The 60,948-nt window shown below is 39.6% G+C and overlaps 1 protein-coding gene across 2 annotated transcripts; it reads left to right on the forward strand.

The window, feature by feature from the left end:
• The first annotated feature begins 23,084 nt into the window (after positions 1–23,084).
• Positions 23,085–60,741, forward strand: LOC145447820 (uncharacterized). Of its 2 annotated transcripts, none has more exons than XM_080326106.1 (10): positions 23,085–23,396; positions 25,995–26,095; positions 27,307–27,388; positions 27,450–27,656; positions 33,079–33,128; positions 33,188–33,348; positions 38,487–38,649; positions 39,901–40,047; positions 40,941–41,201; positions 58,861–60,741. In XM_080326106.1, the coding sequence occupies exons 2-10, from the start codon at positions 26,028–26,030 to the stop codon at positions 59,015–59,017; spliced, it is 1,296 nt and encodes a 431-aa protein (XP_080182232.1). In that variant the 5' UTR covers positions 23,085–23,396; positions 25,995–26,027; the 3' UTR covers positions 59,018–60,741. The 2 variants fall into 2 exon arrangements, with proteins under 2 accessions (XP_080182232.1, XP_080182225.1); XM_080326099.1 differs by having other exon boundaries at positions 23,092–23,396; positions 40,938–41,201; positions 58,861–60,739.
• Positions 60,742–60,948: the final 207 nt, after the last annotated feature.

Below are 60,948 nucleotides of genomic sequence, written 5' to 3' on the forward strand. Positions count from 1 at the left end.
TTGGGTTATGAACTCAGTATGTTAGCGATCATTCAATATTTTGTAGTATCAACTAGTTACTTCGTAGGATACGAATGATCATCCTCACAACTCTTACAAAAGTACGAAGGATATTTACATCACACAAAGTAATCGACTTTACTCGATATCCTCACACTACGAAACTGAATGGTTGGTTTGACTCTACAAACTGTTTTTGATGTCACAAGAACTTTTTTTTTCACGAATGGTCACGCATCTAAATATTCAAATATTCCAACACACACAACTATAGTACTTAGAGAAATATCATAGTTCTTGTAACAAAGTTGTATATGTACAATGCTTATCGTAGGTCCTACACATTTACGATAGCCGTCAGAGTTTGACTTTTAGAAACATTATACCGACATCGTGACATCTTTCAAAATTAGAACCACGGTGACTACTTGAGAGACTTATCAATGATATCGCAGTAATAGAGTTACTTCCACAAAAGAGTATGTATTCGACTTACGTTCCACAAATCTAACGCGTAAAACAATTTACTTTGCTAACGAAAAGCGCTGAGTCATCACATGGTTGTCTTCACAACAATACAACTAAAACATACTATCATACAAAATGATCGTTATAGTTTGCACACCAATGGTACATCGTACAAGTAACAAGTCTCGAGAATCCAGTTACTCAAAAAACGTGAAAGTATTTTTACGCCAAGTCGTTATGTTGACGAAAGCGTATATTGTAATATCATGATCGATTTGCATTCGTTGGCTGCAAAATGTCACTACTCCAAATAATCATATCTCACTCAAAAGCATACTTGTCACCATTCGTTTTCATCAAGCACGAGTTCAAGAAACTTACTACGATATCAATTGTTATTTTTATGTTGTGTAAATAGGTAATAATTAATTTTAGTAACACTATATCAACATCACGGAGTTGTGCGAATAGATTTACACGTAGTCTTGTGGTTTTAATCGAAGTACACAGCACGGTCTAATGTAGAGTCATCTCTATTGTGCAGCAACTCGGTAATCGAAATGCATTAACATTTGAACAGCGATCTTGTTTCGTCACACCAAAAATATGTTCACTGTCGCGATACTCTACACAAGACGTGCAAATCCTTTTCACACTCGTAATAGTATAACAACAGCTACCGGTGATAACGTTTAACAATACCAACGACACTAAACATACGATACCTACCCAAGTAAAATTATCATTTTCACCTGGAGGTCAGTCGTTACCCGAGTAGAAATACCGTTGTCCTTTGACGATTTATCGTTTACCCAGTGTAACAAACCCCTTTTCCTTTGGAAATCTATTTTTTCTCTGGGTAACAAACCTTTTTCACTTGGAAATATATTTTTTTCTCTGGGTAACAAACCTTTTTTACTTGGAAATATATTTTTCCCTGAGCAACAAACCATTTTCACTGAGCAACAAACCATTTTCACTGAGCAACAAATCATTTTCACTTCGCGGGTCGTCGTTTACCTGAGTAAAAATATCATTTACCTTTGGAGATCTGGCGTTTCCCCAGTGTAACAATACATTTTTTCATGGAAATCTACCTTTTCCCTGAACAACAAACCCTTTTCGTTTGCAAATCTATTTTTTTCCTACAACAACAAACCATTTTCACTTGGAAAAATACTTTTACCTAGGGTAACTAATCATTTTATTTTGGAAATATATTTTCTCCCTGGGCAACAAACCCTTTTCGTTTGGAAAACTATCATTTACCTGAGTACCAATACCGTTTTCACTTGGAAATCTATCTTTTCCCTGGGTAACAATACCATTTTCGTTTTGAAAACTGACAACTACACCGGTCAATTCTGATATTTTTTGTATATTGTTACAACAGACAGTGACAAAATATACACCAACAACGACTCCGATACATTTGTGTAATCACATATTCACTTGTTCTGGTGCATCCCATCAAAACCCTCAGTTACCCACATGTAATGCGCTGTATATCGATGTGTATGTTTTGGAAATTGGACAATAGGTTTCGACATGTCCGCGATGTCCGGGTTCGCGCTTTGGATTTTCCAGAGTCAAAATGTCTGAATAAAACACCTCCTCGACGATGGTTGGTATGTGGATAACGGTGTTCGGTAAACGGTTGGATTTATGTCACCCATCGCGATAACAATTCCAGGTCGAGTTTTCCCCCCGCATGTTTACTATATTGTATCTTTATTGGTCAATGTATGTCCCGACATTCAGTTTGAAATCGGAAAGCCTGATAAAGTATGTAACCGGATCCGGATATCAACTCTGAATCGATAAACCAATGAACAATATTCAAAGTAAACATGTTACACCCTGTGTTTCCACGAAAAAATACCATCCAGACATACGTCACGCTTGTTTGCCCACACCAGTATACGCGTAAATGGAGGTGTGTGACATTGCATCCAATGTGTTGGTATACAAACATCGGGGAGTAAGCCTTCGATCCACAGACATTATCATAGCCGGTAGTTTTGATGTAGATCGAATGCCATCAAGCACACCCGATAACAATGTCAGACCAATAAGCCACATTGCAATGACTCTGAGTCCGCGCTATTACATCGATATTTCGACACCGTTCACTGATTTACTCGATCAGTCTTTCACTAAATCACGATGCATGGATGTCGCTACTCCCACATAACGACTCCGGATAAATATCGCGAAGAGTGATTCTGAAAACAACTTTGTTACAAGAACTATGATATTTCTGTAAGTACTATAGTTGTGTGTGTTGGATTATTTGGATATTTAGATGCGTGACCATTCCTGAAAAAAAAGTTCTTGTGACATCAAAAACAGTTTGTAGAGTCAAACCAACCATTCAGTTTCGTAGTGTGAGGATATCGAGTAAAGTCGATTACTTTGTGTGATGTAAATATCCTTCGTACTTTTGTAAGAGTTGTGAGGATGATCATTCGTATCCTACGAAGTAACTAGTTGATACTACAAAATATTGAATGATCGCTAACATACTGAGTTCATAACCCAAGATAGTGAAAACTGTGTACTGTTAGACTAACATAATTCGTATCCAGCAAAACGATAGGTACCAAAGGTTCGATGGAGTTTTAATCTAGATTGTATTAAGCGAAGTGATGAGTACCTCCAGTAATAAAATCGAAACGACCAAACAAATTTTCTGTGTCTTGGTTGTTGTAAATACCTATTTGGTATGATAATACTTGAGTGTGTGACGATTCGTATCCGTTGAGGTTGAATGTTTAACCATATCGAAATGAATCCAGATCACATGAAATATACATTGATCACAATAGAATCGATGAGAATGTTAACCACATATAGTGTCTTTGTTTGAAAGTCATTTCTAATACGGTTACTTCGATCGGTATTAATTCCATGTCATACAAAAAAACATGAAACCTTTGTACAGTTTCGTCGTATGGAAATTTCGAGTGAAGTTGATTATTTTTTGTGTGACGGAAATATCTTGTATTGATATTGCACACTGATTTCATTACCCAAGTGAGTGAAAATTGTTTTCTGATGGACAGATATGATTTATATTTAGAAAAAACGACTCACACCGATTAAGCGACGTTGTTTAATATCCAATGAGTGAGTGAAATTTCTTAGGGGTTTGATTTAGCTAGTTAATTGCTGGTGATTCAATCACATACAAGTATATGTTTTTTTAGTGATAGAGTATTGTGACGACATTTACTTTGACGAATGACAATGGGAAAATTTTTAATTTCTCAAACACATTTTTGTAGATTTCAGTGTAGCACGTACTTCGATATTATTGTTATGGGTTTTGTATTAATCAAGACCGGTCGAATAGAAGCCGTCCAGTAAAGATAGCTCTATTTACTTTTTGATGATCAAAGTCTTAGAGTGTGACCTCGTAATGTTTTTAAATTTCGCACATTTTCAACAGAGAGTGTGAACCGAGTTTAACACGGATTAAATGACTCCTTCCGGAGCCCAAAGTGATATTTTCGTACTGCGTATTGTGTGTAAGTTTCAATTCTCACCGCAGATCCCGACAATAAAGTATTGCACCGGTTGTTAATCAGCAAACGAAATTGTTGTTTCATCTTTAGTCTTGGGTACTGGAAATATTTTCTGATATCCGTAATACGCAGAGTGATTTGTACCAACACGGAATACCTTTCAAATCAAGAACATTTCAGACAAGTATAGATTTACAAATCAATATTTTAATAACAATGTTTCCGAAAAGTTTGTTGCTGTCATAACTTTCAACACAACGCCGGGTCTAATTAACGCGAATAATTTAATACCCAAGTCGTGATCAACTATTACAAAATCTCATATGTAGGTAGGTAGGTATTAGGGGGGGTATGGGGCTTAGCTACGTGGCTTTTTTCCCCATGACGATAACTAGCGATTATTCGCGACTATACCAATGGGTTACGACTGTTCATATAGCCCTTCCACTTGCTATCGTGAATTCGATGACTTGCCGTATAGTATGCTCAACTGTTAGCAGAGACTTGGGCGTTAATGATACTTTATTCCGCTCTGCGGTCTGTAGTAGATTCGTCCCGGCATGGTCATACTTAGGGCAGCGAAGGAGAAAGTGTTCCACGTTTTCTTCGATCCCGCACAAATCACAAAGGCCATTTTGGTCACATTTCATCCTGTGGAGATGGCCGTTCAGCCTAGAATGGCCAGTCTGCAATCGAATTAGAATTCCGGCTTCTCTGCGAGACAAATTCATGATTGGTTTCACGTCCCTGATAACTCCGATAATATTTTTATATTGCGAGTCGTCTTCATTTGCATTCGTGTGAGCGATCCACTTTTCCCGACATTTACCGGCAATGTGAGATTTTATTTCCTTCGCAGTTAATTTTTGTTGGAGGGTTTCATCGCGTGTGGGAGGCCTCACGGCTGCCCGCCTTGCGATTTCATCAGCTTTTTCGTTACTGCGGATGCCCTTATGGCCGGGGATCCAGGCCAGAACCAGTCCGATATCTAATGCATGTATATCCGATCCTAGGAGGTGGATATCGGCGATGATTTCGTTGTCTGGAGAGCAGTTTCGGATCGCCATTAGGCTGCTCTGGCTGTCTGAAAAAATAGCCACTCGACTTTCTGGCGTACCATTACGTTTGACCCAATACAGACTATTCCGGATGGCTATCAACTCTGTCGAGAGGACTGATAACTGACCGTCAAGGGTAAAACCGGAACATGCGTCTCTATTCTCCACGAAGAAACTGGCCCCGCACCCTGAGGAGGTTTTCGAGCCATCAGTATATATTCTGATGCTCTCTGCGTATTGCTCGTGTATGAATTCTTCGGCGATATATTTCGCCAGATCGGGATGGTCATCTTTCGATATTACCGAAGCCAGGCGTAAGTCAACGCCTATCTTCGGCCGTGACCATGGTGGCAACGGGAACTGTTTGTAGGTTTGGACGATAGGGCCTTCGAACATATCCTGTCCCGTCACCATGTTGAAGGTTCGGAATGAGTGTTTGTCCGGAAATATTTCATGCCACGAGCCGGTTATCAACTACATTTGCCACTATCCTAGACCGCGAGTTTAGGCAAAGTTGCAAGTGACGCAACCACATGGGAGGCTCCCCACTCGAAAGTTGCAATGCATGCAAGGGCGTGCTCCTCATTGCTCCGCAGCAAATGCGAAGTGCAGTATTCTGAATTTTCTGTATTTCATCAATTACGTATTTTGGGGAAAGTAGGTATGCTTCGGAACCATATTCCATTATTGATCTTATGGCGGATCTGTAAAGCGTCAATAAACTCGATTTTGATGCCCCCCAAGATGTTCCCGAAAGAAGACGTAACAAATTCATCCGTTTACTACATTTCGCAGTAACGGCGCGGGCGTGGCTTTGGTAGTTTAGTCGATAGTCGAATAGGATTCCGAGGTACTTGAATTCCTTAACGACTGGCAAGACAGATTCTCCGAGACTTAAGCGAATCGTAGGGATTTTGAGGCGCCTCGTGAACAATACGGCGGCGGATTTGGATATATTGATTTTGAAACCCCAATCCTTGCACCATATCCTGATTTTATCAAGAGAATTCTGAATAACGCTCTGCACATCGCTTAGGATCAAACTAGAGTCCCATATGCAGACATCGTCGGCGAACAGATTGATATTGGTTGCTATTACTTCGGGCAGGTCGTTCATCATGATTGAGAAAAGCAAAGGGCTGATAACACTTCCCTGCTGCACGATTCCGTTTGTAAGTTCATGGACGTCTGATAGGGTGTTGTTTATACGAACTTGAAATGTCCTTTGTGCCAAGAAGGAGTGCAGCCAGTGGATAATGTTACCTGCGAGACCGAGGCGTTGAAGCTTTAGAATGACCCCGTTTCTCCATACCATGTCGTACGCCTTTTCTATATCTGAGAAAACTGCTATGGCATCTCGCTTGTTCCAGACAGCTTTATACACATGGTCATGTAACGCGAGAATGCAATCGCTCGTGGACCATATCGACGAAACCCAATTTGTTGGTGGTTTAACAGATTTTTCTGAGTAAGCCACCATTCCAAACGATTTGCGATCATACGCTCCATTGTTTTACACATGTTGCTTGTGAGCGAGATAGGACGATAGGAGGATGTCTTGGTTTCGTCTTTGCCTTGCTTAAGTATGGGAACAATATTTGAATGCTGCCACGATTCAGGACAAGAACCCAATGCCCAGATGTCATTGATGGCCGATAGCATGATCAACTGACTTTCCTCGTCCAGGTGCTGCAGCATCTGGTAACAGATTCTGTCAGCTCCCGGGGACGTGCTTTTGTTACGGTTCCAGATTACACACTTCATTTCCATCATATTGAATGGCGCATTTATTCCGAGTGTTTGTGTGTTATTTCCAATAGGGTGTAACGATAAATTAGTTTCCATTAAAGCACGCCTTTGCAGGAAAGAACAGTCTAACTTGTTGTTGCTGCTAAACTCAGCAAAACTATTTGCGAGAGCATTGGCCTTTTCCTTGTTGTCAGTCAGATGAATGTCAAGATCATCGAGTACATTGATCTGGTTCCAGGACCTGCCGCAACCGTTAATCGATCGCACGACGCGCCACACTCGGCTCAATTTTGAATTGTGATCAAGAGAAGTACAAAAGTCGTCCCAATAGGATTTTTTGGCCGAAAGTATTATCCTTCTCGCATCGGCTCGTCTTTGCTTAAAGACTATGATATCTGCCATTCTGAATGATCGTTTCAGTTTGCAGAAGGCAGCACGTTTGCGGCGGACAGCCCGGGAGCAACTATCGTTCCACCATGGGACGGAACTTTTACCTGCGATATGTTGTGTGAGGGGTATGCTCTCGGTCGCGGCTTTGATTATCGAATTGCTGACTGTTTCTATGGTTTTCTCGTCTAGATCTCTCAGGTATTGCGAACATAGCTTCTGAAATTCGTTCCAGTTAGCTTTTTTAAAGGACCACGACCGGTAATGGAAATCGTCTCGGTGCCTTGGTAGCTGTAGGTCGTTCATTACAACAAAACGGTCACTCCCTAATAGTTCGTCTGTAACCTAGGTTATAACATTTGGAGCGATATCTCTTGACGCAATGCATAGGTCCAGGAGTGAAGTCCTGGTGGTACTCGATACGGAAATATCAATACGAGTTGGCTTTGTTGTATTGACAACTACCAAGTCATTTGCATCAATTATTGAGTGAAGATGGCGGCCATTGCTATTTCTTGCGCCACTACTCCATATTGGATGGTGGGAATTGAAATCACCCAAAAGAATCGTTCTCGTGTTGCACTGCGCAAAGCATCGCTCGAAGAGGGTGCGTGAAATTGCTCGATTTGGTGGGATGTACACGTTTACTATCTGCAAGTCGTGAAATTTGATAATCTGGGCCTCTATCGGATAGATGTTGTCTATGGGAACTTCAAAGAATGGTAGGTCTTGTCTGACGAAGATACAGACACCACCTCCGTGTTGGTCGCGATCTTTCCTATTAAGTTTGTAATTTGAAAGTCTGGGCGTGTATTTGTCGATCAAGTGTGTCTCCTGAAGGGCGATGACGTCGGGCATTGCGTCGAGTTTTTCCAAAAAATATTTTAATTCGTGAATTTTTCGATATATCCCTCTACAATTCCATTGCATGATCCTTATCGGCATTGGGTACCGTAACTCGATACGAGAGAGTCAGGAATAGATGGAGTAACGTGCGTTGTCGTGGCGCTCGGGTTGGCAATAGAGGAGCTCATTTGTGTTGCCGAGTAGGTGCCATGTGGCTCGAACCGTTGCACTTCAGGTACGGAAATGACCGGTTCTACACTGGAATTTGTAGTGTTTGGTGTAGGTACGCTGTTGGAGGATAAGTCCATTGCTACCTCGTTATTGAGTCTAGGAATCGGTACAGATATACCAAGGTTTTCACCCGCGGACTTCGCGATGATCGATTCGATATCAACTGTCTTGTTCTCCGCAAACGAAAGAAGGGTATTCTTGATAACTTCCGCAATAAAGGTGAAAAACGATTCAGTTGGGATTGTTATATTGCCATTCATTTGAGTAAGGCATGTACAGTAGGGCTATTCAAAAATAACTTTTTTTTCAGATTCCAGCCATTCACTGATTAAATTGTCAGGTTACCCTAAAAAACACTGCACACCAAATTTGGTTCGATTCTAACAAGTATCGGACTCCGTAGATCCAATTAAAATTTTTAATTTATTATGGAAAATGAAAAAAAAAATTCCAAATTTTTCTGCCAACCCCATGAAGTTGTTGAGCTGTCTTCAAAGACGTTGCAAAACAAATTTGAGTCAATTCCGACCAGTAGAAGCGGAGTTATGTAAGTTTTTCGTTGATCAATCGCGGATTATCACCGATCAAGGATAATCCGAGGATTATCATCGAAAAACTCACATAACTCCGCTTCTACTGGTCGGAATTGACTCAAATTTGTTTTGCAACGTCTTTGAAGACAGCTCAACAATTTCATGGGGTTGGCAGTAAAATTTGGAATTTTTTTTTTTTCATTTTTCATAATAAATTAAAAATTTTAATTGGGTCTGCGGATGCCTTTACTGGTTGGAATCGAGTGAAATTTGGTGAGCAAGGTTTTCTACTGCAACCTGACGATTTAAGAGGTGAGCGGCTTGAATCGGGAAAAAAAAGTTATTTTTGAACAGCCCTAATGTACAGCTCGAAGATTTGCTTGACATGGGAGCGGCGTTCGACTTCGCAACGGGTTGTGACGCCCTTTCTGTAGATGTATGGCCCTTTGTGCTGAGCTGCACAGAGCATTCCGAACGTGTCTCGACTACTACGGCTTCTTTCGGGGCGGTTTTCTGTTCTTCCAATTTACGCGCGTCCCAATAATTTATCTTATCATTAGCCATAATAGATTGAATTCGCGCCTTTTTCTTAAACCGGGAGCATCCTGCATAGCCTGCAGAGTGGGCTAAGCCACAATTTACACAATAAGGGTCCTTATTGCAGTTGTCGTATGTATGTTTGTTTCCACATTTCGTACATCTCTGCGCGCTCCTGCAATACTTAGATTTATGCCCGAAACGGTTACAATTGAAACACCGAGTTGGTGGCGGATTATAGACCCTGGTACGGAATCGAAGAAAACCTATTTGTACCACAGTTGGTAGAGTGGGAGACGCAAAACATAAGAGAACAGAGGTACTCTTCGCTAGACCTTTTACACCACGATACGGAAAGCGACGCACGAACGCGACACGAGCGAGTTTTCAAGAGCTTCAAGTATTTCCTGGTCGGATAGATCGATAGGAACATCCGATATGACGCCTCGACTTTCCAATGGTTTACTACGATATAGCTCTGCCTTGATTTCAATATTAATTTTCCCCTCACCAAGATCGGTGCACGCCAAGAGTTTCGTCACCTGATTTGAGTTAGAACAAACTGCACAAAGGTTTCCCGAGGGAAGAACCTTAATCTCCTTGTACGAACCGCCTATGACTCGCACTAAACTGCGATTGATAGTAATCGGATTGTACCGTCGCAGAGGTTTAGCGATTCCTGAAATAACTACCGAGGTGTCATCCGGGCAGAGGATAACAGATCCGCTACTCCTGCCTTTTGATGCCGGACCTTCGGCTTCCTCACTAGCTGGGCGCTTATGCCCGCCAGATCCGCTCATCTTAGAACGTCTGGCTACAACTATAGCAATGGACAAACAGTATCGCTGTAAGGCGAGACAAATGCCCCTAGAACTAATTACAAAGGCTTTCTCCGGACTAATTCGCAAACGTAATGATCGCGCTGAAGGCACGTCCTATCGCTACGACGTTCACCGAGAGAGAAATCTCATATGTCGAATCAATGTGTCAATCCTTATGTTTATAGTATGATAACTTTGAATATAACACCAACGTTCGATTGTAAGAAATGAAGTCGCGACTACGTTGATCAGACTTTCAAATCTCGTATACTCGAACATATTATGTTAATCTCAAGTCACCTGCAGCGGGTAGTAATTACTTTTGTCTTACAAAATATATCGAGTAATAATTACTTTGTCTTGCAGAATATACCGCGTAGTAATTCCTCTTCCTTACAGAATAGTAACGACTTTTGAAGTTGAATAAAAATACGAGTTGGTGGACTATGAGTACAACCGAACTTGTTATGGATTTTGGATTGTGGTGATTACTCGTGTATGCTTGGCTAACTGCTTGAGTTGGTCGGGTAAGTTACAAACGGATTTACTTGACAAGGTTTTTTTTTGTATTTTACTCTTTTGTGTATGGGAAGATGTTAAAATGTTGAGACATTATACTATTTCCGTTCACTCGATTGCAACAAAAAAATAACCTGATAGTTTGTTCAAGGTTTCGACAAATAGATTGAAATATTCCGATTTAACTCATCGCGTCACAAGTCGATCGCGGTATGCACAACTGGTTGTCAAGTTAGAAATATTTACAACAGGTGTTATTTCATTGATTGATTCTATTGTGTGTAGTAACACATCAAAATATCGCGATAGTATTTACTGAAACTCTATTTGATAAACGGAAAACTCAGTCGTGAATAGAGTTGTAAGTTTCAAGGATTGTTTCAAAGTATGATCTTGAAATGTGACTGGATCAAAGTTGGTAGTCATGTTTGTCAATATATTTCAATTCAGATTATGTCAAAGTCCAAATATTTCATTTTGGATTATCTGGATTTACCTTTAGTACATCCCGCGAATGGATTCCGACATCGCGCTATAACATTTGTGATAATAAGGACTCGAGGATTTTCATGATAGAGTTGACGAGTGATAAGATGTGTGTTTTTGTTAAGAGTTTGATTTCAAGAGTTTGATTTCAAGTTAATAAAGACAATAACTGTATAATGCACATACTTGTGATTCTTGATTCTTGTAGAGTTATAGTTGGTATTGATTCTATGATTGTGAAAACAGCGGCGCGGAATGTGCGAATAATTCGATGTGGCTGAAAGTCGGCGTCAGTAATATTCAGGTTACGGTCGAATCAAAAGATCACGTTAAAAAGATTTCTCAAAATAATTAGAATTGTACCGAATTAACACATTCAAATACGAATCAACTTGGTTTGTGTAGTAAGTTTCATTTCAAGTTGACAAATTGACACATTACTTGTATATTCACATGATTCTTATCATAGAACTAAAGTCAACCACGTTCCGAAGTGTCAAAACATATAGCAAGCACCAGAAAGCGTCAAATTGTTGGTTTTCGAATCACCGTCTACGCCTGCTCTGTGGTAAACTAATTACCGAAATATTACCTTGTGAGCGATCGGTATGTCTTTAACACCAAGTCACTAAAATGGTTATGCCCGAGACATTATCTTGTTAGCGATCGCGGGATTTGCAATCTATTTTACACTTTTTGAGGTGTTAATTTACGAGTGCGGTTATTTGTTGGTCGCTTTTCGTGTCGCTGCTGAATACGGAATACTCCTGCATGTAATAGTACTGACTGGATTAGTGTAATAATCGATACGATAGTGCGCGCTCGAAATCCTCTTGCACAACAGGACGCGTTTCCAAAACGGATGTATTTAGTTGGTCACAAATGTCAAAACGCGGTCGCGAACATCTGTTTTTCAAAATCGTACATTGCACTGGGGTTTAGTGAATTTCCTGTTTAGTGATACTCGTGACTATTTACTTGATACATATTCAACACCGTGTGAGAGATTCCTATATCCGAAAGTACGATATGCCGTCGCACCCATAAGAAACAATGGCACATCACCAGAGATCCCGTAAGAATACATGACAGACACATTATCGTCGTTAGCATGTCGCCGCACGTATACCTAAAAACATTAGCATGCCACCCCCGGTTTTCACGTTAGCATGCCGCCGCCGCCTATACCCGAAAGTACGAATCATCGCCGCATCCATAATAATAACGATATATTGAAGTCGCATTCGCCGTAAACGTTAGGATTAACCCGAATCGTTCATATAAAATAATTTGGGATATACACATTAACTAAGAACCAATCACGTGAGTATTTACTTGATACTTCTTCAACACCGGTCGAGCGATCCCTATACCGAAAAGGGTTACTGGTCGAGAGATGCCTATACCAACCCAGGCACCGGTCGAGCGGAAGGGGGGTCTGAAAGTACGAGTCACCACCGCAAGGAGGGGGTCAAAAGGGTCACCGGTTCAACACGAGTTTCGCGGCACCGGTCGAGCGGGTCCATAAGAACCCCAGGCAAATCACGAGCGATCATATATCCTACTGATTTGCCTAAATGTCCAGAATTTGAGGCTTGACGTAGGCTTATAATTTGTTCGTAAATCATCATTGTACACGCTGTTAGCAGGTACAGACTCCTGTTGCGAAAAGATGCTACGCTGGAAAGTGTTGTCGATCTACTTGTGAGATTTATGACAGAGGTGTAGCGAGCCGAATTTCATGAGCTGGACAAGTGGACACCAGTCACGAAGTCAGTCAGTTGGCCACCCTGCTTCGCCGGCTTGAAGGTTTCACAAGAATAGTCGGGATCATTCTTGCCCGAGATATTATTAAATTTTATGCGCCTCGATCAACAGTCTTTATTCGGACGATTAGCATTCTCCCGGGTGAGATAACATTATGATATTCGCCCTTAATGCGCCACGATTAGGGCCTACCAGTTTTCAATCACGTGATTATAGAATTCTCCTGGATTACCTAACCTAATAATTTCCGCCCAAACTTAATTCAAACTTTCGTACCGCTTCGGTAAACAACATTCGGTGGCATCACTATCAACCAACTCTTGAGCGTTCCAACTGCGCAAGCCTGATATTCATACGCAATTTGATTGGTTGATAACACTGCCGCCAATTTGCCTATGGTCGACGGTGCGATCGCATATCTTTTCGCACTTTCTTCGCCTGTTGGTTCGGCATTGAATTTGCACAGCACACCTTTGTTGACTGTTGGCCGTTCTTTGCTTGCATGGATCGATTCCTGCAGTCGTCTGCAAAATCAATTTACCGCAATAGAGAACTGGATGTTCGCGGTATAATACGACATTTGCGGGATTACAAAACAACCGATGATCCGATAAGATTCGAGGTGAATGACAAAGCGATTTATAAGGATCCAGTCAAATCAGCGTTGTCGTACATTCTTGCTGCACTCATGCATAGAAGGGTTAATGAAGTTAAGCCCAAAGATGCAATGTATTGCTTCCACAAGATATTCCTGGCTATTTACAACCTCCAAAAACACGAATACCACAAACGCTTGCGAAACGGTGCAACAGCAGGTGGTGTAACTGACATCCTGATCAAACTTGTTATAGAGACTTACGAATCGGAATTCAAGAAAATAGATACCACAAATCCTGAGAATGCCGCCGCAATAAGTTTTGCTGCCGCGTGGATAACTGAAGCCTGTTTGAATATTCGTTGGGAAAAAGAGGCTAATCGATTTTATGAGATTGAAGTGCCATTAGCTAAAGAGGTCCAGAGGTATGAAAATCTTGCTAGGCTACATCACTCGCATGCGAAATATTTGGTCATGACCAATGGAAATGAAGAAAACATCGACGGCTGATATGAGCTGGCTTTGGAAGCAGCCAACCGGATAGCTAAAAGACATCCCTCGTCAGTCGCATATCACGTGATCGCGAACGATGTGAGTAATGAGTATAGAAATATGCGCTTTCGCAATTATTTGTGTAATAACCTCATAACCTCATGAGCTAGGCGAAATATAGCCTCTGCACTGATGCTTCGATCCCCTTCACGGAACTGAATGTAACTGTAATTGTATTCGTATCCTCATTAAGTATGTCAAAGGGTAGAAAAGGGATAATTATATGGTACGTCCAAATACAAAAGTCAATATTTATGGATTGCAGTTGCAAATTGAATGATGGGTAATGTGTATTATATATAATTTTCGATTTTATAAAATGGAATACAAAATTGCAATGTCCTACTAATTGGTATAGAGCCCCCTATAGAGAATCGACCGAATTAGTGTATACCTAAAGTGGTTATTTATCTATATTATGAGGGAACGCCTTATGTTCACAATAAATGTTAAATTCTATCACGAGTAAATAATATCGTTCTTCTGTAGATGCGGATCAGTGCATATCAAAAATTACAAGATCAATATGCAACAACATGGAAATGGATATTCCTGATCTCGTGAAACGATTATGAATGCTTCAACGACCCTCGCAGGTTTGAAGCGGACAGCGAATCTTTGAGGGAAAATCCCGTCTCCTACGCTATCTCCTACGTGCGCGCGGCGTTGTTACACTGTCAAAGTATGCCATCGAGAGCTGGCGATGCAACGAATTGCTTTCACAAGATTTTCTTGGCCATACACGTCATTCGAAACGAAGGTAGCAGGTATAAATACCTGCTGCTGGAAAATGTTACCGATCTACTTTTTAGACTTATGATAGACATGTACATAACCGAATTTCAAGAGCTTGATATCACTCTTTTGAATATCCAACCTTGACCATCTTTCTCGGCGGGCAGGACAAACGCCAATACATAATTTACTATTCCGGAAATTCTGAATGATACCCTCGCTCATACACTAACAGCTTTGATGAACACTATTATTGACACGTTAACATTACGTCGACAACACTAATTTCATGAACCTTTGACCCCTATATCTCTCTTATTTTTTCGCATCGCCACTTAATCAAGTTTTCGTTGGTAATTTTATCTCGTTATTCGACATATTTCATGCATTGAAATCAACTCAAGTAGGGGAGATGTGGTACCGATGGATCAAAAATTGCAAAATGATCTCTGGCCCTCAAATCTTCAGCCGAGAATAGCAGATCTTTTGCTGTCTCAACATTTCGCTACAAGCTCTACCCATCGTGCACATTTAGATGAATATCCGCCTTTTCAAAAAATATTTATTCACGTTTAAAATTTGTTGCCCGAACGTGTCATCGGTCCCCACCCGGTGGGTCCAAAGGCACACGACCATGGGACCTGTGAGACATACGCTCAAAAACTCAAATTTGTTAACTTGTTTTTTTGTGTGCTATAAGCTAAGCTACAGCAAGCCAATGAGGAATGTTTCGTCGCGACCTTCAAGAATAAAATAGATTATATCGACTCAAATGTGGGCATAAAATCAGGTTTTAATTTACGCACAAACTTACAAAATTAATGCCACATACATATTACCTGCAAATCGACATTTTGAATTTCAAATACCCCGTATTAGCGATAAAACACCACAGGTAACTGTGATATACAGCCTCTATAACTGTAGGCGTGTTTCTGTTGTTAAGTGATGAGTTGGTCCATCTATTTTGCTTGTTTTGGCTATGGTACCATAGGTCCCCCACCCCATAAATATCGTAATTGAATTGAAAATAGTCCACTCGAGGATGGTATTGATTCAAAAAATATGTGCCATTATATACCCTGGTACAAGCCCTATACTTCACATCACAAATTATGGCAGGTTTGTTAGTCTGAAAGGTGATATAGAAAAATGCAAATGTTGATCCAAATTTACTTTACACCCCCTAAAACGTAAATCATTCGTCACAGACCCCATAACTCACGCAGGTCGAATTTTTTTGCATGTGAGGAAAGATTATGTCAGCATGTAATTGTAGACAAATTCACGGAGTGTAATCGTGGAATTATCATGAAGAATTTTTCAAGTATTTTCGGTCCCAGTGATCCATCGGTACCACATCTCCCCTACGACTTCTGTTTGAATTTTCGTTGCATGTTTTGTCATTCTATGTCATGTTTAAACAACTTATGGGTTGTTTGGTTTCTCTGTATAACACAACTTCGGGAACGTTCAAATTTAAAACATGGTTTCTAGTTCAAGATTTTCCGAGGTGAGTGGTCGTGGTGACATGAAGCAGCTTTGCTCCGTTTACTGCTACTATTTAAGGACTCACGTCAGCAGAATGGCCGTTTGAGACAATGTATCTGACTTTGAAAACTCATTTTACTCATATGTAAGGCATTTGGTGGACAAGTCATCATCATCATCAATAGTTCATTAGCAATTTGTATCTGTTCAATACATCACAAAAATACGATATAATGAAATGATAGGAAGGTGTCGAAGCGATTTGGTGTAGTCAATGGAATCTGGCCCCCACCTCGGCCTAGGCCAGTGGTTCCCAACCGGGGGGGGGGGATTCCCTCCTTGGGAGGAATTTCGAAATTTTTCGGGGGGAATCTGGCTTAATTTTTTTAGGTGCAATCTGGTTTTGGCATTGTATCGGGTTTATATGTTTTTTAGATTTTTATGGTATAGAACTGTTAAGTGGAAATTAGTTCCTTACAATTGTATGTTTCTTTGGCGGATTTCAAGCTAGGTGTATGTTTAAATGCCTTCCGTAGATATTACACCCCTGACAAAGTGAGGTTCACGAGACGATTTCGTTGGGTCTGCGACAGTCTCTCGACCAAATTGCTACTAAGCAGAAAAACGTCAAGCCAAATTCAGCACAAGGCCGCTAGTGAAATTCTTTAACTTTTTCAGTCAACATATGAGCTATCGTGAAAAACATACCAAATTCATCGATTCAACTCAAGTCCATAGCACCATAGCGGACTTGGTGATTTATTTTTCATCATCGGCTACCTGACCGGGCAAAAACATGTCAAATTTGACTGTACTTTACCAAAGTTTAGTGCGGTTCGCATTCGCCATAGTTCGGACATACCTGAATATGTTTTGCCATTATTTGCTCAGTCAACAAATGGTTGCGCTTTAAAAGCACATTTTTTTAGTCACAGGCAACTTTTTCATAGGGGGGAATTTTAGCTCAAATATCGGCCAAGGGGGGCACGAGACGAAAAAGGTTGGAAACCACTGGCCTAGTCGATGTGACGAGGTGGCATGCACACTGAATGAAAAGTAAAGAAGATAGTATAGAAAAAGCAAGCGACAAGAAATGGGGTGGCATGTCATGGAAGGCGAGATCGATATGTCAGGTCCGGTAATCTTGAGGATGGACTAGTATTCATTCAGTAGTAAATTTTTGTATTTCGACTTGAATGTGGACATCACCATCGTTTTGACGACGCTGTTTCAATTTCGTCGACTCATTTCCAGCAAATCAATGTCAAATTAATTTGTCAATAATTAGCACTTTCATTATCTCAACTCTATCACAGCCCAGCATTAAGATGTAAACCCGTGAAAAAAGCTCCACTTTCTCTTCAGGCATGCCTGAAACACGATATTTCGTGATATAGAAGTGTCAAAATTAGCCACCGTAAATAGGTACTATGAATTCAGAAATGGTCGAAATTTCAATTTTAGATTTCACGGCCTTTACTGACCGGAATTGACCAAAATTTGGTGTATAGCGTTTTTTAGGCAACCTGACGATTTTATCGCTAAGCGAATGAAATTAGGACAAAAAGTTATTTTTGAACAATCCTAGTGGACATGCTTGTCGGCTGTCGGATGGCCGACGGGATACTTTTCCACGCATCAGGTCCGGCTTATTCGATAGAGCGATGATCTTTTCGGTCGGTCATATGATATTTGGACGACGTGGACGCACGTGTCTTGTGCACTTTTAATTCCGAGTTAAAGAAGTCATTGAAATATTCAGGGCAATGGCCGCAGTGGAACTGATACATAAACTTGGCGATTTCTAGTTTCCACATATCTTCTATGTTTACGACACCGAATCTCTTCAGCAGCGACTTGTTGGACGAACAACCAGGCCACTTTGGGGCCCTATAGCTGTGATACGGAGTACGTTATGTTGTAGTTTTTGCAGTGGCTTGAGTGCAGTTTTACTGGCAGCCCCCAACAGAGGATGCCATATTGTAACTTCGATTGGATTAAGGATTTAAAGAGTATCAGTAAAACCCAGGCTGACATGGCAACCAATCTAAGGCTGTAGAACATGCCGCACTTCTGTGATGATTTAGTGTCTAAGGACTGAATATGACTCTTCCGGGACATGTCCGAGTCCAGTAAAACCCCGAGATATTTGGCATTTTCTGTGTTGGAAGAGTACTGACCAGCGATGTCAACGTTTAAGATATGTTTGGAATTTATCGTCAACAATTGGGGTTTCGAGGCGTTTATGCAAAGGTTATTTTAGGCCGTTTACTCATGCACTTTGAGGGCATCGAGGGCAGGGCATCGAGCTATGCCGTCGAAGATGCGGAAGAGAGGAGGTGGGTATCATCAGCGAACAGTGTAGTGTTCAATGAGGAGGTTTCAAAAATCTCGTTGACATATAACGTGAAGAGGACCAGTCCAAGTATTGAGCCTTGGGGTACACCACAGGTCACCGTGAGGGGAGGTCAAAATGTTTGAGATTGCAACCATTTGTTGGCGTCCAGTGAGGTAACTTTTCATGAGCTCAAGTTGTGGGCCCCTAAATCCGTAACGTGCCAATTTCGAGATGAGAATTCTATGATCTATGCAGTCAAACGCTTTTTTTTAGATCCAGAAAAATGCTACATCCCACATATCATGAAGTTGAAAAAATGGGCGATATACTGTAGGCCTAAATTGTCGCGTGCCAATATGTCATAACTCGTACGCTGCGGCATCGACGTTTTAGCAGTTGCCTTACAAGCAGAGCTAATTCTTGTGGTCACCCCTTAGTAACACGATAGATACACTAACTAGTGAAAGTTTTTGTTGCACTCAAATCCGTAAAAAGTTGTACTTATTTTTCACAAAAGTTGCAGTAAAAAGTTGCATTTATGGACAAGTTCCTAAAACGTGCACGGATATGAGATATTCGAATCGATCAGTATCGAATAGGCACTGTAGTAAAGCTCAATGTTGGCGACAAATCAATAGCCTGAAAAAATTGACCCACTGATAATGTAATACTCGGCGGTCTAGCCAGAATAATGTAGGCTACGTCAAGTAAGAAAGGACGTCAAATTTTTACGACAGTGAAATAATCAAGCGATATATTTACATATAGTGCCGAATATTTCCAGTAAAAAGTTAGTTGCATAAAAAATCGAAATAACGTGCTCAAATATATCTAGGGACATTCTGATTTATGCGTTCCTGCAACGCTTTTATGCAACTGTAACTTTTTACTGGAAATATTCGGCACTATATGTAAATAGATCGCTGGATTATTTCACGTATCCACAATCACAGTGACACTCATATTCAGGGTTGTCATCGACATGAACCAAAAATAAGGACAGTCGCAAAATTAGATTAGTATTCAAAAGCTTTTAGGTTCATACTATGTATTTACGAGCCGTGGCATATCATTTTCCATAATTTTCGCCAGAAACAATCTGCTTCAGCAACTTCTTGTTATTAGAAAGTACTCTTCTGACAGCTCGGGGCCGAAACAGCACTTCTTCAGCCCCCCCCCCCAAAAAAAACGGTTGGTATCGGGCCTCCATTGGGTGATAAACGAAATTTCTTCACCTCGTTATGATTAGAGGCGTCAGCCAAGATGGAAAAGGGCTGTTCACCAAGTTTAGACAAAATATTTTTTCAGCGTATGGAGCAGCAAGAACTCCCGTAACAATGCTTGTAGTCTTGATCATGAATGAATCAAAGCAATCGAGTTGTGTCAAGAGAAAATTTATACGAGTGACGGTAGCCAGACGATAGCCAGACTGGTCAAGCAAACAGCTAATCAAAACCACTTACGAACAACCAGTAGCCGCCTACGAATAAAAAAAGGGCAAAACTCGCGTCAAATCCAAATTTTTCGACGGTAATAACTCCGCTTCCACTGGTTGGAATTGAGTCAAATTTGGTGAACATCGTTTCTATAGACAACCGAACACTTTATTGGGGTGAACAGAAACTTTTGATTTTTTTAAAATAATTTTTACATAATAAATAGAAACTTTCCTCTCCTGTAGCAATGCGGCTACTGGTTGGAATTGATCCAAATTTGGTGTGTAGGCTTAAATTAGGTAACCTAACAATTTTATTAAGTAGCCTAACAATTTTATTAAGTAGCCAGTACAATATGAGAAAAATAAGTCATTTTTAAACACCCCTATTAGTCAAACTGGTGGTACAGTACTAACACGACCTTGGGCGGAATCGTCAAAGATATGGTGTGGCCAAAACTTGGTCAGATTGTATTGTAAGTCAAAATAGGAAAGGATATGCCTATTTTGCCAATACCGAGTCGGTAATGGAATCTATTGGTCGAATTACAAGCAAAGGGTCGTGAACGCATAATTTGCAAGCTAAGTAGCATACCTAGAAATGAAGAGACTTGTGGAGGCACAAAACTTCAGTACCGGTATACAATAGAATAGGCTACTCTGTTTATATTGAAATAAGCCCGCATATTTTAGGGGGGTAGTTGTCAGAGATAATCGTCAGCAACTAGTAAAGAATTCAAATAAACTTTGTATATCAACAGTCGTGTCACCAATTATAACGGCACGAGTTTATATCAAATATGGATATATTATTCAATTGTATAGTCAGAATTTCCCAATAAAACTAACTCATTACCCACAGTGCAAAGTTAGTATAAGTCTTGTATGTACAGTTAGAAAAAAATCGTGCATAAAGCACGTTCCCGTAAGATATCCGGATATGTTTGTATTGGAGATGCACAGATCATGTTTCTCGTCTATACGTTAGTATTACATTCGCCTCCGCCCATCTTTGTGGGAATGGATTTTCGGCGCCCGCTCATATATCAAACCGAAAGCTCGGATATTTAAGGCACTCACACATTTCGTGAAATGCAGCTGCAGAATTCGCTTTCAAATATTAAAAGTCGGCCCAATTTCTACATATGGTAGCCTATGATGTTATTATTATAAAAAGCTCATCTTGTTGCCATCTACATGCAATATTTGAACAAGACAGATGACGGTTGCTCGATACTTGAGCTAAATTTAAACTAAAACACGAATGGGTCCGCGGGGGTCCTTGGCGGTCCAAAAGTAGTCCGCGACAACAGAAAAGTTGAGAACCACGGGTGTAGGACAGCTTATACGTGCTTCCAGTAGTTGATTTTCTGAAATTGATTGCCACTTTCAGCGATCCAGGGGACCCTGAGTTTATTGCCTAATGCTCTTCAGGGAGTTCCTGAATGGGAAAAGATTCGAATCGATCGATATACGCCTAGCCCAACACGAAAGAGTCGTACATTATTATTACTATAAAGTATAAATATCATGTGACATGAAAGTCGGCGAATCAGTGACTTTTTTGCAATGAATCGTGTTTCATAAAACTGCGTTTCATACAACCGGTAGTCTCAACCATCTCCATTTCATACATGCCCGTGGAAACGTGTAGCATATTAACATTGAAAATGGACTCAATTCAATGTCTGAGGCTTGGGTCGCGAGATATCGGTAGAATTCAAATTTAAGTCGCGCAATAAAAAGTTTAAGAACCACTGGTCTAAGTAGACCTACTATAACAGGGGTTCTTAAAAAGTATGAGTCGCCACCCAAACATGGGTGATGAAGGGGATAAATTTAAGACGCGTCCGCTCCAAGGCTATATATTGTTAAACTTATTGCAACAAAATATTCTTCGCGCATGGTTTGTACATGTTCAAGGTCACTGGATTGGGTACTATATAGCCGAAATTCCAGATACATAGAAAAGCGGGCATTACTATCATAATACGTGATGTAGGCTAACTACTGGAATTCTTTATAGGGCCAGATTTCGTTAAAATCAAGTTTTTTCATGAAAAAATTTGTCAGTTTTTGCGACAAAAAGTTTTTTTAGGGCGAACGACTTCGTAAGGACAGAAAAGTACGAACCAGAAATTATAAGAAGTATAATTCAAACATTATGTGGGAAAACACCTAATGTGCATACGTTAGGTCAACATTTGGTCAAAATTAAGTTTTTTAAGGTCAAAAAATGTCAAAATTCTGATTTTTAGGTCAAAATCTTCCGTTTTTTTCTCGGTTAAAAATAGTCCTACTTATCAATAAACAATCTAGCCGTTTCAAAAAGGTACTGATCCGGGTCTGTTCCATTCAGTTGGGGTGCTTTTGTCAAGGACTATGCAACGGTATTTCGAGGCAGCCGATTCCGCGAGCGCTAGGACTTATGAAAACATGAAACATGCAATGCAAAAATACTCGGATAAATGTGATCACCTTGACCCAGAATGATCGTTGCTGGTTGGCCAAAACCTTCAATAGTAATATGTTCGGTATTCGGAATGGTCTGCACTGAATCGTCTTGACCTTGCGATCTGAACCCCACAGTACATGTGTATAAGCCCGCATAGGAACATAATACATTGCTATTTGGAATCGCGTGCGTCACACATGTTTCAAAGAACCGCATAGCGTTCAACTGGTTATCTGCGCCTTCTCTATTTCATTTATACAGGCGCGAAAATAGGTAGCATACTGACATTAAATGTATTCATGTCGATGTATGAGGCTTGGGCCATGAGATGAAATAAAACTCAGATTGGGGTCGTGGTCTAGAACGTTTAAGAACCACTGTACTATAATTATTCAATCGCCAAACCTGGAAGGCCCATTGTCAAAAAACATACATCAGCAAAATGAGCGAGTTTTTTCGTTGTGGCAAAATTAATTGTACGTACATAATGCCAGCTACACTTTAAATTCCAAGCATTCCAATTTATCACAAAATGATTTATTTTCCATCTCTCGAGATGCGTGATAGTGAAGTAAATAGACAAGCGGGAGAGTGAGAATGTTTTCGCGTGTGTGACATGAATCGAGCTCATTCCTCATTTTCCTGTTATCTCCTAATATTAAGTCGCGCACTCGACGGTGTGTCACGAGCGGGAATTCAGAGAGCGTTGACCTCATTTGCACTGTTGAGTAGCGGGTGTCGAGTTGCCTGCGTTGCGAGTTGAGCTACTATATTATTCTTAATAGTTTGTGATGGATTGGATATCGAATTGGTTCGATTTTTGTTAGGAAGCGGTATAGAACAGAGTCACGTCGCTTTATTGAAAGGTAAGTGTTAAGTATATCCAACACCCACATCATGAGAAGCTATTGGTAGATTCTCTTTATTAACGGTATGCCGAATATAGAGTGGTGTCTTCCATTGCAACAGCTTGACTATTATTTTTGTCGTGCAGCATCGCTTTTTGGTTCATTGTAAGCTTTCAGATGCAGATAGTACAGCTGTTCTTGAATTTTGCCTTATACTGGTAACAGCAGGTTTGCAATGACTCGACTCGAGTCAGTTTCTTAGAAATGAAAAATGACTCGACTCGACTCGAGTCAATTTGTGTATTGACCCGACTTGGACTCGAGTCATTGCGCATGACTCGGACCAAGTCATATGACTCGAGACTGGGTCTACCAAGACAGGCATTGTATTGTGATTTCGAAGAATAGTAAAGTAGTCACACTATTAATATTACGTCTATCGGTACTGGTTCTTGAAAATGCTACCAGAAATAGTTAAAAGTGAGGAAATTTAGTATATTATGAATGCGAAGCATTCCATAGCACCGAGCAGAGTTGTAAAAAGTGGGTTGCACATGACATTACCTCGGAACTGAACAGTCAACACAATGATCTGGACTCGGACTCGAGTCGAAACACTTTGACTCGAACTCGACCCTCTATTCCATAACTTGGACAAATACTTGACTCGGTGGTGAATTGAAAATGACTCAACTTGACTCGAGTCAAAACTATAAAAGGGAGATTGACATGTGACTTGGTAACAACCTGTCCTTGTTATTGACACAATCAGTTCTTCACAGAGACTGATACAACTCGACGGCGAGTTGGACTGGAGCAATCGTTGCGAGTAATGACTGACTAACTATAATTAACTGGCTAATAAGTCCAGACACAGTAAGTTTCCCCTTGTGTGTATTGTAGAATGTCGAAATGTCGGCAACTTTTTCTGGGAAGTGAAGTAGGCCTACTTGGCGGGTCAGAAGCCAAAATCGATACATTAAACGCGTATTTATACATCTAGGAATAATCGTATTTAATGTAAACTTGTTTGAAGCATAAAGCCCCAAACAGTATTCAATGAATTTATCAACGTAATGCAGTTAGGGTTGCATTTAAAACAAAAATCAATTTAAAACAAACATGTTTAAAACAATACCCTAATTTAAAACATGTTTTTTTATTGTTTATTTTTCTGTTTTGCTTTTAGCCATGCCGTCACGAACATTCAATTGTGACGCCATAGTGGAATAACATTGTCGATTGAAAATATAGGGTAAATATAGATCCTTTGACGAAATATCTGTACTATTAATGTTGAACCGACTATTTTTGGGGCTCCAACCATCCCATATCGATATATGTCGGCTACATCGGATGGTAATTGTCCGTAGGCCCATACAGCATGTTTTTGGAAAGTATTTACACAACTTGAAAAAACACAATTTTTTTAAAAGTTTTTTTTCAAAACACTGTAAAACATGTTTGGAACAAAGTGTTTTAAAACACCGTTTGTTTGAAATGCAACCCTAAAGTATTTTAATAGCTGTTGAAGTAAATGAGGTCAATGTGGTCGATCAAAGTTGTCAACAAGTTCTTTGAACGCTGGCTGCATGTAGGATACAAAGAAAACAAAGACTTGAAGAAAAATTCCCAATCACTAATACTTGTGTCAGAAAAAAAGAACGAATAACCCACTATATCACTATATTTTGACGTGGAAGGTATTATGTACTGGAGAAATGCGGCAGACTGTGGCCATATTATTACTAAGAGTGTCTGTCTGTCCGCGGGCCGCTCAAAATCCCTTCGTGGACCGTATGTCACTTGCCTCTGGTTTGTTTGTGTTGGGGTATTCATGGTGTTTGTCGACTACTATGGTCATTCAAACCAGGCCGTTATCATTCTTATTTTCCGTAACTGCCGACTTATAGCACGGCCCACCTCTAGGCTTTAGTAAGACACCCCTGACGCGGATGAGGTGTCGAGGAGGAGCCTAGGTAAACCTCCAACACTTAGGTATCGAAATTCGGAAGTTGACCTCGGTCGGACTCGAACCCGCACCCCCTGGTGTTGCAGCCGCGGATTATACCACTGCGCTATCTCGCCACTCTTGCCTCTGGTACAATGTATTGTATCCGTAATAGGCTTGAGCTCATGCGTACATGCCAGTCACGCAGCTTCTCCGTGCTGACGAACGTACGCGTAAGATCCATTCTTATACGATCTACACACACACGATAAGGAATAACATACAGTCACTGAAATTACACGCAGTAAATTAGTAGTGGGGGATTGCGGCAGAATGTGGCCGCGGACCACAATATAATGTACGACCGCGCGAAAACTGTTCGGCGGGCCGATCAAAATCACCTCGCGGGCCAAATCCGGCCTACGGGCCGTATCTTGCCCGTTCCTACCGTAGTGTATGTTGTCTTCAACTTTCGAATGTTATGACTGGATTTTTGAACAAAACATTCCTATATTCAATCGAAATAATATTTATGTCGTATTCTATTGTGATATCGCATGGAGCATAACCGCAAGGCCGACAAATATTTATTGGTTTCCAAGATTATCCTTTTCGAAATGCCTTCTTTTTACCAATAATTTTGAGCCGGGCTATCGAAATTACAGATATTACTACGTGTGTCCAAGATGCGTTAAAATATGGCTGGCTCTGATATTGCTGAAGAGATTTACTATCAATTCGGATGCTTGAGTTTGGAGGGCATAAGGTGATTATTGTACTGTATATCACGATGATAACTCAGAATCATGTTAAACGCTGAATGATCTGGTTAACTATAAATTTTGTGAAGTCATCTACCTTAGCGCGAAACCAGGACCGTAACTGCCGCACCCCAAACCCCAAATGGGATGGGGCGTGGGGCAACTCAGAGAATGCTCAAAATTATTTCGTGAATGAATATAAATTATTGAGTCATTATTGAACATTTATTCAACTTTATTGAAATTACTTTCGGACTATAATTTTGCGCGATATAATATTGCTAAATATCTTGATCATTGGGTAACCTTCCGCAAAATAAAAGACACGTGATTTATAGAAATGGGCATTTCGTCGTCTGCCATTACCGCGCCACGACGCACCAGGACATATGAATGACCATTTAACTAGTAACATGCCACTCCAAGAAGTATCCAAACACGATTGGCAGGGCCTCAATGCCTGGCGCCGAAGGTTCTTGTCCTGGGCATCTGAACCCAACAAGACAAATGCCATCCCGCATGGAAAAATTATTTGCCAGTGAAGAAGTATCAACTTAAAATCGTGTGCGTCATGGGTTCAGTATGTTTGGACTATTTCAATATCCTTTGCCAGATAAGATCATTATACCATCAGGCCCGTCCGCCTAAATATGTTTAATTATTTTTTTACGGGCCTACCATTTCCAAAACTACACCTCACTCAGTTCTACCGGTATATTGGATTGTGGGCAAAGAGATGGAAAAAATTATTGCAATATATATGAAATCCCAGATATTTGTCACCGATTCAATCATGAGTTACAGAAAATGTTCGCGATATAAACTATCTCAATAATAAAAATAATATATATATCGCTCACATGTATTGGTTAAAACGTAAATCCTATAATCCTATGATTTATTCCCCTATGGGTAACCAAGGCCAATGTTTTTCTATTTTTTTTGGGAGGGGGGTGATGGTAGGGAGGGTTGACGAAGTGCTGTTTCGGCCCTGGTCATACCTATACTAATAGTATTGGAAGCAGGACTGGACTTTATATATATATCATTAGTTGATTGTGTAAAGCATATTGTCTAGCAGGGGCCATATCATGAATCTCTGATCGCTATATAGGCAATACAGTGATTGATTCAATCCATCAGACGGCGGGAAATTATTAGCATACTTAATTGAGTAGATTGAGCGAGATGCGTAACTTGAATTTTTCTATTTCAGCAACGACAGAGACAATAAATATGTAAACATTATGGAACAACTAAAAGAGGATGTAGGGGAAATACTAAAGAGGCATTATGAAGTGAAATCTCAAATTCAGCTGACTGGAAGTTCTGCACGTCTGATACTCTTTGTTTTCTAAGGGGCCTGATGAAGTTATCCTGTTCACACGCCCACCCAACAAGCTCGAGAAATACCATAACGGACGGAGACGACTAATTCGTATAAAACATATCTGCAACCCTCTCGAAGATTATTGGAAATGCCACATAAGATACAAACCGAAATGTACCGTACAAATTAGCATTCTATTTGTGGGTATGAATCCGGCTCCTTCTGCTCCGTCCGGTGTAAGTATGGATTTCTTTGGTTGCCCAAATTGGAAACAAATCAGTACGTGGCTGCTACGTCATGGCCATGGTACAGCATTGAGTTGTGATTAGGGCGATTTTTTGACCTAGTAACGGAAGCCGTTGCACTAAAAGATGAAAATATCGACATTGTTTTACGTTAAAAAACTTCATTTTGACAAGACATTGCCCTCGTGTATGTAAATTAGACGCTTTCTCATGTAGCCCACTGTTAAAATTGTACTACTTTTCTTCATTTCTGGTTCGAACTGTCTGTCCTTGCGAAGTGGCTTGGCCTCAAAATACGTTTAGACTTAAAAATGACACATCACATGAAAATACTTTATTTTAACGAAATCTGGACCTATGAAATATTCCAGTAGTCACATTATACGCATTATGACACAAATAATTTGAATGTGTTGTAGTACAAGACAAGGAAAGATACTTTACTGCATGGTCACATATCGAACGGTTGGATTATAAAGTAGGCTACATGCTCTAAAATGTCAAATGATAAGTTCACCGACAGTGCAAACATCTACGATATCAGGTTGCAAAAATGTTTGACTTTGTAAGCAATATTGACAACTTTTGGACGTAACGGTACAATTGCCTCAGTAATGATATTTTACGATCCCAGTTTCCTCCTCGCCATCTCATCCGCGTAAGTGGTGTCTTAAAAAAAGCCTAGATGTGGGACGTGCTACAAGTCGGTAGATACGGAATAAAAAAATAAAGAATATCGGCCTGGTGTATACGACCAGTAAACACAGTAGTCGACAAACACCATGAGTATCACAAACACCGACACCAACGATCCCGGTTTCGTCGTGACGATGTAGTACAGACGTCCCCAACCAGGGGTTGGGAGGGATTGCTTACTATAGGTAAGAATTTGTTAATTTGTAGAGGTAATCTGTCTCTAGGAATGCCAACGCTTGTGGAAGGTACACTCGAACACCTTTTCACATTTGTGATTACCACCTTATCGGGGCCAAGCCATTACGTCACGAATATCTAATTGTGACGTCACAATTGATTGTCATTGACAATGGAAAATATTGGGTAAATATGGCTCTGTTGACGAAAAGGGCTTCCGAGTTCCGACCTTCATAAACAGATCAAAAATATTTTTAACCAGAACTACATCGTTACGGAGCATTTTTAGAGTCGGCAGTAATCTTCATTATAACTCATTCCGTACCAATTATCCATATATACTTGTTATAATTGTCGAACCAAGGACTGTATCGAGGGTTCTGTCGACTCCATATCGTATACGTCTACTAGATTAGACGCAAATCGTCCGTAGCTTCATACTACAAGTTTTTGCACAATTATAGCATAATTATACAACGTTTGAAAAAAATACAAATAAAAAGGCATTTGTTTGAAACATGTTTTGAACAAACTGTTTTAAAATACCGTTTGTTTTAAATGTAATATTGGGGTCAGCAATTTTGAAATAAGTTATATGGATAAGTGTATAGGCTACCTGACATTATTTACTTCGTGGTCGCTTAAAAAGTTCGTATTGGGAGCCGTAAATTACTCATACTGTTGTGGCGCCATAATTGTGGGTACTTGAAGTTTCATTCTCGCCCCGAAAACGAATAACTCGATACTCGATGTTTCCCAAACCTAATCTTAACGACTGTGTCCATGTTGTCATTCTTTTGTCGCCCAAGCGCTTAAATCTCAAATGTAAATCCTCAAATCGTATATGTGAGAGGGAAAGAGAGAGTCTTTATTTTCATTCAACCAAAATACATAACAAACGGCAGTGATGGTGTTACAGAAAATATGCATGCACAGTATATTCGGTAATAAATAGGAATTATCGATAAGGCCGTGAAGTTCATCTAGTCTGATCACAGCAGCATCAAACAGGTAGGCTACACTTGACTCTGAACAGTCTGGTTGTGAAAATTGTTGGTTAGAAAAGGAAAATAGAAGAAAAATCAAACGATGGTAGCAAATGATCAATGAAGCAATGTCTGGGCGAGGTAGGGCAACAGTGTTAATGTGAATTTAGTTTCTCAGCTAGTAATGGCGTAGATGGCATTGCTTATTAGCTTCATAAGTCTTATTTTCGACAATATCCGATTATGATAAGTATGTAGAGTATTTCCCCGGCAATCGCTTTCACGATCCATGTTTGTCTGATTGATAGCCTCTACAAACAAGAACAAATTCCGTCGTGGCGAGGTAGCGTAAGTGGTATAGTTTCAACAGTTGCAACATCAATGGGTTTCGGGCTCGAGTACGACCGAGGTCGACACCAGAATTCCTTCCTTATTATTGGAGGTTTTAGCAAGGCTTCTCTTCGTCATATCATCCGCGCAAACAGTCACTTGAATAAAATGACAGAAGCGGGCCTTCCTTAATGTCGGTAGTAACGGAATCACAATAAAGAAAATTGGCCTGGTGATTAAATGACCATTGACGCCGACAAACACCATTAATACCACATACCAGAATCGCAACCAAGTCACAAGGTTCCGAGTCACAAGTCAATCTCACTTTTGTGGTGTTGACTCGAGTCAAGTCGATTCACTCTGAGTCCAAGTCGTCGAGCAGAGGGTCGAGTCCGAGTCCATGTTGACTTTTCACTTTCTTGTTAAAGTCTTTGTGAACCTACTTTTCACAACTCTGCTTGGTGATCTCGAATGCTTTGCATTCATAATAAACTAATTGCCCTCGCTTTTTCCAGTCTCTAGTCACATTTACAAGTACCAGTACTAATAGACGAATTACCATTAGTGTACCGATTTACTATCCTCGAAATTTGCAATGAAAAGGTGGTCTTACCAGTCCCAGTCTCGAGTCATATGACTTGGTAAATACGGCTTACCCATCATACTGTATTGTTCTAGTCTCCATTGTCAAGCCACCGCAGTGGTACAAACCAAATTAATCTTCCTCTTGATAATCAAACGATAAATACTATGGAATTTCTGAAAACGAAAGATTCCGATTTGGCCATTTATTTATTGTTCATGCCGACAAAACATTACAAAAAAAAACTTTTTGAACATCGCGCTATCTTTATATGACATGCGATTTATCATAATTGATAATTGCTAGACCTCGAGCACAATGCAAACGAAAACCGCCGCCACTATCAGTTAAAGATTTACTCGTTTGGAACTATTTGCGGTACGCAAAGAAAGTATCGCAATTTAAATACTGTATCTGTAAAATAATATGACTTCCTGCAATCACACTCGGATGGTGAAAGAATAGACCGCAGCTACACGCGTGTTGGCAAGTTCGGATATCATATCTAAATACACGAAAACAGACATGTTTCGGGCGATAGAACACTGAACAGTGATCACAGAACAGTTAGACCGCAAGAATTCAAAAGTCTTACGACAATGATATGTACCTTGCTATCTGCGCGAAAGTAATATTAATCATTGAGAGGACGCCACAGCGCAAACTCAAAACATCATACAATCTTTGCGAAATATGTGTGTCTACGACCTGTCTACGACCCGTGACATGCGGATGTGAATATACACCGATGGTGCACGAAATCAGAACCTATTTCAGACTTACACCACGACATATATCATACATAACAGTTTGATCCGAATGATAAGTGCACGTGAGGACGTAGGATTTATAACCGCGAATAATTCTGTGTTATGTTCTGTGGTTTCGTTCCGCACCTTTTGGTTTTCGATAAGAGTATATAATATATCAAAGCCAATAGTCTTTACTATATGCACGCGGGTCCGAAGACCTTAGTCGACAAAAGAGCCATATTTACCCGCAATTTTCAATTGTAATTCCAAAAGAGTCATACATCGATGTCCCTTGTTACATCACAATTGAAAATCTGTGACGTCATGTACACACGATATCAAAGTTAATTTTATGGGATTCGTCGTCCGCGCCTCATGTTCCGCGTATACACTGTTGCGCCCAAAACAATCAAGCCAGTTACGTTAAATTTGAGCATCCGACACAATGAAAAACGACAGCCATGCACTCTCGCTACAGGGCAAGGCATCCTTTTGCAAGCTTCATACTATTAATCTCAATAACACCAGCATATCTCAAAAGCATTGTTGGCACCGGGGAAAATACGTCGCTTGAAATTGAATGGTAGATTTGCTATTGTTGACCCGTCTGCCGCCGTTATTTTATGGAAAAGATCGTATTGTCTATGTTAATTTTGACGGTGTTCCATATTCAGATCAATGAGAGGATTTCATGCGGTATATTTAACACCTCAACAACTTCGTCAAGTTCCAAAGTTCACAGTCAATGATTGGGTAGCAATATTGCTGTCCAAGGCGAGTATAGATAGGTAAGCGGGAATCTGACATCCATAGCCTATACCGCACAAAAGATTTTATGCAGAAGCCGGCATTGTTATTCATTGATTTTGAGGGTGTTTCATACTGAGATGGGTGTCAAGATTTCACATTGTGTATCTCGATGATTTCGACTACCATTGTATCAAGTCTCAAGATCAACACTTGATAACCACTCAAAATATCAATGAGCATTTTTAATCAGCTGCCTAAAATATGAATTTCATGGTAGATTCGTTGTTTCGAATTGTGCCGAATTAAATGTAGATTTCAGCCTTAAAATTATCCTCACGGATGATAAAATTAACCCATTCACCATTGAATTCGTGTTATCCTGCAACCATCATTTGTAAATAACATAACAATTATATCTTCCGACCGTGCTTTTCGCCATTTTTACCGTATTTTGTCGTACAATATGTCTTATCTCCACCGGCTTCGCAAATACCACCTGTAATTTGGCCAACGGAAACCCAAAAACGTTGCGTTGCGCTACAGCCTTACATTTTAACGACGATGCGAGCAAGCTGTCTCATAATCGGGGTTTTGGAAAACTGTGTATTTTAAATTTGTAATTAGGAATGTCAGGTCCAAGGGAGTCCATTTCTCGCGGATTATCCGGGAGACAATGTGGATTTTATTGTCGCGTTGTGATAAAGGCATCGCCAAGTTTGCCTCTCTCTATGATAAGATTTCAAGACGTTGGATACAGCGAATAATGATGTTGCATGGTAGCCTGAGCGATAGCAACTTTGTTTTTGCAAATATACAAATTTTATATCGGGTTCGATTCGACGGATTAGATTTGTTCGATAAATAGCCTGGTAAAAGGGGTTACCGTCATTATAGAAAAAACACTATTGTGCTGGACTGGTAAATGAGCAACTATCAGTCGGCAATATTTGACATAAATTATTACATTTTGAAAAGGGAATTCAAGCCCCGAGTACCCCCTAGATAAGCCACATTTTGTCCCTGCAAAGACTTGTCTCAGCTACAACAACCATAATGATTCCGATCATCATGAAAAGTTACCAACCCGTGCTATACACCTATACGGCTTACGCCTATATACAAACTATTTATTTTAGATACCCTTTCCTGACGAATATGCATTGAGTTATTGGAATATTCGGGTGGGGTAAGTTTTGAGTTGGAATTATTTTTTAACGCAGCACAGCATGTTAATTTTATTTTAAGAGAAAGTTCAAGTGGGAAGCGGTTCTGGAAATTGATTGCAAAGCTCCTACGCGAAATTGATCGCGATATTGAATATTTTCTTAAGCATTGCTTCGTAATTAACTGTTGTCCGCTATACTTCGTCGGAGACGTCAAGCCAGAAGGCCCGCGTTCCTACCCAGGTTTTGATTTAAATATTAGCATAAGAGGTGTTTTGGTAAGGTTGCATTTAAAAAAAATGGTGTTTTAAAACACTTTGTTTAAAACATTCCGAAAAAAATGCCATTTAGCAAAAATGGAACACTGTCGTAACACAGTGAAAATTAACGTGGATTTTGCGACAACGCAACAGCTCCCTTCAACACGTAAAGTCGTGCTTCCTGCACTTCAACAAAGTAATGTTGTGTACGAATTTAAGTGCCACTGTGATTGTCGTTACGTATGAAGAACATCCAGGCGTTTGCAGGAACGCATAAACCAGCATATCCCTAGATTTATCAGATCGCGTGCATCACGCTCGGTGAAAAGCTCACCCTCGACTCATTCCCTTAAGTTTGACGCTGATCGTTCGAAGGCCATAAATTCTGCCATTGGCAAACATCTGTTGGATAATCCCACCTGTGCGCAAATTATGGAGACGACAGATTTCGTGTCATCGGTATGTATCAAAATACATCGGCCGAAGCTTTACCAACAAAAGAAGTTCTTGCGCCATCTTAAAATAGTACATTGAACGCTCTCTTATCCTAGATCTCATTTCATACTGGTGAAGTCATATTTCGAGATACGATTGTTGATATACAATGTTCTTTCCAATTGCATACTAGTTGCTGACGATTACCCCTGACGAGTGTCAGCCGAAAATATTCGGGTTCATTTCAATATGAATTAACTATTCAAAATAAGTTCAATCTCGAAATCTTACATCCAGATGCTCGCGACTTGAAAAGACTTTCGTCCTTTGAAGATCACGCACTTTTGATCTCGGCCATGCGTGACGGGGGCGTCATAATGGTCCCTTGCCGCAACTTTATAATATATGCTGACAATGTTTGCAACATGTTCCATGAATGCAGTGTATAATAATTCCTGTAAAATTAATTGCGCGTACTTTTAGATCGCCCATTGCCGCTTAAAATACTCCCGTCACGCTAGCTCGGGATATTTTCCACAAAATGTTTCGAACTAGGTATTTTATTTTTCAGCGTACAGCGAGTCGAAATCTCGTAAACAACTTTTGAGAATTAGAGCTCTTTGTACAAGATGCTTGAAAGCTTTTGGGTCAAAATGATTAAAAAACATATACGTGTATCAAAAATACATGAAAAAGGTTCACAGTGCAGAACCTACTAAGGTTCGTTTGGGAAGATGAACCTCTAAATATCTGAGGTTCACACACAGAACGCGAAGGTGAACCTCACGTTCATACCATCCCTACGAAATATCATTCAAAGTATGTGCAATCCTCAAGATGTTCGAAACTCATGCAACTAATAAGCTGTCTTTGTCTTCGCATCATTGCTTCTGCATGAAATAAAAATTGTACTAGGAAAATGCATCAGATCTTCGCATGCAAAAAGCCCAGATGTTATACGTCGAACGATGTTCGCAATAACAATTAGGAAATTTCTTATTTTTTTAAAGGAATAAATTAATACAACGCCTCGTCTAGAAATGTGGTAGCAAGTATCAGCAACTAACGCGAAATGCAGATAAAGGGACATTTTGACATTTTTGAGCGTCCTCGGTGGGCCATGCACCTTCCCTGAGAAAAGAGGACAAATCCTCCTACATATGGTAATCCTACTCTCCATAATATCACACAGCAACACGAGACAACATGCGGGCAGATAGCGCTTTAATATCGCCGACACTCATAATTTTAATCACAGTCACGACATATAATCAAATCCCGCCGTGGTGATACAACAATAGCGCAGAACATTTTAGCAAGTTCAAAGTCATTCTGATTTTGTTGCAAGGATCGTTTTAGTTCCTTATTTATTGGAAAGCGCCTGCTGCGTCTTGACCGCTAAGTAATCGTCAACCAAGGTTTTTTCACGTCTCTCTCTATCTCTCCCTCTCTCTCTCCCTCTCCTCTCTCTCTTTGTTTGCCGTGTCTACTGAAATTAGTCCAGAAAAAATCTTATTGCGTGAGCAATTATGTCCACACTCCATTTCAAAGTATTCGCTGACGCTATTTGCGAGCTGTTGCAATGCTTGGACGTAGATTGTGTTCAATACTGAACCTCGAAATAAGTGAGCACTGTTGTGGAATATTTACAGTCAAACGTACTGGACCATTGACTTTATATATTTCAAAGAGTTTATTTGTTTACATCAGTGTTTCTTAACCTTTTAGCCAGCGCCCCCAGGGGCGATTTGGATTTTGAAGGGGCAGAAACGCTCAGGGGCGATAAGACGGCGCTGGGCTCAAGGGGGCGATATGGGGGCGCTGAAGAAAAGTTGAGTAGCAGTAGAGGATTTAGTCGGACATGTGATTATAAAGTAAAACAACAGTTCTATATATGCCCGAGTTCTCATTGCAAATTAACATTCGACACATTCGGGTTATTTTCCAGAAAATATTTCTGACTAGGTATTTCATCGCGCAGCGAACAGTGTGTCGAAATCGAAGAAAGAGGCACTGCACTACTTTTAACCCTTTTAATTAGGGGGGGGTCAGTTTTTGCAGAACTGACCATCACTTTTCAAATTCATACCGTGACCTCCCCAGGACTTCAATCTGAGCTGTTCCAGTTTAAAAGTGGCCGGAGTATATCCTTATACCGTTTCCGCCCTCGATCGACACCCCATGCCATGTCTAGAGTTTTTTATAAGACTAAATAAAAAAACTTATTTTCTGAAAAATCTCTTTCTCTCTCTCATTTTTCCAGACTGACCCCCAGGGTAGCGTCCGAGAGTCGAAGATGATGCCGCAGTGCGTTGCCACCGTTGCCTGGTTTCAAATAAGCCGTCAACCATAACCGTAAGCCTCGCGGCTCGCCAGATATCGAAAAATCAAAAATACATGAAAAATTTACATATGGGAGTGGTCAGTGAGTGGTCATAATGGTCAAATTCAAGATCAATACCGAATCGGACCCCTTACGCCCAGTTAATGGCATGAAACAACGTGGTGTGCTTTCTCCTGTCATATCCCACCATTTGCAGGCATAGTAAACCAGTTTATGACTCATATCCCGTCGCGAACTTGGACTTGAACTTGACTATGTTCTTGAAAATCACCGAAGCGTTACCACAATTAACAAACCCCCTCACAAAACTCCCCAGAACAAGGTTTGATGTTCCAAACGGTGATAAATTACACATAATACCGTACAAGTCGACTTATGATGTTCTGGCAGAATTCTGACTATATTTCCCACTCGAAAAATATCTGGAAATTTTAGACATGGGTATTTTCAGCCGAACTCTTCATGTAAGATCGTCGGTATTCGAAAATTGTCATGCCCTATACCTTCAAATTAGGTATCATATAAATCGGAAGATAGCAGGCTTCCCTAGAAACCAAAAGCAGTCCGCTACGACATATATATTTGGAGATATTGAGAGATGAACTTGAACTTGAACTGAACGCCAGTGACCCCCCCCCCTTTAAAAGGGTTAAGAGTGAGAGAGAGATGAGAGCCCTTTGAAGCTTTTTGGTCTAAAACATTGCCTGAATATATTTGTATTAGAGAGCTACAAAATTAAATCTTCAGCATATTTCTTCATCGTATCTTAAAAGTTAATACTGTTCAGTGTTTTGACCCGCAAGCTTACATGAACGTTATATAATATTGGCTGCTTTGTTTGGAATACATTCATGTTAAAGGTAATCGACCATCAGATGGTATGAGCCCGTTCCCGATGGTTGGTATAACAACTTTGATTTGATTCCGAATATAGCTCATACAAATATAATTGCGGTATTTGGTCAAGTGCTGGTCCTCTAGCACGATTCAAGCTATATCCGACAGTAAAGTCCCAACCTGAAAAGACCGACAGGACTTCGAACTCTTGCCATATGCTTTTACTACTGTCTCTAATACATGGGAAGGGGGGCGCTAGACCCAGGCAAGTTTTGAAAAGGGGCGCTGCAAGAGATAGGTTAAGAACCACTGGTTTACGTTGTACTGCAGGGGTTCTTAAAGTCCGGTTACCGATCCAAGCATGGATCGCAAATTTTTTTTGTGCGATATCCTGCGTTTGGTTTATTCCTACACACGATCACTGTATTAAGTTGACCCACCGGTAATAAGCGCGTCACGCAGAAAAGTTTACTACAATGACGTGATACTGAAAATCTGCCGTCCTTTGTATTACAGAAATTGGTTTAATACCATGATAAGATTCGTCGGACATTGGCATGTATAGAAATCTCTAACTTAACTGGGTACTACTCGGGGAAGGTAAAAGGAAGGAAATCGCGCGGTGGTACCTCCCGCAGCCGATATGTCTTGGTACGCATAATAATACACGGAAACAATTCGACTTTATTCGCAATTGTGAAAGAGAAGGATATCCGTAGTACTTCTTAACGCCGCCTGAGACCGTTGGGCTGCTTTTGTCTGGGTGTGTACAACGGTATTTAAAGACCGACCTTTCCTCCCGCGCCGGGACAGTTGAAGGCATGAATTTTGGCCTACATGGGGTTGCGGTCAAATGCTGTGTTTAAACGCAGGATAAATGCGATAAAACCATGGCTAAGAATATTGGTGCCAAAACCTTCAATATTGATACGCCCGGTCTTCGAAATGGTCGGCGTCGAATACTCTCATATTATAACGGCATTCATTTCGATGCGTGATGTTTGGGTCGCGATATGAAATATAACCAAGAGTTGGGTCGAGATCTAAAAAATTTTAAGAACCCCTGTTGTAGTGAGTACTGTATGCATTAGCGTAACCCAGATGCAAAAGGAAGAGACATCGTGGATAAATTATCACATAGTGGCTACAAGTAGCGTCATAATGGACAAATGTGGTGCATTAAGGTATCGCGGAACCAGGAGTTGAAAGAGATATTCTGTCATCAGACTTGGAAACAAAGCTAAAAACTTCGTTTGGCGCACCAGTATGTTCTCATCACGGCGGATCGATATGTTTTTGCAATCAGTTACGGAAAATCGTAGGGGACATACGACCCAATGATGATAACGACTGTATAACGGGTTACACGGGACATAGGCCTATTTCCCCGTAGAAGAAGGGATAGGAGTTTATCAATTCAGATTCAATTAAATAAAAAATCTATAGGACGTCAACCGTTACGTTTTTCTTTTGGAATATTTATTCAACGTAGACATTTCTTTCAGTTGGAAACAAAAATATATCATTAGACAATTTTATCGATTCGGACCTCGATCAAGATCATTATGTGATGCAACTATTAAAGAAAAGTGATGAGGCTCTGACTGCTGCTATAAATCTCATCAATCCTGAGCTTATCATACCAATTGGCTGGTATGCTTGGAATAAGTAGGTTCAACTATTTTCAAGCATTCTTTCACCAGAGGTCGAGAACGAAACCAGCTACGGTTTTGGCAAAAAATAAATAATCTGTTGCTGACAAATAACAAACAGTTTGTATTTGTGAAATTTGAACCATCAAACCTATTTCACAGCTCGTACTTCTATGTCCTAATCTACTGACAATCCATCGTTATAGTATATTTAGCATAGCCGCTTTGTCATACACACTCGGATATTTGAAATTATCATTCTGTATCTTATATGCTATTTCAGTTCGGATTTTATTTTGGTGCCGTTTGTTCATTCTTTGTTTATTTATTTGTTAAGAGGTTTGTTAAGATGTTCCTGCACGTCTCCACTTTTGTGACCATGTTATGTCGAGTCACCATTCTGCAACGTGTTTATTTTATTTGTTATATTTCCTTCATCTGTTTTTTTTCTCTAGTATCTGACTATGACGGGTGACAATACAAAATTGTTTTTCTTCTGTAAAATCATTCCGTCCACAGTATAGCAGTGACATGATATCAAGAGCATTGATTTAGCTATGGATCCAACAACCGTTTTTAGAGATTTTGGTTCGGATCCAATCGTTTTCTTCACGATATCCTCGAAATGGATTTGGACTTGGACTTGGAAATGGACATCTAAACAAGTGGTTCTCAAACTTTTTTTTAGATGATAGTGAGATTTTCGGCGCTCCATTATTGTCACAGGAAACATATTATACTCATATTATTACTCACTGAATGCAATGAATACATGAAAATCCTTTTTAAATGTCTTCAGTATAGCCAACACATATTGAAAATATGCGGTGACATAAAACGACTTCGATACTTGCGAAATTGACAATATGTTTGACCAATTCAGCTACCACAGAAATTATTTTCTTTGTGCACAACAATGACGAAGGCTAACATAATAAAATATGTGATGAAAAAAAACTTGGCCTGATTGAAAGAAACGGGTTGCATTTTCAAGTTCATCGTAATAAATTGATTAATAAACAGGTAAACATCTCTGACATCTGCAAAATAGTTTTTAAACGCATTACAGTGATTGACGGTAGCAAGAAACAAATGAGTTATTTAAATGTAATTAACTGAACGTTCTAAAATTTCAGTGCTCTAAACTCCTGTGTACGTTTCACCTCCAATCGCACGTTGTTTTTTTCATCCTCTGAACCATGTGATGACTCTACATGGGGCGATGTCATCCAATTTGGGAACCACTTCATTTAGTTTGTCTTGACAGAGTCAAAGGCCCGGAAATCAATCGAGCTATTGATATCGGGAGTTACATTCCGCACCCTTCTGGCAAGAATATTGAAGATGAGAAAAAGTGGATGGACAGTGCAATGAGGATATTGACTGACAATGGTGTCGATGAAATGCTAGGAAAGTATGTTTATTCTCTCAACATAACAGCACCGAACTAGAGAATACTTTACAACGATATGCAACTGATAGAAGATGTCAAATGGCTTTTAACTACCATTTAGCACAGTGGTTCTCAAATTCGACCCCAGAGACCCCCTGGCTACGCCCCTGCCATTATTTATATTACTCTATTTATAAGCGTACGTCGGTGGCTTCCAGTTGAAAATGTCTGAGATATCTTGGCAGACTCCTCGAGAATCATTATAAAGAGAGATGTCGCAAGCTGAACACATGTTAACACCAACCTGGAACCAATAAGTCGATCACCAACGGTTAAATCAGTGGTTCCCAACCTGGGGAGGGTTCGTGAAAGCATCTGAAGAGGGGCGCGAAGAAGCGGTCTAATGAAGAAAAAAAAACGCTCCGCGCGATTTACCTCCAATTCACGTTTGTTTCTCTGTATATAGACCGAATTTCATATTTTTGAATTCTCTCATCAACAGTCATAATAACCTTCCATGCCATCAAACCATCGGTTGGATTTTGTGATATGACGATAAGGGGTGCGCGAAATTTTTCACTATCATAAAGGGGGGCGTGTCTAAAAAAAACGTCGAGAACCACTGGCTTAAATGACAATAATAACTATGACTGCAAGGAAAACGTTTAATAACAGGCTGTTACTGGTAGTAAAATACCCAATTGTAATTCACAAATTATAAAATCTCTACGTGATTGAAAAAACGGCCTTATATTATTGATCATCGTTAGCAAATTATGTTGGTAATCACCATTATATCCAGCAAATAGAAATCATGTTGACCAGTGTTACGATTCCACACTTCTCGAACCACTGCCATCATGATAAGAAAGCTCTTCAAACAACCAATACTAACACTATTCTTTATTAAGAAGTAAGAGAAAAGAAGACGGATGGTCTGAATGGCAAACTATCGCTAGGCCAAGGTGGAAAAAGTTACCTGATGGTTACGAGCCAATGCCTGACTTCTACAATGGAATGCGAGCGACTCTCACGGAAATGCGGAAGTGGTGGGCGCATTTTGATAATGGAGTATACGAGCTTGCAGTACCTGGACTCGGATCAGTTTATCTTGGAATGACCTCCACGAGAAATAAACGGCAGTCACTCATAAGCAAAGTACGAGCTCATACCAGGTTAGTAGTAAATCCATATCTACGGACGGACATTGCCTAGAATTGACACCACCGAGAATTATATTACCGAGAACTAGATATATATCTCAGTTTTACCACCGAATATTCACACGCAGGGATGGTTTGAATTTTCGATAAATTAGAGCTTCGCGCTTGCAAACGAAGTTTGATAGATTCTAACCTGTAAGCCTCCTAGACTCCAGAGTCTATTCTAGAGGAATGAAAGACAGTTTTGATAATGTCAGCATCTCAACATCAGAATTGCTTGAATTTCAACTAAGTATCTGTAACTGTGTCACGGTGGCATGTTCAGCACAAAACTAGGATGCACCCTGCATCGTCGACAATGGTAGGCCTACTAATTTAGATGATTTTGCTTAAAATACCACGTCCGTCTGCCCGTGGATAATTGTAGGCCTAATGAATCCTTTTCATCAGGGCAGCGCCACGGACTTGGTGAGGAAACGGGTTGGGTTTAGCTAGAATTCTAGATCGTGAGCCTGTATTCCAGATTTAACATATTCTCCATAGAGATGCCTCAAACAGCGACTAATGTAACATGTAATGCATCTTGCACCCTCTGCTTTGTTTGCTCGTTCTACAAATCGGTAGGATTTCATGCTATAAATTTTCGGCGCGCCTTGCCTAGTGGTTTAATACATCGTTGGCTGGATATTTGGATACAACAAAACGAGCGAATCGAAAGACACGCTAGATGGGATTTCACACCAGACATCATATAGTATGAATACATATAGTAGTGATCGCCACAGATTATTAGCGTCTTGCCTTTGTTTCTTTGAGGTTTTCAGTGTTCAACTGTATCTCAAAAATCAGACATGTGCTGCTAATTATCACGAGGACATGTTTTCTATATTTCATTTGTCTGTTCTTGAGTCCACCATCATCACTATGAGTAAACCTAGTCTATGGCAACAGAAAGAATTTGTGTATCATTTGAAAATCATAATAAATATCAATATATTATTCAAATGTGTTATGATGTTATGTACTCCTAAGCGTCTCTTTATTATTGGGCTGTACTGATATTTCACGTTCATCACGGTGGAGTATTGATTTTATCGTAACGAAATTATTTGCATAGTCAGAATCGATGGTCCTCTTTGAATGGAGCTCTGTTATGCATTCCTGGCAAAACTGTCTCATCTTTTAACTTTACAACACCGAGGCGGAACGATTGGGGGACTTGAAGATACTCCTATGTACGATTGGAGATCGTTTTTCTGAACGTAGGCCTACCTATTGAACTGTGCGATCATGATGATTCTCCTGCAGATGTTTTGAAAATAGGGCATGACCGACTTTTGTAATACGCTACATGGCCATACCACAGCAATGGTTGTTCAACCCGTCGACTGCGTGCCACTTTTGGCCAACGAGAAGGTGCTAAGGCGCAATTCTGAGCCCCTTCCTCCCCAAGCTTGGTAGGGTCGGTATGATTAGTCCTAACGTCCATCAGCTCTACCAGTAAATCTGATGACGTGTAGGCTATGCAATATGAAAGTAACGATATTATTGACCAAATTAGTTCAATAACTTGGAAAGATTTTTTCGCTCGACGCGACTACTAAATAAGTGCAAGTTGAATAATCATAATACTAATATTAGCGTTTTTTCGTATTTGTCGGTCGAAACGCAACAGTGTGATACCGATTGCTTTATTGTAAATGAGTTTGTAAATATTTGGGGTAGAGTTGGCATTTCAGAAGGACGGGGTTTCGATTTGAAACCCAACCGCGCCATCGTACTACAAAACATACGACGTACAATCACATCAATCATAATTTGACTGCTTTTCGAGTCATTGATTATGGAATTGTGGATTATTGTTTCGAGAAATCCAGATGCGATCAATTCACGGTGGTCCGAGCTCGGCTCTAATTACTATAGGCAATGCTGTACGCTCTTCAACAGGCACGAGTGCTTGTTGTAATAACGCACCATGACTTTGATACGAAATGTAAATGCCGGAATGCATTCAGCAACCGTAAATGATTTTTGGAATGATTTATTGACAGATGTTGTGATGGTGTAGCCCTTAGCATACCGGCCAGTTCAAATTATCTAATGGCGTAGAACAGATGTTCCCAAACTTTTGTGACTTGTGGCAAACTAGAAAAATTATAAAATACACGCGGTATACGCTATCACAATTATGCGATGACTATATTTATTCATACGAACATATTATACGACTGAAACGATTTTAGCTTATTGACAAACATACCAACATTTTGCGTCAATTCCAAGCAGTCTCACTCGTTTACAGCTTTTAATTTCAGCCAAAACCACAAAGTCTGTGCACATAGTCATGTAGAAGCGCAATGTTCAATGCATTACACATGGCAATAAAATTATGATTGCTTTTGCACCTATCATGATATAAGAATTGGAAGAAAACAGCCATAACTCATCCATTTTTATTGAAAGAGCGTTTGAAAAACGGGGCGTTTCGTAAATGAATGAGCTGTTCTTCTGCATAAAGATTGGCGGATTCACTGCTTTCAAGTAGACCAATTACAAATCTAAAGTTATGAACATCAAATCCAGAGAAATAGATGTAAGTTGAAATCCAGGCAGTGTGCCTATGTTTTGCGGAGCAATGTTTTTTTTATGAGTTGACTAATTGGGAGCTTGAACCGAATTGAAGACTTTCTTCGGCACATAGGAGCCCAATTATTACGCGACAATTAGCCTACCAAACTATTCGGCAATGCCATGATTTGATCCATCGCAATGTTCACATGTGCTTATTTATCAGCTATGAAACAGTTGAAACGCTTTCAAGACGCATATGCCAGCCTGCACACTAGGGATGGTGTGAATCTCTGAAAGGTTCAGGTTATTTTGAACGCGAACCTTTTTGAAAGGTTCTGTGTGAACGCGAACGCGAACATCATGACGTCAAGTGACGTCATATTGCTAATTCCAACCCTACATTTCAGTGAAGTGCCATCCTTCACACTAGGGATGGTGTGAACCTCTGAAAGGTTCAGGTTATTTTGAACGCGAACCTTTTTGAAAGGTTCTGTGTGAACGCGAACGCGAAAATCATGACGTCACGTGACGTCATATTGCTAATTCCAACCCTACATTTCAGTGAAGTGACAGCCAATATTAAAGTACAAGCACGATATCTAGCGCAGACTCGGGCCACATAAAATGCCACAATGCTGAAGTATATATTGACGTTTTAACGTCCCCAAATGCATCAACTGGGGCAATCAAATGATATAATAAACCCATAAAATCAATATCTTTCGTCGCTTTGCTAACAATTTCGACGAGGACTTGCAAGGGAATATAAGCGTACGCCAGTAGTTAAGTAGATCTCTCGTGAGGTGGCAGGGGCTCTTATGGGCGGGGTGGTGACCTGCCGCGAAACCCGGGGTGATGACCCCACCCTTTTAGACCCCCTATGTGGTGGTGACCTGCCATTGTTTCTTATGGGCGCGGTGATGATACCACCCTTTCGGGTATAGGCTGCGGCGATGATATACCTTGAAAACTCGTGTTGGTGACCCCACCCTTTCGGTATAGGCTGCGGTGATGACCTGCCGTCTCGTGTTCGAGGGAATCCCAACGTTTACGGTGAATGCGACTTCAATATATCGTTATTCTTATGGCCGCGGCGGTGATTCGTACTTTCGGGTATAGACTGCGGGTGGCATGTCGTACTTTCAACAAAAAAGGCGTGAAAATAGTTTGCAAAATCTAGGAATAACTAGCAAGGTAATATTTGGTAATTAGTTTACCAGAGAGCCGGCGTAGACGGCGATTCCAATACCAACAATAGCCGCGTTCACATATTAACACTCCAAATAGGTGTGAAATAGTTTGCAAACCCTGCGATCGCTGACAAGATAATGTCTCAGACATACGCGACTTGATGTTACAGGCATATCGATCACTCACGCGGTGAAATTTTCGTAAGCAGTTTGGGACAGAGCTTGATTTCACTCGTAAGATTTAATAAGTAACGAATAACAGACCGCCAGGGTCGGTAACTTGAATAGCGACAAATTGCCACTTATTTCCGCTCTAACCCTAATCCTTTGTGAAGTGAACGCTTATTCAAAAAGGTGTGAAATATTGGTAAAATCTCGCGACCGCTCACAAGATAATACCTAAGACATAACCATCGCTCGCGACTCGCTGTTACATACACGCCGATCGTTGACAATGTAATATTTTGGTAATTGGTTTGCCACATAACCGGCGTAGACGGTGATACCAACAATAGCCGCGTTCACAAACTAACACTTCAAAAAGGTGTGAAATAGGTTGCAAACCCCGCGATCGCTGACAAGATATTGTCTCGGACATAACCATCTTTCGCGACTTGCTGTTACATACATTCCAAACACTCACAAGATACTATTTTGGTACTTAATTTGTCACAGAACCGGATTTCGCTGGTAAAATTTAATAAGTAACGAATAACAGAGCCGGCGTAGACGGTGATTCGAATACCGACAAATTTTCACTTATTTCTGTCCCAACCCTAATCCTCTGTGAAGTTGACGCTTATTCAAAAAGGTGTGAAATAATTGTAAAAATCCTACGTCGCTGACACGATAATGCATCAAACATAGCGATCTAGTTATAGTACGGTGTCGGAATCCATTCGCGAGATGTTCTAGAGGTAAATTGAGATAATCCGAAACCGAATATTTTGACTTTGGCGTAGTGTGAATTGAAATAGGATTGACAAACATGACTACCAACTTTCCCACAGTCCCGTTTCGATATTATACACACATTGATTTGAAACAAGTAATGTAACATTGCAACTCTATTCACGGCCCCGCTTTCCGTTTGTCAAAGAGATATTTTAACATCTTACCATACTGAAAAGAATTATTCACAACAATAACAATTGTTAAAAATCTAGTTTTCACTTACTTGATTATATCACTACAACTCATAAATTTGAATTAATTCATCCTGGTTGTATTCGTATGATCGGTCTTTTTTTTTATTCGATTGTAAAGGTCGTTACTATTCTGAAGACAAAGTATTTACTAATCGGTGCATACACGATTCGACTTGAACATATTATATTTTGAGTATACGAGATTTCAATGTCTGAACAATAACTGAGAAATAATTTATCACAATTAAATCCGTAAAAGATATTTGAATGTCAGCAACTCGGTAAGGTCATAGTTACTACCACATTACCTAATTTACCCGACCAACTCGTCATGATCATTCCCGAAATCAACACAAACATGACTACTGACTTGAGTCAACCACAAAACAGCATCAAGTTTTAAATCCGCTTGTAGCTTACGGCTTATTTGAATGCGGGTTATGTTTTGTTGTAATTGAGTGTACGGAAATAGTCTTACGTCTCGACATCTCACCATCTTGCCATCAACAAAAGAGTAAAATACACAAACCTTGTCAAGTCAATCCGTTTGTAACTCACCGAACCAAAGCAAAAAGTGTCCATACGAAAAGTAGACAAGACTACGCAAGTAATCACTACAACCCACAAACATATCAAGTTCGGTTTTAGGCATATACCACCAACTCGTCTTTTTTGTTCAACTGTAAAAGTCGTTACTATTTTGCAAGACAAAGTAATGACTACTCGATAGATTTTGTAAGACAAAAGTAACTACTACTCGATGCAGGCGCCTTGAGATTAACCTAACATGTTTGAGTATACAAGATTTGAAAGTCTGGCCATCGTAGTTGAGAATTCATTTCTTACAATCGAACGTAGGTGTTATATCGAAAATTATCATGATGTAAACATAAGGATTGTCACATCGATTTGACATATGGGGTTTTGTAATGGTCTATCATGACTTGATTACTAATTTATTTGTGTTAATTAGACCCGCCGATGTGGTGAAGGTTATTATGACAGCAACAAACTTTTCACTATCATGGCTATTAACATATTGAGTTGTAAAACTATACGTGTCTGAAATGTTCTTGATTGACAAATCATTCCACCTTGGTACAAATCACTCTGGGTATCGCGGATATCAGAAAATACTTTACAAATGTAATCGTTTCAGTTACCAAGACTAAAGATGAAACAACAATTCCGTTTGCTGGCTAACAACCGGGCAATACTTTATTGTCAGAATCTGTGACGGTGAATTGAAACATACTCATCTTACACAGTACGAGTAAATCACTTTGGACTCCGGGCGGCGTCGTTTAATCCGTGTTAAACTCTGTTCACACTCTCTGTCGAATGTGTGAAATGTAAAACATTACGAGGTTACACTCTAAGACTTTGATCAACAGAGAAACAATTTTGAATATCTTTACTGGATGGATCCTATTCAACCGACCTTGGTTAATACAAAACTCATAACAATAATAAAATCGAAGTATGTGCTACACTGAAATCTAGAAAAAATGTGTTTGTATTGTTGTTCATAGTAGTGATATCGATTTGAACCTGCGGAATAATTGTCATCATCTAACCAAACTAATGAAAGTCGTTGTCAATTTGTATGATGTTCACTGAATGCATACTAGTACTATTTGTGCAACACACACGAGCAGAGAAATTGGAAATTTTCCCATTGCCATTTGTCAAAGTAAATGTCGTCACAATACTCAGTCACTAAAAGACCATATACTTGTATGTGATTGAATCACCAACAATTAACTCGCTAAATCAAATCGTAAGGCAATTTCACGCACTCAGCGGATATTACACAACGTCGCTTTATCGGTGTGGGTCGTTTTTTCTAAATACAAATCATATCTGTCCAGTAGAAAACAATTTTCACGCACTTGGGTAATGAAACCAGTGTGCAATATCAATACAAGATATTTTCGTGACACAAAAAATAATCAACTTACTCGATATTCTCGTAAAACGAAACTGTACACAGGTTTCATGTTTTTTGTATGACACGGAATTAATACCGATCGAAGTAACTGTGTTGGAAATGACTTTCATACAAATACACTCTATGTGGTTAACATTCTCATCGATTCTATTGTGATCAATGTATACTATATGTATTCTGGATTCATTTCGATATGGCTAAACATACAACCTCGACAGATACGAATTGTCACACACTCAACTAATATCATACCAAATAGTTATTTACAACAACCAAGACACAGAAAATTTGTTTTGGCCGTTTCGATTTTATTACTGGAGGTACTCATCACTTCGCTTAATACAATCTAGATTTAAACCCCATCGAACCTTTGGTGTCTATCGTTTTGCTGGATACGAATTATGTTAGTCTGTTGGTGTCTATCGTTTTGCTAGATACGAATTATGTTAGTCTAACAGTAAACAATTTTCACAATCTTGGGTTATGAATTCAATGTGTTGGCGGTCATTCATTATTTTGTTTGTATCAACTAGTTACTTTGTAGGGTATGAATGAGCACCCTCCCACAACTCTTACAAAAGTACGAAGGATATTTACATCACACAAAGTAGTCGACTTTACTTCATATCCTCACACTACGAAACCAAATGGTTGTGTAGACTCTACAAACTTTTTTACACGAATGGTCACACATCTAAATATTAAAATAATCCAACACACAACTATAGTACTTACAGAAATATCATAGTTCTTGTAACAAAGGTGTTTATCGTAAGTCCTACACAGCCATGATATCCGTCCGAGTTTGACTTTTAGAAAACATTATACCGACATCGCGACATCTTTCAAAATTAAAACCACTGTGACTGCTTCAGAGACCTACCAATGATATTGCAGTAATACAGTTACTTCCACAAAAGAGTATGTATTCGACTTACTTACCACAAATCTAACGCACAAAACAATTTACTTTACTAACGAGAAGCGCCGAGCCTCACATCAAAACAACTAGAAAGTGGAACTATATTAAAAAACGTCGCTAACCTTTGTGCACCAGCTGTAAATCACACAAGCAACATGTTTCAAGATTCTGGTTATTGAAAAACGTTAAAGTGTTTCTACGCCAAGTCGTTATGTTGACGAAAGCGTATACCATGATCGATTTGCATTCGTTGGTCACAAACTGTCACTACTCTAAATAATTAATTTTCACTCAAACACAAAAGCATACTTGTCACCAATCGTTTTCATCAAGCACGAGTTCAAGAAGCTTACTTACTACGACATGAATTGTTATTTTTATGTTGTGTAAATAGGTAATAATTTATTTTAGTAACACTACATAAACATCATCGAGTTGTGCTAATAGATTTACATGTGGTTTTAATCGAAGTACACAGCACGGTCTAATGTAGATTCATCTCTATTGTACAGCAACTCGGTAATCGAAATGCATTAACATTTAAACAACGATCTTGGTTCGTCACGCGAAAAATATCTTTACTGTCGCAACACTCTGATACTCTGCACAAGATGTGTAAATCCTTTTCACACTCATAATTATACACTAACGGGATACCGACGTCAAGCAACAACGTTTAACAACATCACTGACACTGAACATACGATACCTACCCAAGTAAAAATATCATTTTCACCAGGAGGTCAGCCGTTACTTGTGTACAATTACCATTTTCCCTTGGGAGTTTAGCGTTACCCGAGTAACAAAACCATTTTCACTTGGAAATATATGTTTCCCCTCAACAACAAACGTTTTTTCACTTGGAAATATATTTTTTCCCTGGGTAACAAACCCCTTTTCACTTGGAAATATATTTTTACCCTGGATAACAAACCTTTTTCACTTGGAAATATATTTTTTCTCTTGGTAACAAACCTTTTTCACTTGGAAATATATTTTTTCTCTGGGTAACAAACCTTTTTCACTGAGCAACAAACCCTTTTCTCCCCAGGCAACAAACCCTTTTCGTTTGGAAAACTATCATTTACCTGAGTACCAATACCATTTTCGTTTTGAAAACTGACAACTACACCGGTCAATTTGATATTTTTTGTATATTGTTACAACAGACAGTGACAAAATATACACCAACAACGACTCCGATACATTTGTGTAATCGCATATTCACTTGTTCTGGTGCATCCCATCAAAACCCTCAGTTACCCACATGTAATGCGCTGTACATCGATGTGAATGCTTTGGAAAATTGGGCAATAGGCTTCGATAGTTCTGTGATGTCCGGGTTCGTGCTTTGGATTTTCCAGAGTCAAAATGTCTGAATAAAACACCTCCTTGACGATGGTTGGTATGTGGATAACGGTGTTCGGAAAACGGTTGGATTTATGTCACCCATCGCGATAACAACTCCAGATCGAGTTTTCCTCCCGCATGTTTACTATATTGTGTCTTTATTGGTAAATGTATGTCTCGACATTCAGTTTGAAATCGGAAACCCTGATAAAGTATGTAACCGGATCCGGATATCAACTGTGAATCGATAAACCAATGGACAATATTCAAAGTAAACATGTTACACCCTGTGTTTCCACGAAAAAATACCATCCAGACATACGTCGCGCTTGTTTGCCCACCTCAGTATACGCGTAAATGGAGGTGTGTGACATTGCATGCAATGTGTTGGTATACAAACATCGATCCACAGACATTATCATAGCCGGTAGTTTTGATGTAGATCGAATGTCACCCGATAACAATGTCATACCAATAAGCCACATTGCAATGACTCTGAGTCAATCTGAATCATGACATACAGACACACAAACATAGAAACCGTAACATGGGTATTCGCACGACGGTGAAAGTGAACTGTACAACATATACCAATTGGGCGTTCACAGTCGAATATGCGAACCATGCACAATCATATACCCAGATTTTTGTTGGATATGTACGAAACCGATAAATCGATACATTTCTTTTCCTTCAACGTCAATAATACAATCGCCATTCAAATACATCGCTCGAATGTGAGGTTCGTCTGGTGTAAAATCCATGTCAAATAACACCAAAGTGTGCCTTCCGTGTTTTATCATTTCCACCGACGCTTCTTGTCTGTGTCGTAACACTATGGTGCTGGGACTTGAAAAACGACAGATTGTGAAACGGATTGACATGACCAACTGAATCGATGTCAATAACCTTGTGGTGATGACAGTGTCAAAATGCTACCGATATGACGAGACCAACCCGATCTCTTGTAGCGATGACCGTTTCGAAATGTCACCGGACGAAATGGACCCTTACGATGATGTGTTTTATGATTGTGTGTGAAATCACGAGGTAGTGTTCTATTTGTGGTGTACGATTGCGGTCTTCACAGAAACACACCTTATTGGATCACAGTATCAGTCCGAGATTTGCAGAATTACTGTTTGCGATATTTATCTGGAGTCGTTATGTGGGAGTAGCGACATTCATGCATCGTGACTGAAAGACTGATCGCAATCATTTCGAACACCGTACTTCGATAGTTCACATTGGTCAAACGCTGCAGTATCAGCAGAAAACTTCGGTGTCGACAACACGACGGATATTGGCCGATGTATCCAATTGGTCTGGGTGATCTGTCCGGAGATAGGGTCATGACTATCTTGCAATGTAACAACACGATAACACCATCGAGTAAATCAGTGAACGGTGTCGAAATATCGATGTAATAGCGCGGACTCAGAGTCATTGCAATGTGGCTTATTGGTATGACATTGTTATCGGGTGACATTCGATCTACATCAAAACTACCGGCTATGATAATGTCTGTGGATCGATGTTTGTATACCAACACATTGCATGCAATGTCACACACCTCCATTTACGCGTATACTGAGGTGGGCAAACAAGCGCGACGTATGTCTGGATGGTATTTTTTCGTGGAAACACAGGGTGTAACATGTTTACTTTGAATATTGTCCATTGGTTTATCGATTCACAGTTGATATCCGGATCCGGTTACATACTTTATCAGGGTTTCCGATTTCAAACTGAATGTCGAGACATACATTTACCAATAAAGACACAATATAGTAAACATGCGGGAGGAAAACTCGATCTGGAGTTGTTATCGCGATGGGTGACATAAATCCAACCGTTTTCCGAACACCGTTATCCACATACCAACCATCGTCAAGGAGGTGTTTTATTCAGACATTTTGACTCTGGAAAATCCAAAGCACGAACCCGGACATCACAGAACTATCGAAGCCTATTGCCCAATTTTCCAAAGCATTCACATCGATGTACAGCGCATTACATGTGGGTAACTGAGGGTTTTGATGGGATGCACCAGAACAAGTGAATATGCGATTACACAAATGTATCGGAGTCGTTGTTGGTGTATATTTTGTCACTGTCTGTTGTAACAATATACAAAAAATATCAAATTGACCGGTGTAGTTGTCAGTTTTCAAAACGAAAATGGTATTGGTACTCAGGTAAATGATAGTTTTCCAAACGAAAAGGGTTTGTTGCCTGGGGAGAAAAGGGTTTGTTGCTCAGTGAAAAAGGTTTGTTACCCAGAGAAAAAATATATTTCCAAGTGAAAAAGGTTTGTTACCAAGAGAAAAAATATATTTCCAAGTGAAAAAGGTTTGTTATCCAGGGTAAAAATATATTTCCAAGTGAAAAGGGGTTTGTTACCCAGGGAAAAAATATATTTCCAAGTGAAAAAACGTTTGTTGTTGAGGGGAAACATATATTTCCAAGTGAAAATGGTTTTGTTACTCGGGTAACGCTAAACTCCCAAGGGAAAATGGTAATTGTACACAAGTAACGGCTGACCTCCTGGTGAAAATGATATTTTTACTTGGGTAGGTATCGTATGTTCAGTGTCAGTGATGTTGTTAAACGTTGTTGCTTGACGTCGGTATCCCGTTAGTGTATAATTATGAGTGTGAAAAGGATTTACACATCTTGTGCAGAGTATCAGAGTGTTGCGACAGTAAAGATATTTTTCGCGTGACGAACCAAGATCGTTGTTTAAATGTTAATGCATTTCGATTACCGAGTTGCTGTACAATAGAGATGAATCTACATTAGACCGTGCTGTGTACTTCGATTAAAACCACATGTAAATCTATTAGCACAACTCGATGATGTTTATGTAGTGTTACTAAAATAAATTATTACCTATTTACACAACATAAAAATAACAATTCATGTCGTAGTAAGTAAGCTTCTTGAACTCGTGCTTGATGAAAACGATTGGTGACAAGTATGCTTTTGTGTTTGAGTGAAAATTAATTATTTAGAGTAGTGACAGTTTGTGACCAACGAATGCAAATCGATCATGGTATACGCTTTCGTCAACATAACGACTTGGCGTAGAAACACTTTAACGTTTTTCAATAACCAGAATCTTGAAACATGTTGCTTGTGTGATTTACAGCTGGTGCACAAAGGTTAGCGACGTTTTTTAATATAGTTCCACTTTCTAGTTGTTTTGATGTGAGGCTCGGCGCTTCTCGTTAGTAAAGTAAATTGTTTTGTGCGTTAGATTTGTGGTAAGTAAGTCGAATACATACTCTTTTGTGGAAGTAACTGTATTACTGCAATATCATTGGTAGGTCTCTGAAGCAGTCACAGTGGTTTTAATTTTGAAAGATGTCGCGATGTCGGTATAATGTTTTCTAAAAGTCAAACTCGGACGGATATCATGGCTGTGTAGGACTTACGATAAACACCTTTGTTACAAGAACTATGATATTTCTGTAAGTACTATAGTTGTGTGTTGGATTATTTTAATATTTAGATGTGTGACCATTCGTGTAAAAAAGTTTGTAGAGTCTACACAACCATTTGGTTTCGTAGTGTGAGGATATGAAGTAAAGTCGACTACTTTGTGTGATGTAAATATCCTTCGTACTTTTGTAAGAGTTGTGGGAGGGTGCTCATTCATACCCTACAAAGTAACTAGTTGATACAAACAAAATAATGAATGACCGCCAACACATTGAATTCATAACCCAAGATTGTGAAAATTGTTTACTGTTAGACTAACATAATTCGTATCTAGCAAAACGATAGACACCAACAGACTAACATAATTCGTATCCAGCAAAACGATAGACACCAAAGGTTCGATGGGGTTTAAATCTAGATTGTATTAAGCGAAGTGATGAGTACCTCCAGTAATAAAATCGAAACGGCCAAAACAAATTTTCTGTGTCTTGGTTGTTGTAAATAACTATTTGGTATGATATTAGTTGAGTGTGTGACAATTCGTATCTGTCGAGGTTGTATGTTTAGCCATATCGAAATGAATCCAGAATACATATAGTATACATTGATCACAATAGAATCGATGAGAATGTTAACCACATAGAGTGTATTTGTATGAAAGTCATTTCCAACACAGTTACTTCGATCGGTATTAATTCCGTGTCATACAAAAAACATGAAACCTGTGTACAGTTTCGTTTTACGAGAATATCGAGTAAGTTGATTATTTTTTGTGTCACGAAAATATCTTGTATTGATATTGCACACTGGTTTCATTACCCAAGTGCGTGAAAATTGTTTTCTACTGGACAGATATGATTTGTATTTAGAAAAAACGACCCACACCGATAAAGCGACGTTGTGTAATATCCGCTGAGTGCGTGAAATTGCCTTACGATTTGATTTAGCGAGTTAATTGTTGGTGATTCAATCACATACAAGTATATGGTCTTTTAGTGACTGAGTATTGTGACGACATTTACTTTGACAAATGGCAATGGGAAAATTTCCAATTTCTCTGCTCGTGTGTGTTGCACAAATAGTACTAGTATGCATTCAGTGAACATCATACAAATTGACAACGACTTTCATTAGTTTGGTTAGATGATGACAATTATTCCGCAGGTTCAAATCGATATCACTACTATGAACAACAATACAAACACATTTTTTCTAGATTTCAGTGTAGCACATACTTCGATTTTATTATTGTTATGAGTTTTGTATTAACCAAGGTCGGTTGAATAGGATCCATCCAGTAAAGATATTCAAAATTGTTTCTCTGTTGATCAAAGTCTTAGAGTGTAACCTCGTAATGTTTTACATTTCACACATTCGACAGAGAGTGTGAACAGAGTTTAACACGGATTAAACGACGCCGCCCGGAGTCCAAAGTGATTTACTCGTACTGTGTAAGATGAGTATGTTTCAATTCACCGTCACAGATTCTGACAATAAAGTATTGCCCGGTTGTTAGCCAGCAAACGGAATTGTTGTTTCATCTTTAGTCTTGGTAACTGAAACGATTACATTTGTAAAGTATTTTCTGATATCCGCGATACCCAGAGTGATTTGTACCAAGGTGGAATGATTTGTCAATCAAGAACATTTCAGACACGTATAGTTTTACAACTCAATATGTTAATAGCCATGATAGTGAAAAGTTTGTTGCTGTCATAATAACCTTCACCACATCGGCGGGTCTAATTAACACAAATAAATTAGTAATCAAGTCATGATAGACCATTACAAAACCCCATATGTCAAATCGATGTGACAATCCTTATGTTTACATCATGATAATTTTCGATATAACACCTACGTTCGATTGTAAGAAATGAATTCTCAACTACGATGGCCAGACTTTCAAATCTTGTATACTCAAACATGTTAGGTTAATCTCAAGGCGCCTGCATCGAGTAGTAGTTACTTTTGTCTTACAAAATCTATCGAGTAGTCATTACTTTGTCTTGCAAAATAGTAACGACTTTTACAGTTGAACAAAAAAGACGAGTTGGTGGTATATGCCTAAAACCGAACTTGATATGTTTGTGGGTTGTAGTGATTACTTGCGTAGTCTTGTCTACTTTTCGTATGGACACTTTTTGCTTTGGTTCGGTGAGTTACAAACGGATTGACTTGACAAGGTTTGTGTATTTTACTCTTTTGTTGATGGCAAGATGGTGAGATGTCGAGACGTAAGACTATTTCCGTACACTCAATTACAACAAAACATAACCCGCATTCAAATAAGCCGTAAGCTACAAGCGGATTTAAAACTTGATGCTGTTTTGTGGTTGACTCAAGTCAGTAGTCATGTTTGTGTTGATTTCGGGAATGATCATGACGAGTTGGTCGGGTAAATTAGGTAATGTGGTAGTAACTATGACCTTACCGAGTTGCTGACATTCAAATATCTTTTACGGATTTAATTGTGATAAATTATTTCTCAGTTATTGTTCAGACATTGAAATCTCGTATACTCAAAATATAATATGTTCAAGTCGAATCGTGTATGCACCGATTAGTAAATACTTTGTCTTCAGAATAGTAACGACCTTTACAATCGAATAAAAAAAAAGACCGATCATACGAATACAACCAGGATGAATTAATTCAAATTTATGAGTTGTAGTGATATAATCAAGTAAGTGAAAACTAGATTTTTAACAATTGTTATTGTTGTGAATAATTCTTTTCAGTATGGTAAGATGTTAAAATATCTCTTTGACAAACGGAAAGCGGGGCCGTGAATAGAGTTGCAATGTTACATTACTTGTTTCAAATCAATGTGTGTATAATATCGAAACGGGACTGTGGGAAAGTTGGTAGTCATGTTTGTCAATCCTATTTCAATTCACACTACGCCAAAGTCAAAATATTCGGTTTCGGATTATCTCAATTTACCTCTAGAACATCTCGCGAATGGATTCCGACACCGTACTATAACTAGATCGCTATGTTTGATGCATTATCGTGTCAGCGACGTAGGATTTTTACAATTATTTCACACCTTTTTGAATAAGCGTCAACTTCACAGAGGATTAGGGTTGGGACAGAAATAAGTGAAAATTTGTCGGTATTCGAATCACCGTCTACGCCGGCTCTGTTATTCGTTACTTATTAAATTTTACCAGCGAAATCCGGTTCTGTGACAAATTAAGTACCAAAATAGTATCTTGTGAGTGTTTGGAATGTATGTAACAGCAAGTCGCGAAAGATGGTTATGTCCGAGACAATATCTTGTCAGCGATCGCGGGGTTTGCAACCTATTTCACACCTTTTTGAAGTGTTAGTTTGTGAACGCGGCTATTGTTGGTATCACCGTCTACGCCGGTTATGTGGCAAACCAATTACCAAAATATTACATTGTCAACGATCGGCGTGTATGTAACAGCGAGTCGCGAGCGATGGTTATGTCTTAGGTATTATCTTGTGAGCGGTCGCGAGATTTTACCAATATTTCACACCTTTTTGAATAAGCGTTCACTTCACAAAGGATTAGGGTTAGAGCGGAAATAAGTGGCAATTTGTCGCTATTCAAGTTACCGACCCTGGCGGTCTGTTATTCGTTACTTATTAAATCTTACGAGTGAAATCAAGCTCTGTCCCAAACTGCTTACGAAAATTTCACCGCGTGAGTGATCGATATGCCTGTAACATCAAGTCGCGTATGTCTGAGACATTATCTTGTCAGCGATCGCAGGGTTTGCAAACTATTTCACACCTATTTGGAGTGTTAATATGTGAACGCGGCTATTGTTGGTATTGGAATCGCCGTCTACGCCGGCTCTCTGGTAAACTAATTACCAAATATTACCTTGCTAGTTATTCCTAGATTTTGCAAACTATTTTCACGCCTTTTTTGTTGAAAGTACGACATGCCACCCGCAGTCTATACCCGAAAGTACGAATCACCGCCGCGGCCATAAGAATAACGATATATTGAAGTCGCATTCACCGTAAACGTTGGGATTCCCTCGAACACGAGACGGCAGGTCATCACCGCAGCCTATACCGAAAGGGTGGGGTCACCAACACGAGTTTTCAAGGTATATCATCGCCGCAGCCTATACCCGAAAGGGTGGTATCATCACCGCGCCCATAAGAAACAATGGCAGGTCACCACCACATAGGGGGTCTAAAAGGGTGGGGTCATCACCCCGGGTTTCGCGGCAGGTCACCACCCCGCCCATAAGAGCCCCTGCCACCTCACGAGAGATCTACTTAACTACTTACGCCTTAACGGCCTAGGCCAAACCGGACAATGTATTTGGCTTCTGAATATTGCTACGTTGATATTGAGCAGAGCGTAAAACGGGTTTTTATAATTGCTACCGATATTACCCCATTAACAAGTTATACAGCAGTAGCTAACACCCCAATCGCACGGATTTGGTTGTTATGATACAATAAACATATGATATGACGATTGACCCGGACGCCTGATGGAGTTTCACATCAGACAACGATATTAACTTAAAATTTTGAGATTGTCAAGCTGCATGCTCGTTTAGTGTTAATTTTTTATGCTGTCAGCGTCATGCATATAGTGGCCCGCAGTTGAAATACAAAAAATTTCAACCAAAGTCGTTTTATAATGAAGTGACAATTGTAATATATGAAAAAGGTTTACAGTGCAGAACCTACCAAGGTTCGTTTGTGAACGTGAACCTCTAAATTTTTGAGGTTCACACACAGAACGCGAACGCGAACCTCACGTTCACACCATCCCTACTGCATACCTAGATCCCAAAAAGTTGCGCGGCATCCCTGAGAATCTCTGGTGGCACACTAATGTGCCGCGGCGCACAGTTTGGTAATCACTGGCTTATAAGATTATTATGGAACCGGCGCAAGTATGACACGCAAAATCGGGAAGAGTCCGATGACCTCTGCCCAATGGTTTGAAAGTCAACCCGCGCACGACCCGCGTTTTAAATTCGATTTGAGCCTCTTCGGCCAACTTGAATTGTTATTTGCAATGTCGCCGCCATATTTTCGGCCATGAGTGAACTTTACTTTATATATATGAAGAAAAAAATCTTCTTCGCAGGTCAGATTCTCCAACATTCAAAAATTTAGTCTCGGTGCTTGAAAATGGAAAAGAGCTTCTTGCACGCGTTCTACATTGTGACGGAATTGACGAACCAGAAATATTGCAGTCTATGTATACACAAAGATTCTACCGCTGGATTGATATTCCGGAATAGGGTTCTGGTAAAAATCATTTTGCATATGATTAAAATCGTTCTAAATTAAAGCAATAATTCCAATCATAATTTTTTTAAATTTGATGATTTTTACTTATAATAAAAAAAATGGGATGAATGACGACCACGCCAATGAAGGTGATACGGCATATTGCATCAACTCAATAATGCGCGGATCGGAATTACCAGCCCATAGTTGAAAAACGTCAACCTCCCTGACAATAATGGGTCGCTAAATTCGCCATTAACCCGTTCCAAGACATCTTGAGTAGGGCTGGGTCAGGGTTGTAATCAGGTCACAAGGTTCTGAGTCAAAATTCAATCACACTTTCACGCTATTGACTCTAGCCAAGTCTAATCATTTTAAAGTAACCAAAGAATCAAGCCCAAGTATAAATCAGGGTGTTGAACTGGAATTATGTTTTCGTGGTCGCATAAAGTGTACATATTTCAATTGCCCTCGTAATTTTTACAGTTGTGATTTCAATGTCCTTCAACTCGAATACTTGATTAGAAGCCCAATACTCGATTCAGAATCGAATCTCTCAGGTACTCGATTTCGATCAGCCCAAATGTTAAGTCAAATGGGAATCATCGATAACACTATAGCATGGGTTTCATGAGTATCATTGATGATATCAGGAGTGGTCGTCGGATGCGAAAAACTACGCCCGGTTTTTGTACAATGTACATGCTGGTTGTCCAATAATAAACAACATTCACGTATCTCTTCAGAAAATAAAACTGTCGCAAAAACAATCAATGAAATCAGCACTGTTAAAATACAGGATCAAGGATAAAACCTGAAATGAATCGCACTGATTTAAATTAGCATGATTCAAACCAGAACCCTATTCCGAACAGTTGAAAGTCTACACTTCAATTCTAACACATGCATTTAATAATATCATTACAAAGAGTATCTCGTATGTAAAATTTATCGCGGCTGCTAAGCAATAATTATTATTTGTGATTTGCGATTTGCAGCGCATGAACATTGTACGGTTGACCGCTTTTTCAGATAATTTGATACACCTGTTTATTGCAATTACAGCAGTTTAACAGTGAACCTCGTTGTATTGTATACATAGTCCTTTTTGCCGTGGATTGTGCTGACGAGATTATCAGGGTTGTACGGTTCGCCGAGAACAACTACACTAGTACCTTTACGCGGTTTATTTATTCGACTTATCATATTTTCAGCGTCCAAACCGAGGACAGTGTCTCTCTCACTGCAGTGCCTGCCGCCAGGATGGGCAAAATAAATTGTGAAAATCTTCGATTGTCATTGGTATTTTTAATCGATATTCAGGAATGACTGACTTGAAACATTTTTGCACCTAAACTAATGAAATTTGCATATTTATTGCTGAAAAATGCCGCTCGATGTAAGATATGAGGTAACACGAGCTTAGCTTCACCTGTGTGATCGCAATTCATAATTCATCGTAGAGAGCTTAGAATTCATAATTACTCGTGTTATTCGAATACAATTGCTGCACTTATCCCTATAATCCAAATATTTAGCATCAGAACCCCAGGGAGCAAATAAATGCGAAATTAAGCTTTGTTGCAAAGAATGACCACACATAGAAACAAAGATCACTGATCAGGTGAGGCCTAGATTAATTTGCCTCACTGAGTATTGGTTAAGAATCCGACAAGCGAAGCGCCGTGACAACATTCCATTGTGGATGTAGCTGTTGCGTATTTTCCGTCTATTCTATACCCACCTTCAATTATAGATATGTAGTAGCTCATACGTAGCGGCAGTATGAATAGTGTTACTGGGATAAGAAACAAGAAACCAACTCATTCAGCTAACCTTTTAGGTTTATTTATTTGTACATCTGACTTTAAAGGCGGCGGTACCTAACCAAACATGAATACTCACCACACGTCACTGGTCTGCAATGACAATCAAGAATACA

The sequence above is a fragment of the Botryllus schlosseri genome, chromosome 1 (assembly GCF_051294905.1).
Source record: "Botryllus schlosseri isolate E-star chromosome 1, Bs_hap1, whole genome shotgun sequence".
NCBI lineage: Eukaryota > Metazoa > Chordata > Ascidiacea > Stolidobranchia > Styelidae > Botryllus > Botryllus schlosseri.

Excerpts from the sequence above, each read along its gene's own strand:
- LOC145447820 (XM_080326099.1), top strand. The coding sequence starts at position 26,028 with ATGGCTGGCTCTGATATTGCTGAAGAGATTTACTATCAATTCGGATGC. Across the intron at positions 27,389-27,449 it reads TACTAAAGAGGCATTATGAA|GGGCCTGATGAAGTTATCCT; the intron begins GTGAAATCTCAA and ends TTGTTTTCTAAG. Across the intron at positions 33,349-38,486 it reads AGGCCCGCGTTCCTACCCAG|TTGGAAACAAAAATATATCA; the intron begins GTTTTGATTTAA and ends CATTTCTTTCAG.